The sequence below is a fragment of the Polyodon spathula genome, chromosome 16, assembly GCF_017654505.1.
Source record: "Polyodon spathula isolate WHYD16114869_AA chromosome 16, ASM1765450v1, whole genome shotgun sequence".
In the NCBI taxonomy this organism is placed as follows: domain Eukaryota; kingdom Metazoa; phylum Chordata; class Actinopteri; order Acipenseriformes; family Polyodontidae; genus Polyodon; species Polyodon spathula.
Window position 1 is genome coordinate 22,174,807 of NC_054549.1, and position 72,089 is coordinate 22,246,895.

A 72,089-nucleotide genomic window follows, 5' to 3' on the forward strand; every position below is an offset into this window, starting at 1 on the left:
ACACAGTAAGGGGAGCGCAGGGGTCCCCGAGGGTCTCCCTTGGTAAAGGCACGGCCGCGGGGTATGCAGGGGGAGTCACATAGTAAGGGGCGTGCATGCTCTTCACTGGGGTTTCCACTGGGAGTCTTGACTCTGGCGTTCCCGCGGGTTGCAGAGGCAAAGTGACTGTTTTTCCTCATGGCACTACATCTCCCCCTACTGAGACCAGCAGGGCTTGTCCTCCAGGGGCTGGTAGCTCATATCCTCTTAAACCCCAAAAAAATAAAATAGACTGCCTTCTCTTTTCTCAGAATGACAAGGAGAATGTGACTCACCATAGCTTCATACTGTCCAACCTCAAACCTGGCGTCAACTACTCCTGTGAGGTAACTTTTTAGTTTTAAGATGTGTGACAAATGTTTACCAGAAAAAGCACAGAAAGGTACGGTAAAGCATAGGGAAGCATTGTAAAGCACAGAAAGGTACGGTAAAGCATAGGGAAGCATTGTAAAGCACAGAGGTCTGGTAAAGCATAGGGAAGCATTGTAAAGCACAGAGAGGTCTGGTAAAGCATAGGGAAGCATTGTAAAGCACAGACAGGTCTGGTAAGGCATACTAAAAGCAAGTCAAACCATCATCAAGTTTCCCATCATCCTCCTGCTCACTGGTAAATCCATCTCAGTTACATATGTGAGCGGGAGGATGATGGGAAATGTAGTTCTGAGAGGTCCATGCAGGTACATGTAAAGCCATCTTGAGGCAGGGAATGCAATTAAAAAATTTAAAAAAGTGGTCAAAATGTACAAATAAAAAAAACAAAACGCACACCTTGCGTAAACAGTTGTAGCAACACATGGGAACATGTAACACGATAAAATAAAAAGGTCCTTATGTGCCCTTTAACTGGATATGAATGTTTAAGTGCTACTTTCAAACCTGTCTTTCTCTGTGCTGTCTAGATATCAGCTGACATTACGGACCCTCTAAAAACACACATCAGGTTTCAGGTAGGAAAAGGTAATTTCCACCCAAAAATGTTTCTGCTTCTGGTTAAAGCGCTGCTGGAATGGAACCAGGGCAGGTGTGAGCATGCAAGAAAAATTCTGTGTAACTGCACATGAGATCAGGGAGCAAGGAGCAGGGAGTTTCTGCAACTCCACCTGCTATATAGCTTGCTACTTTCGGGACTTTTGGCACCGTCTTTCTTGTGTAAAAACAAACAACTGTGGAACCACAGCTGAATTCAAACAGAACAGCACCTGTATATGTATTCTCATACACAAAAGAACACACTCAAAACACAGCCTAGCCCACGGTGTTTCACTCAACTTTGTAAGCCATTAACTACAAACTGGATGGCTAAGCTGTTTACCAGCAACAAACATGTATCATTTTACACACAAGAATACAACACGGTACCTTCCCTGGCCTTTGCCTTAACAAAGATACAAACCAAACAATTTCCCCGTTACAGAAACCTGCCTACTGCTTACTAACTTCGTCTGCCCTGACACAAGCTCAGGGGCATGCTCAAATATTGATTTCTGCTTATCAATGTACTGCGTTTGCCCTTTCGATCACTCACAAACTGAATGGATTCCGTGCAGTTAAGGACTGGCGTGTCTCCCCTTAATGTTCGAGTCCACTGCAGTTGTACAATTAGTGGAAAAAACGCACATTTTTTAAATCATGCCATTGTATGCTGAACTGAAAACCTGAAAAATACTAAAGGGAAAGCACTTGTGAAGCAGAATTGAGAACTTGAATGCAGCGTTCCTGAAATGCAGTGCGGTTTATTTGCACACCGCGTTGAGCCTATTTTAACGCTCTGGAAACTGACAATGAAATATCTTTGCCAGAACTCATGAAGGTCTGTAAAGAACACGACCTGGGACTCCTGTATCCTGATGCATTCGACCTACTGACGCTTTTGGCTATGCTACCTGTTACAGTTGCAACTGCAGAAAGATGTTTCAGTGTGAAAAAGCTCCATAGCGTATGGACTTTCATTGAAATGGCGAGTGTAATGCTATTTATTTATATATACCATATCAACATATATATATATATATATATATATATATATATATATATATATATATATATATGTGTGTGTCCCCAAATTTGTATTCCTGTGCTCAATTCAAATAATTTGCTTAATTAGACCCTTTTACTTGTTTTCAGCTCTTACACACTTGCAGTTCAAATTACTTATAAAATGTTATGGCTAACTTGAAATACCGATTGAAACTTTATCCAAGAGCTGACGAATTCAAATAAAAAGGTCTAATTAAGCAAATTATCGGTTGAATTAAGGGTCTAATTAAGTAACTGAGAGCGCGGCTGGAATGAAAACCAGGACCTCAGGACCGAGTTTGAGAAGACCTGTGCTACAGGGTGTTCTGTGACGCTTCAAGCTGATTTCTGATTCTCCCCAGTGAATGCTGAACCCCAGAGCTCCAACCCTATTCTCCTGGCTGTCCTGCTGGCTCTGGCGCTCCTCGTTCTGACCGTCACCGCGGTCCTGCTGCTGCTGCCCCGGGCGTTCAGGAGAACGAGGAAGCGGCGGCAGTATCAGTTCAGGGGTGAGTCTGCAGGAAAACTCAAGAGAAACTCAGAGAAAGCAGGACTCGTTCAGGACGTTTGCAATCCTTCCCATTGACACACACACACACACACACTGTGTTCCTTTCATAAAAGTACAAAGAAAAAAAAACACAATATAATTACAACCACTCGGAATGACTGCAAACTTGGTAAAAAAAAATTAAAAAACTAAATAAATAACTAAAATGCTTTATGTAGTAGGGGTGCATCTGCTCAAACTTTAAGTCAAGTTGACAGCTGTTCCTTTATCAGCTAATGGCTATAGGCCACTTACTGAGGTCACACACAGACACCAGTAGAAATCTGTTCTGGTAATGCTCTCAATGTTATTGGGGCGAACAATGATAACACTGTGTAACACAATTTTTGTTCTTGGGTAGTAAGTGTTATTTCCTAATTGCTTATACCTCAAAAGTATAGAAAATGGCTGTAAATACAGTATAAACGTAAATCTCGAAAAACTACTCACTTCTAAATCTTTTGTAGTCATTTTTGTATTACTTTAGTATAAATACATGTTAATTTGGATTCATATGTTGTTTTTTTCTGACTTTATGTGAACGAAAAGACACACATTTGCCCGTTTTCCCATTGGAAATAGTGATATTTTGAAATATCACTGTCCTGGTCACAAAAGCAAAGTTTGTGGGGAATAATGGCCATTTTCTATACTTTTGAGGCATAAGCAATTAGGAAATAACGCTTACTACCCAGGAACAAAAAAAAAAAAAAAATTGTTACACGGTGTAATCTAAGACAAACAGTCAACTGCTGTAAAGTATTAAGCTACTGAGATAGACTACAGCTGTTCAGCTGATTCTCTGCTGGCTTCTTTTTTCAGATGTTCAGTCGGAAGGCGACTTGAAAGAGGGTCTCTTCCAAGTCTCTGGTTTGAGTTCTCCGGTCTCGCCCCCCCGTGTGTTCGTCTGTTACTCCAGCGCAGACGGGCCCGCGCACGTTGCCGTGGTGATGAGATTCGCCGCCTTCCTGCAGCAGCATGCCTCAACTCGGGTAAGAACAGCCAGCACGAGAGACCAACTGAGAGCTAAGGGATCGTGTATTTAAGTGTAGTACAGAAACCAGGACCAGAGGACACTGTGGGGAAAGCTGAGACAGACTCAGGATAGAGGGAAGGAGACACTTCTTCACGCAGAGTGGGGAGGGGATGGAATGGGTTACCTAGTCATGTTGCTGAAGGAGACTCTTATTCACAGAGAGTGGTGAGGGGATGGAATGGGTTACCTAGTCATGTTCTTGAGACAGAATCACTGGGATCCTTTAAGACCCGACTTGACAAAGTTCTGAGATCAACCGGCTGCTCGGAACCGGATGATCTTAGATGGGCCGAATGACCGTCTCTCGTTCGTACATTTTCTTATGTTGTTATGGGTTATCTACATTGCCATCACACCTATGGGTTACTCTAATATTTAAATGAATTAGTGCTGTAGTCTTGTACCCCCTGTGATTTCAAAACACGTGTATTTGATTTGTCTTCAGCATAGCCTGCTTAACAATAATAATAATAATAAAAAAAAATCTATAACTGATAGATAAGTGTATTTCTGTTAAAACAGTCCTTATAGAAGTTTCCCATAGTAAAAGCATAGCAAAGTGTAATAAAGCATGGTAAAGCACAGGTATATATATATATATATATATATATATATATATATATATATATATATATATATATATATATATATATATATATATATAATATATACATAAAAACATATATAATAAAAAAAAGTTTTCCATTACCTTCAGCAGATTGTCTTGGTTTCCTGTCTCTGCACCAAACACTTCTCGTCAGACAATCAGAGTCCACTTCAGCGGTCACTAGTTTCCTGTGATATCACAGAAACCACCCCCCCACCCCCCAGCAGCATTGCAAAATGGATGAACGACTTGAATATTTTACTAAATACATGAAATGCAGAACAGTATTAATAAACAGTACTTGCCATTTAAATGAACTTTTTTTTATATTCCCTTATTCTTCCTTTCACGCTGTCTGGAGTGACCTGTGAAACCTTGATTCTGAAATTGGACAGTGCAAGGCGTAAAGGGCAACTGTTACCCAGGGCGATCGTTTGTTGTGCAGCCAAACCATTCATGTGCAAATGGCCAAGACTGGTGTTACCGTTGTGTAATAGATCTGATTCATGAATTAGTAAGACTGAATTCTGCATTAGACGTACCTGCTGATTGCAAGGGTAGGTTAGCGGTTTGTGTCCGGTCCTCGCCTCTCCACTCCATTCAACAGGTTGAGATGAAACGCGAGTACAGTAACAAGACCTTTATATGTAATGCTTATTTCTCCACTAGGTGTCTCTCGACTTGTGGGAGACTCTGAGGATGGCAGAGGAAGGACCAATGGGCTGGATGTGTCGTCAGATTGAGGAGAGCGACTTTGTGCTGGTGGTGTGCACCAGAGGGCTGCGGGCCCCCAATCAGGGAGAGGGGGAAGCAGGGCAGGGGGACACTTCACAGGCAGCCGTTGCACACATCGGAGAGGAAATGGGACGTGCAAAGTCCAGGGGGGAGGATCTGTCGAAATACATCACCGTTTTCTTTGAGTATTCGACAGAGGATGAGATACCGAGCATCCTGAGGCTGGCTTCCCAGTATCGCCTCATGCAAGATCTGCCATTGCTGTTTTCGCACCTCCACAAGGTGGTGCTGCAGGGTCCGGGCAGGCAGCTGCAGGTAGAGAATATGTCCCAGGAGAGCTACATAAAAGTGCCAGCGGGGGCTCTGCTCTATAGCGCCATCCAAAAGGCTAGCTGGTTCTGCAGGAAGGGGCAGATGCTTTAGGTGAACGTTTAGAGTTTGTGAAAGCGAAGCAAAAGCCTTTTGGTTTCTTTTTCCAGCTCGAGTGACCCAATTTCTGGGGAAATATTTATGGTTAAGAATCATACAGTACAGCTCTGGCCAGAAGTTTTGCGTCACTCTATAGAATGAATTCATTTTGTTTCATGAAGTCAAATGAAACCTGTTGAATAATGTTACATTAACATATTGAATTACACACCGCTTTGTAGTTTGACACAAACTGAAAAAAATGTGACACTTTGAAATCTAACATGAAATACTGTACTACAGTTCCGGCTTCCATAGACACCATATCATTTTGTCATGTTCTCATAGGTTTTTTTTTTTTTTTTCTCAATCCTAAAATTCTAGGTGATGCAAAGGTTTTGGGCAGAGCTGTAAACGAAACGCGTGCGATGGAGAAAACGGATCCTGGATAGGTGTTGTGTGTACATGCAAAAGATATTTAAAACCTTGTTTCAGCAGCTTCCCAATGAAGAACAATTAACTGTCGCAAGTCCTAAGACAATCTTCGTCGAGTGGAGCTGAAATGTCCCGGGAAGGGAACAATGTTTTGAGCTTGCATTCCAACACCTGCAGATACTTACACTGACATCATCATTGTAGCTTCTGTACTGTTCCTTCCAGAAACAGCATGGGTCCTTCATTTTGAACGTTTTAACCACAATCTACACAGTTCACATATACTGCAACTGGGTTCTTGCACAAACTTATATCCAAATTGGACTGTCGGCTCTATTTCTACTTTAACGAAGTTGAAGACAAAGGATCAGGGATTTTATGATGGCTGTCATGTCCTCTGTAACTGTGTACAAGTTTGTTTGTGTTGAATCTTCTAGCGTTAGAACAGAAAACAAAGTGATAACTGATCACTTTTACTGACCATTGTTGGTAATGGAACAGAGACTGATCACAGAATACAGCTGTATACCAAATACAAAAGACAGTAACTCAAAGCATACGGTCTCTAAATGCCCAAACCTGACCTCAATATGATAGCCACATAAAGTGACCACAGCATACTAGTGTTTTTAATAAGCCAGCAAATATAATGAAGTCAATGCCTCCAATGAAGACACGAGGCTTTGACAGTGGTGGTGGCAGCATTGTAACATTACTGACAAGAAAGGGTTAATTTGTTCGGCTATGACAGCCATGATCGAATTTGAATTTAGAAATCACAGAATGCAGCCGTGTACCGAGTACGAAGCCAGGATCTCAAAGCATTACATGAGGGGCTGTAGGTTTCGACCTCGAGTTTCTATTACACTGAAAATATGAAGTCTGCATCTCAAAACAGCATGTGAGATATTAGCAGTTGAAGTTACAAATCAGCTAGAATTACACAGATAGTAATGTGAAAATGCCGAATTGCTTGCTTGTATTGTAATGTGCATAATCCGCCAATTGCTTCAGTCAATCTTATAAAAACTGCGATTATAATGGTGTGTATTTCTGAAAATCTCAGACGTGGACTGAAATGTGACGTTTTACAAGGATCCTTGCATGCTAAAGTATGTGCATTCGTTTTTCTTTTCTTTTTTTAAATATGTTCCAATAATATGCGGAGTGCAGAGGGTCATGCAATCAGGAGCTTGCTGGTTCAAATCCTGGTTGCGCCAAGTTGATGGCTGGGCTGAGGCGACGCATCGTATCGTTTGACAGCTGTCGATAGTTAAGCCTGTTTATCATTTTTGTATAAAGGGTTAAGCAAAGGAAAGCTTTTATTTTTTATTAAATTTGAAGTCGGCAATTGCATGAAGCGCAGAGCTTCTCTGCTCCCCTCAGGTCTGACTCACTGAATCTGCATGCGATTGAGCTCATTCTCCCCCCTGCCCTGCCCCCTGTGAGTGTTTACTGATGGGATTGGATCTGTGCAGGAGTCTCCAAAGTAACAGAGCAAGTTGAGAGCGATGTGCTAGAATTACAAATGCTGTATCGACCGAGCAGCAATGCCTTTCGCCGTTTGGCAATTATTTTCAAAATTAAGACAGCAAGAAAGTAAAGAATGTTCAGGATACTCCCGTAACACAACTAATTAGTGTGACCATTAATGGCAAAACCTGAAACAAAATCTGCATTTATTGATCTGAATTACTATTAAAAAATGAAGAAAAACAACCAAGATCGTTACAAAAGTTGTAGCTTTGTTCAGAAGTATTAAGCATCCCGGCAACGCTCGTCCCTAATGAGCAGGTATTCAATAATGCTGGGCAGATTGTATGCAGGTGCCAGTCATTGCTTAAATTGAAACAAAATGTGGACACTATCATGTTCCTTAACACAAATATAAGCCATGGACAACACTCTTGTTACTAAACTGCTGTGGACAGTGGTAACTTTTAAAAAATGCGTTACTAGCAATATGAGAGAGTAATCCACAGCTCCACATGTATTTCATAACGTCAATTAACTGATGTATCAGATTTTTTGGAGAACGACATATTGATGGTGAAAAATTAGGCATTGCCCGAGCCTTACTGGGGACCCACTGGGGGACGCTGCGTTGGCTTATGCGCTCCTGCAGGATTAGGGAGGAAAATCGTCTGGGGTTAGTTTACCTCATTGCACTTCAGCAATCCTAGAGGTCAGGTGCTCCCACAAGTCTAAGCTGATATTTCCCAGGCTGGGCTCTCTGAAGCTTTATACCACACATTGGTTTGGAGAGTAAGGCGAGTGAAATTTCTACACATCAGACCATTAAGTTCTATGTACATATTCATCTTTGCATCATAATTTACTCTTTTTACTGTACAGCTCAGGCCAAAAGTTTGCCTCACCCTATAGAATTAACAAATTTAGCTTCACAAAGTCGAACGAAGCCTGATGAATAATGTGACCTTCACATAGTGAATTACACACCGCTTTGTAGTTTTCCCATATACTTAACAAAAAATGGACCAACTGAAAAATGTGACATTTCTAAATCGAAAATTAAATACTGTACTACTATTCCGGCTTCCGGTAGACTTTTGCAATATCGTTGCGATATTATGTCTAGGTCTGTAGGTCTGTATACGATTATGATGTATGTGTTTTTTTTGCTGTTGCAAATAATGTAATGCATATGGAAATTCCTACATTTTACTTTTATATTACAAAAAGCAAAATGGTACATTTGAAAATTATATATATATTTACAATGCATGGTCTGTTTATTGACAAATAAAATATAATAGGTACTGTGAAATGTTCTGCGTTGTATATTAAATATAATTATTAACCACTTCCTCCAAAAATGGAAAAAATGACTCACTCCTTGAATTTATTTTTAAATTCTACTGTGCTACTTTTTAATATTTATATATTTACAAACATAATAATCTTCAGCGAAAAACCATCTAAAACTTGGAAATAATATTAACAGTCTTCTTTGGGTGGTTTAAAAAAAAAAGTATTTTCTTTTTTTTTTAATAATAAACAAACAGAAACACAGGTGTATCAGAATCCTACAAAAAAATTAAGTATTGGCTCAATGTTAGGCATATTTTCAAAGCATTTAGTTAAAAGCCTAAATTATCTTCAATTGATTAAAACAATTCAACAATTAGAAACACACAATGTATTTGAGTACATAACAATTTGTAGCCCACGTTATAAATTACCAGCTTATATAGCATATTCTGTTTATGAATGGAATTGTAGCCAACATAAATTTCATAAAACTTCCATCTAAACCGGTCTCAAATGTGCAGTTTCGAAAGAAACACATGTTCTAGCTCCCATGTATTTTCATTTTAAAACATGACATCTGGTACTACTTGAGACCTATATAACGAATGGAAGAGTTATGGAATTACAAGACCTTCAATTGTACTACTTATGCCACGTTTCCATCAGAAACACGAAACCAGTCTATAATCCAATGTCAAAGATCACCTGCACAGTATGTATCAACGTTTTTTTTTTGTATAATTGCTATTTATAAATGAATTCACCATCCCCTCCAACACTCCCCCCTGACAGTATAATCTAGTCACAGTGCTCATGTTCTGCCTACATACTGGTTATATTTTTCAGGTTTGGACAGTTCTGCCAGCCTGTAATCCTAGCAGTGTCTGACAGACAGAGCCCCAGTTGAAATTCATCTCGGATCTGCTGCTGATGGAAACGTACGGGCCTGATTTGAAACAGCTTTCATGTGACCAATGGAAACGTAGCATTAAGAGGTTCTAGTTTTGTGAGGGTAAAAGAGCTGTGTCGCTCCTGTATGATTGAAACAACAGACTGTGCAGTTAATGCTTTGAACGCATGCCTGGGTGTAACAGTACAGCCCCAAACCTCACAAGGATAAACACAAAACTACAGGGCCGAGCTTTCCCCTTGTTGCTACTTGTCATGGTCACCTAGCAACAGCCTACAATGGGAACCAGAGGCCACAATACTGAAATGCTCCCAACTGCCAGTTCTTTAATAACTCCCATCATTTTAATTGTATAAACAAGGCAATAATTCAGCCTTGCATTCCTGTAGCTTATTGTCATGTAGTGTTTTTTTTTTTGTTTTTTTTTGTCATAGTGGCTTCAAAATGTCTTTATTTAGGTTTTTTACTGCCAACACCTTAATACAGTAATCGGAATGTTAAAAAGAGATTAAAATGACATTTGCTATGAATTTATGCATTTGCATAAAAGGGCAATGCATATGGTAATGTTATAGCAGTGTGCAAAAATATGAGAACACCCCCAGTTGCTACTGTAGTTGTGATTTGTTGCGCGTATGAAATTAAACCACTGGAACTGAAAATCTTGGAAAATGGTAAAAATACGCTAATTAGCGATTGTCTAATTTATAGGCCACTCATGCAATGAATTTAAAACAGTTAGAAAAAAGGAACATATAGCCAAAAATGGTAAAATGCACAAGACTTTTTAGAAGTTGTCTAATTAAAGCACAAAGGGGTCTACCGTTTTCACACAGGAGTGCCTGCTGTTTCTATATCGCCAATTACTGAGCGGAAATTGAAATTCTCACACCCAGAGGTGTTTTCATGCAGGTAGGAATATAAAAGGACAAATAATATGATCACTATATATATATATATATATATATATATATATATATATATATATATATATATATATATATATATAGATATATATATATTATACACCACACATATATATTCAACAGTAAAACCATGCTGTGGCATTATTGCGGCTTTCAAAGCAGTCAAATACAGACATCAATTGTTCAAAAGTGCTTAAGATTAATTTGGAATTGCTTGGAGAACTCAAAAACGAATATTTGTCTTATTAAACACAGGCCACATTAGAACTGGCACTTCTGTTTTTAAAACAGGTGAAGACACTGCACTTTGGGAACTGAAAAGGCAAGCATAGTGCTGGCTGAAAGGTTCTGCATATTGTGTCCATTAATCTTCATCTTTGAAACAGTTAGGGTGGCATTCTGTAATGTGGCTTCTAGTGATTTATCAATACAGAAGACATCAGTCTTGAGTCAGTCTTTTAAGCAGTGGCTTAAACCTGTCAAGTCCAATAATGACAAATATGTCATTAAAAAAAAAAAAAAAAAAAAAAAAACATTCCCCACCCACCACACTATAAATTAAATAAAACCTACTAGCTTTTCAACAAAAAGGAACTTAGTCTTAGTGACTGTTATATGCCAAGCAGAATCTCTGCTGTTCAGTTTCACTGTAATTTTGAATCCTGTTAACCAGCGATAACATTTACAGTTTGGGAAAAAAAAAAAAAAAACACCATCACAAAGGCCCCCCTTCACAGTACAGCACAGAACGCCACGGAATGCATCAGTCTCATAACTGACTTCAATTAAAAAGCAGTGGCTGGTTCCATAAGCATTTCATAGTAGAATGCATTTTCCTGTATCAAAGGTATTAATACCCAGCATGGATTTAATTCCCTTGTGTTGATTTCTGCAGTGTTTGAGCGTTGCAGAAAAAGCCACAACATTTATCAGATAAAAGCTACACTTGGCAAACGTTGCCCTCGCAAGTATAAAAAAACACTGGTAATGAGGACATGAAAAAAAAAGCGTTCTGCATTGTTAAGCAACTTGCTTACAAGACAACTCAAGATGACACTGGTTTTTGCAGGGATTACTTCCAACAATGTATCGACTGCACAACAGAGAGACGCAGCTACTCCAACACAGTAAGACTGCATTCGCCAGTACGGCACGTGTAAAAATCAAGTCACATGTAACACTATCCAAAAATATCCCAAAGAACAGATTCAACCTTTTCGACCGTATCAAATATTTTGACACAACTGGTGGTTCCAGTTCAGTTGGTCTTGGTAGGTCCAAACTTGCAATTGATCAAAGGCTGTCTCTGTCTTGGCACAGTACAGTAATTGTAGATTCTCAGTGCACAGTTGATGCCCTGTCCTTTGTGCAAGACATCTTTGTAACACATATTATGATAATATTTCAGGAATCAAAAAGTTTTGTTCAGGGTCAAAGAATTTTATTGGCTGCAAAGAATGTCCATCATAAGGGGAAGCAGCTGATTGGTTAAGGAAGGAAGGTCCTGTAAGTTGTGGAGCTATTTCACGCCACAACTCTGGCCAAAAGTCTAGCATCACCCTATAGGATTAACTAATTTTGTTCCATAAAGTTGAATGGAACCTGCTGAATAATGTTACGTTAACATATTGAATTACACACCACTTTGTAGTTTTCCACATTCTTAATGGAAAACTGACAAAAAGTCAATTTTGAAATCCAACATGAAATACTACTGTACTACTATTATGGCTTCCAGTAGACTTTTGCGAGATCATTGCATGATGCTAAATAAAAGATCTTAATAATGTTCATATAGTTTTTTTCTATTACATCTCAATCCTAAAACTCTAGTGGTGCAAAACTTTTAGCCACAGCTGCACACAGACTAGGTGCCATGTTTTGAAATGGAAATGCAGGCAAAACTACACAATGTAAACCTATATAGTGCATAGATGTCCATGGCACAAAAAATATATGGAAATATTTTGTTATCCGTACAAAGACAGGTAGGCAGATCATAAAAAAAAAAAAAACACAAAAAAGCACTCAAGTTGGCAACAAGAAAAATATATAAAACAAACCAATAAACTATTCAATACATAAATAAATAAATTCATTTTCATGGACGTTACTTGACATTAAAAAAAAAAAAACACACACAGACTTTAGATATACTAAAGATATTAATTATTTTTCAACTATATACAAATTACAGTGCTTTCACGTCGTATCTTTGCATTTTGACCAAAATGTCCAGGGCTAGCTTGTAAAAGTATCGCGATAGTCATTAGTTTTTACTACTGTTTAAAAAATCGTTACAACAACACAATAAAAGCATACAGCTCTGGCCAAAAGTTTAGCATCCCCCAATACAATGAACTCATTTTGCCTCATAGAGCCCAATGAAAGCTGCTGAATAATGTTCCATTGTTAACATATTGAATCACACACCCTCTATATAGAATAAACTCACTCAGAGCCCAATGAAAGCTGCTGAATAACATTCCCTTTAACATATAGAATCACACCCCCTCTATATAGAATAAACTCACTCGGCTTCATAGAGTCCAATGAAAGCTGCTGAATAACGTTCCCTTGTTAACATATTGAATTACACACTGCTTTGTTGTTTTCCACATACTCGACGAAAAACTGTTGAAAAATGTGACCTAAAACACAGTACTGCTATTATGGATTTTGTAGTTTCTTTGATAACACGATGTCCAATAAAATATCTAAATTATGTTCATATAGTTTATTATGTCTCAGTCCTAAAATTCTAGGTTATGCAAAACTTTTGACCAGAGCTATAGTTTTACTGTTCCATTATTTTAGTTGATAGTCCAGGACGTTTACTTTACTTAATATATTTTTTTTTTATCTGCAGGGACATAAGCTTCTTATGTTACTACTTGCAGCAATAACAGGTTATAACTCACATTTTAAAAGGTTATTGTTTCCTCCCCATGTGTTTTGCTTTTGTTACAAATAGCATTTTCACTGTCCTTATGGAACAAACATATATTTAATATATGGTAGAAAAGTATGATCCTTATATGTTTTCATATGCAGAAATTGGCCCCTTTTTTATATATTTAAAATATATGCAATATATTTTAAATATATTTTAGTCTGTAATCCATATATTTATTTTATATGGATTACAGACTAATGAAAATATATGGTGCAACATATATTTTCAACATGTAAAATAAAATATGGATTATAGACGAAAATTAACATAAAAAATATGTTTTTTCCACAAGGTAGCTCATGTGTCAGAATACATCAGCTTACGGAGAGGTATGTAAAAACTTTTTTTTTTTAAATTGCACGAGAGAAACATCGAATCAAAAAGGTAGTCAAAACCACCTTAAAAGGGGGGGGGGGGGGGGGGGGGGGGGGGGAGACCTAGGGAGAGAGGATTATTTAGCAGTGGAAAAAAATGCTACATTAATGCTAATCAAAAGCTGTGGAACCATCTGCATGTGTATGACTGGTTACACATGTAGAAAAGCCTTGTGATAGGTGGGTTAGCAAGAAACGTTACATAATCAACCAATCACAGTTCTCGGAATAAACATCACAGCGTCTTTTCAACAATTTGTCACTTTGTGAGGGACAACAATCAATTGTCTAAACAGTAAAGCACGTGGCAAACACGGATGGAAATAAGAGGGGGGGGGGGGGGGGGGGGGGTACTTTTCAGAGAGGAGTTGAGCGTTGTAATATTTTTATTGCACAGAGGAGAGGGTACGTAAGTCGTCTCCCCCCACCCAGGGTAGTTGAAAAACATTACCCACCCAGGACTTTCTCAAATCGGGTTACCTTGGAGCAGACTCGCCCATCCCGGATTCTCTCGCAGTTCTTTTAAATGACAGAGAGAGAGAGGGTCTGTTGCCGTGTCTGAGATGCTGTCTGTCTGGCTGGCTGGCTGCCGCTGGTCCTCACAGCATGGTGTCCGCAGTGCATCCCCCTCCCAGCGAGGAGCGGAAAGCCTGGAGCTGAGACACCCCGTGCAGGTGAACCACGGCCCCAGCCACCACCAGCACATGGAAGATCTGATGGGAGTGGAACTGTGCAGACACAAGACACAGGTCAGTGGACCGCGATTTTGAGGCCACAGCTGTCTCTCTAGGTGAATGCATTACTACTTTAAAAACCAACGAGCGACACAATTTTGTGTTTGTAATATGTTCTGACCCATATTATTATTTTACATATTCCATGCTTCTTACACTTGCTATGCTGCATTCACAGTTGTGTCTGCTCTGTATTACACATCATGTACTCGGGGTCGACCCCAATGTTGCACCTGGCAGGGAAGAATCTCTCAGGTCTGCTATATACTATAAAGACATTTCAGAGGGCTATATTGCATCAATTTCAGGGTCTAGTGCTATATATTATAAAGACATTTCAGAGGGCTGGATCGCATCAATATCAGGGTCTAGTGCTGTATATTATAAAGACATTTCAGAGGGCTGTATCGCATCAATATTAGGGTCTGCTCTATATTACACATCATGCATTTGAACGGGGTTCACCAGGAGCTCAGACCTACCCAGATGTCACACCTGCCAGGGAAGAATCTCTCTGGGATGCGGGCTGCGTACAGGGCCACTCCCAGGATGTAGCAGATCGCCATGAGGAACAGCCAGCCGATCTGTCCCACTGTGATGGCGTGGATTAAACCCTCGGAGAACATGAAGTGAAGGGTGGGCACCAAGCCGCTGAGCCCCAGCCCCAGGAATACCCCTGCCACGAGAAGGAAACTTGATTTCATATCACGCAATTTAAGCACTGAGTAATTAAACCAGGCAGAATTGAGGTATTATTAATTTTTATATTTAATAGGGTAGAAATAACTCACTCCAACAAGCCATATTAGTAGTACAGCATTTCATCTTGGATTTCAAAACACCACATTTTTCAATTTTTGTCTGTCATATGTATATGGAAAAAACTCAAAGCGGCGAGCAATTCGATACATTAACAAAATAATGCAGCAGGTTTCATTTGACTTTCTGAAGCAAAATTATTCATTCAATAGGGGATGATGCAAAACGTTCAGGCCCAGAGCTGTACGCTCATCGACACGTCTGTCTACTCGGCTTCTTGTAGTTTTGGTGCAGCGTTTTGAAGATTGTGGGTTCAGGGCTACTTACCTGCGCGCACGGCTCTATACTGGGGGGTAGCGAAGCGGTCCCACTGAGACACCACGATGGCTGTGATCCCCAGCACACAGATGATCACCAGGTAGATGAGGCGAGGCTGAGGGGAGCAGTAGAAGGAGTAATACAGCCAGGGGACGAAGCTGCCCATGATTAGGAGAGCAATACCAGAGTAATCTAGTCTGGGAGCGACAGAGAGAGACAGAGAAAGAGAGTTTATTCATACGGACAAGGATTTCACTGACGTGCCTACTCTCCTGTTACTATAATTATTATTTAATTTGGCAGACGCCTTTATCCAAGGTGACTTACAGGGCAATACAGGGTTACAATGCAAGATTCATGTAGTAGTTTACAGTAAGTGCAAATAATAACACTACTAGAATACAATACAAACTAGGAGGCAACAAGTTAGGATAACAGCGAGTGCAGGCACTCTTGTAATCGTTTAATAAAATCACAGACGGTTTGTTTAATCTGACACGGGATAAGTTTGGCTTGGCGATCTGGTGGTTTAAAAAAAAAAAGGACTTGACACCAGAAGGTCCCCGATTCTAATCCCCACTCAGCCACTGACTCACTGTATGTGACCCTGAGCAAGTCACTTAACCCTTAGTGGTCCTGTGTTGGACTAGGTCCGACATTATAATTTTCCCTTTCCAGTCCGATGTCGGACCCTGTCCGATATCAAAAAGACCCCAAGCACAGGCCTCTAGTCGTTTTTTCTCCGGAAAAAGCCGAGAAAACCTTTCAATGGCCGAGTGACTGATAGGAGCCGCAAAAAAAGGTGTATCTGATAGCCCCATGCATCACAGAGATAACACGGACATAAACAAAGGACATAGCTGCTTCTGCATCCAGCGCCCAAAGAATATCACAGACATCTGCAGAGCTTTTTGAGATGTTACAGTAATAAAATAATGACTTGGATCGCATTATTGAGGAGTTTGGTGATAAGACGAGTGATCAGGACAGGATTTACCAGTATGCAGGTCTAGAAAGAGGTATGTGAAAAATACAGCGAACAAGGGATGGGGCTTGGCTGGAGATGCAGTACTGAGTGTCCTTTTGCGATTCAATGCCTTTTAAACCCATTTTACTCTGAAAAATAAATATTTTAAACAGCACGTGTAAAATAAATTGGACCGACGCGCCTGACAAGCCCTGAATAAATGGACCATTAAAGAAAAGGGCTTGACACCAGGAGGTCCCCAGTTCTAATCCCCGCTCAGCCACTGACTCGCTGTGTGACCCTGAGCAAGTCCTTTAATCTCCTTGCGCTCCAGCCTTCGGACAAGACGTAAAACAAACGAGGTCCGATTGTAAGCGACTCTGCAGCAGCAGCAGTTGTTGATGATGCATAGTTCACCCCCCTAGTCTCTGTGAGTCGCTTTGGAGAAAAGCGTCTGCCGAATGACTCTATCAGAATGGCGCTGTCTTGTTTTGGGGGGCAGATGAACGTCCCAGCTTCTAAGTTGCTTACTCGGCCTGTGAGCTCAGGTGCTTACTTGGAGAAGGTACGGGAGACCTTCTCGGAGTGGCAGTAGACGGTGTGGAAGAGCCAGGAGAAGCACAGGCACATCACAGCTCCCAGGAAGAACATGCCGAGCACAACCTTCTCCTGTACCGGGGACACAAAGTTAATGTTGGGGCTAAACATGTAGCCGATCCCCAGGACCAGGAAGAAGCAGCAGCCTGGGGAAGCAAAGCAGAAAAAAAAAGCATTTATTGAAAATTAAAAAAGCCATGGAGTTCGAGTAGCTTTCCTGCCATAGAAAAAAATATTATGCATTATAAAAATAGATGCAAAAGATAGGAAACTGAACATGGTACAGTTAGATACACAGCGATCGAAGGGGATACACAGGCCAAAGGGTGTTATAGGCATTAGGTCTTACTGCGAGTTTCACAGACCCTGATCTTGAACTACGTAATGTTACTTTAGGGAATACAGCCCCAGATTTGCGCTAATTGTAGGAAATGTATTTCTACGATCAGAATGTCAATGCACTTGTCATGTTTAAACCACAACAGGTTCTCTGTAAATAGATTGCATATGTTTATGGCAGCTTTCGTCTGGTTTTTTTTTTATTGACTTATAATATGTTCGGTAGCTGCCTCTAATCAAGTTGAGAGTGTACTTTCTCTTGCACTCTTTGTAGGACCCGAAACAGCAAACAGTGCGAGAGAAATACAATCTCAACTTGGTGAGGCCACTGAACACTTGAAAAACATACACTAATACACATGTATTTGTTTCACAGAAAACGTTGCAATTTGGTGTGATAACTTTCACAAATCTGGTCCTTATGTGACAGGAACAAAAAAGGCAAAGACATAATGTTTATATTTCATTCCTCAGATACAGTACCAGCAAAGGATTTCCTAATACTGAGTTATTTTCTTTCTCTTGGCTATAAATGGTCTGATTGTGAAAGATCAATAATGCTGGCTTTTCTTTGGATTTCAAGAGTGAGCGAGTGAGTGAGTGAGAGTTGGTCTGCAGTAAACACAGTGTGGCAGACGTGCATGACCCCTGACACCCGTCACTCTGGCCGAGATGCTTAGCCTCACCGATGAGATGTGTCCAGATGTTGCCTGTCTCTGTATGCATTCTGAAGATGCTTTGGAAGCAGGCTCTGAACGACGGCATGGGAGGGCGGTGCCCATGCAGCAGAAAGTCATTGTCCTTCAGCCAATCAGGGAGCACGTCGTGAGGGATGACTCGCCATCGGCCCTCCCACACCTGCAGACGAAACACGCAGGGAGACGATCACAACGCAGACGAGGCAGGGGATCTGTGTTCCCAAGCAACACCAGATTACACGCTTTACTGCTTAACTCAGTTTCTTATACAGGGCACTGATGAAGGCACCAGCCAGAACGCCTTCTATGTGACTTTGTTTTTTATAGTCTTAACCTTAGAATTCTGATTGAGCGTTTTTGAAGTTATGGGCGTGTTCAATAGAGAAATGTTCTGTCAATTCTTTGCAGAACGTAGAACTCCAAAACCCTTCAGAAAGGTTAACCCTTTGCAGTCCTACGTCGGACCAGGTCCGACATTATAATTTTCCCTTTCCAGTCCAATGTTGGACCCTGTCCGACATCATCAAAAAGATGTAAAGCACAGGTCTCTTGTCGTTTTTTCTCCGGAAAAAGCAAAGAAAACCTTTCAATGACCGAATGAAACTGAAAAATGGGTGCAGCTCATACCCCCTGCACCACAGAGATAACACGGACACAAACAAAGGAGAGAGCTGTTTCCGCATCCAGAGCTAAAAGAATATCACAGACTGCACAGGTTTTTGAGATGTTCTAGTAATAATATAATGACTTGGATCGCATTACTGAGGAGTTTGGTGATAAAACGAATGATCAGGAGAGGATTTATTAGTATTCACGTCTATAAAGAGGTATGTGAAAAATACAGCGAACAAGGGGTGGGGCTTGGCTGGAGATACAGTATGGAGTGTCACTTTGCAATTTAATGCATTTTAAACTTGTTTTACTCTGGAAAAATAAAAATAAACAGCACGTTTGAAAATAAATTGGACCTGATGTGTCTGACAAGCGCTGAATAAATGGACTGCAAAGGGTTAATTATATAAGAAATACACAAAACGCACAGCCTTGGTCAGCACTCCATTAAATTCTACTCACAGAAGCCTCAAGCTGAGAATTTGTCTTGCTGGATGACTGAGATTCTCCAGCCTCTGCTCTCTCCCACCCTTTGCTACGCACCTTGCTTGAGTCCTCCAGCTCCACCTTGCTATTCAACCTTCCTCTGCTCTCCTTGATATCAGAGCCCCTTACATTGCGAGGGACAGAGGCGCAACTAGGTTGCCCTAATTTGTACTTGCTGTTAAGCCTGTGTTTGTGCCCCTTTGGTTTTGGGTCCTCAAATCTCATCTCCATTAAATTCAGGGCTATAAAAGGATGAAAGCGGGTGTAATTTCCATTAGCTGCCCATAAGGTGGCACCACAGTAAACATCTTGTGCAGTCACCACCAAAAGCTGTAATTACCCTACTGCGCACAGTGATCTTGAATTTTGTTCTTCAAAACACCCAGAGCAGTGTTCTTATTCTAACAGTTAACAGTAATAACAACAACAAATAGATATGAACAAAACACAAAAAAGCTTGGCTAGACTTTTCTACCACCTTCTACGCTAACATGGCTGCGATACTGACATTAGCCGAAACGTTTGCCTACTTCTTACAGTTTTTGTTCCCGAGAGTCTTCTGCGGTAGCGGGCTTCGTGATGTCATAATGGGGCTGTGATGTCACATGTCAAGACCAGGAAACGCAAAAAGCTTTTTGTGGCTGCAGTATTGAGTGTCCTTTTGCGATTCAGTGCCTTTTAAACCTGTTTTACTCTGAAAAAAAAAAATTTAAACAGTATGTGTAAAATAAACGCCGAGTGTGAAAATAAACTGGACCCGACGCGCTAAACAAGCACTGAATAAATGGACCACAAAGGGTTAAGGTTTTAAACTTCCTGTATAAATTATATAGAGGATACACCAGGAACGTACATAGGGTCAGGGATGGAAAGCAGACTCCCGTTGCATAGCAGTTTGATCCCTTCCTGGTTTAATAAGACACACCTGAGCTTGTTATACACTGTAGCTGATCAAGCTCACAGTAAAACTTGGAGCAGGAGAAACTGCTATGCAATTGGTGTTTAGTTTATATCCCTGTAGAGCACTGTAGTATGCCTTGAATAACCCGGACATTAAAAGAGGTGTGACCTTGAAAACGAACTCCTCCATTTTCTCCATAGCATGATGCGCCTGCAGGGGCAGCGTAAGGACACGGACCGGATCTACTTCCTCGGCCTCTTCCTCTTCCTCTTCCTCTTCCTCCTCCTCCTCTTCCTCCTCCCGGGCTCCGCCCTGCTCCTCTGCGTCACGCTGCTCCTCCGCCTTCCCATCAACCACCTCTCCTCCTCCGTCCTGTCAGAACAAAACGAGGTCTGTCAGTCACCGGCACGGCCACACCCACCCCGGGTCCACTTCAGAAGCAATTTGGTTCGGCTGAGGTATTCTTATATAAAAATACATGGAGATATTCAAATTACAATTTACACACATATACAATTCTTTATATATATATACACACACACACACACACACACAGTACCAGTCAAAAGTTTAAGTACACCTGCTTGAAACCAGGTTTTTCATGATTATCTATGCTTTTAACTGTATAAACTTGTCTATAAAACACTTAATATTTCATTATATGATACATGTACTTATATAAGCTGATAATCACATGTGAGTTGCATTCAAAAATTTAATTTTTAAATGAAAATGCAAATCTTGTCAATTTCAATGAAATGGTCACCCAGAGCAAGGGGATTTCAGTCTGAAGCCCAAGTCAGTTAAAAGTCTGAAATGTGTATAACACGGTGTTAGAACACTGGCCTAAGTATAAAAGTGTCTTTGTTAGATGTTCTCCGAGTTAACTAGCATGTTACCTAATTAACCTTTTGTCACCAATTATTGTTAACAGGCAAGGGTCCATGATTACTATAAATATAGGTAGCATAGGAACAAGGTTGTCATTCCTGAATGTAAGGGAGCAGAAAATGACAAAATACGCTCAGTTAAGCAAAGAAGAAAGACAGTCTGTAATTACTTTAAGAAATGAAGGTCAACCTTTAAGACAAATCGCAAGAACTTTGCAAGTGTCTGTAACTGCTGTGACCAAGATCATCAAACGATTTGAAGAAACTGGCATTCAAGAGGACCAAACAAGGTCAGGCAGGCCAAGGGTGACCTCAGAATCAGAGAACAAGTTCATTCGGGTCACAAGTCTGCGAAACCGGCGATTAACTGCCCCTGAAATACAAGCTCCGCTAAATGCTACTAGAAGTACAGATGTTTCAACATCAACTGTTCAGAGGAGATTGCGTGAAGCTGGCCTAACTGGAAGAATTGCTGCAAAGAAACCATTGTTAAGAGTGCAGAATAAGGGGCCAAAAAACACAGAAACTGGACACAGAAAATATTGACAGAAAAAATTAGGCTTTGCCTTGTAGATAAATATTGCTTGTTTTTTTGTTTATAAATAGCTCCACACAAGTGCAGCCATTTCCAGAGATAATAATACATATATAACAATAATAAAATAACAAATTGAAGAAGTTTGTTTTATTCCTGCACACAAATCTACATAGATAAACGCCACGGGTCACAGTGACCCCAAACATCTTATTTGTATGCATGACCTGTTCTAAAAAAAAAAAAAAAAAAAAAAAAAAAAAAACAAAAGGTTCTGTTTTCTGTGTATAAGTTCATGACCCCAACTTAGGAAAAGTCATCAAATATTTTACAGAAAATGAAAAGAAAAACAGCATTTAAGCTAATTGGAAACTAGAGTCAGGTGAAATAGACCCGAAACCTAAAAGGAGGGTTAATTTACTAATCAGAATTTATGTATAACCTCAGTACTTTACCATCTGTGCGGTAACTGAATAATTTAACAAAAACTAGAATCAAAATGGATTTACCATTTGAGCCCCGCCAGGACACCCCTCTAGGTGTTTTCAATACTTTACAACAACAAGACATAAAGCAAACCATGATAAAAGATCAAATCAATACCTTAGGGTTTGCCTTGTTTTTCATGGACTTTGCACCCCTGAGCTTACCGTGTCCTGGGGTGCAGTACCAGCCTGCTCCAGTAGGTGTCTCTGTGGTTTCTCTTCAGGCTCGAGCAGGGCGGGGCCTCCCTGGGAGCTGGGGGGCGGGAAAGCCATGGTGTGGGGCAGGGAGCTGGTCCTGGGAAACTGGTGCCTAAATCGATCGCCCAAGATCAGCTGTGCAAAGTCTCTATTCACCCCGCGAGCTCCGGGATTCACCTCCACATCTGGAGGGGGGGGGGGGGGGGTGGGGTGAGGAAAACATGAATTTTACCCAAGGCCAAAATGCTTCTCCTTCTTTTGGATTACTGTGTGTCTATGTAGTCAGTGCCACAGCCCCCTAGATATATTTTGGACCAGTTGGCTATACTTTATAAGTCTTTGAGTCAATGTGAGTTTCACTGTGAAGACAGAAAAACCCATGCAATTTGGTGAATCACCCTGACCTTCTGATACTGTCAAAACATTGTGCTTAGGAATGTCCTCACCAAGTCTCAGCCCAATAGGCTGAGCGGTTCTCAATATACTGCAGGCTTGTTAGACCTTTCTTTTAGGGCACAGAGTATCAGAAGAAACGTCATTTCTCATGCGCTCCACTGTGCCGATTATGAGTCACCCTCCAGGCTTTGCTTCACATGAACGACTTCAATGGCAGATGGGTTTTCTGTTATGACAGCAGCACCGAAAACACCCCAGGGTTCAGATGACTAGAAACTGTGTGACCTTCAGTTTATAATGGCTTGCTTTTTCTATTATCTGATTCCCTCAGCTCCAACTACTGAGCTAAACTGCTTCCCTCTCTCCCAGTCCCAATGCTCTAACCACTGTGCCACACTGCTTCCCTCACTCCTAGTCCCTCATCTCTATCCACTGTGCCACACTGCTTCCCTCCCTCCCAGTCCCTCCTCTCTAACCACTGTGCCACACTGCTTCCCTCCATCTCTATCCACTGTGCCACACTGCTTCCCTCCCTCCCAGTTCCTCCTCAACTCCCAGTCCCTCATCTCTAACCACTGTGCCACACTGCTTCCCTCACTCCCAGTCCCTCATCTCTAACCACTGTGCCACACTGCTTCCCTCACTCCCAGTCCCTCATCTCTAACCACTGTGCCACACTGCTTCCCTCACTCCCAGTCCCTCCTCTCTAACCACTGTGCCACACTGCTTCCCTCACTCCCAGTCCCTCATCTCTAACCACTGTGCCACACTGCTTCCCTCACTCCCAGTCCCTCATCTCTAACCACTGTGCCACACTGCTTCCCTCACTCCCAGTCCCTCCTCTCTAACCACTGTGCCACACTGCTTCCCTCACTCCCAGTCCCAATGCTCTAACCACTGTGCCACACTGCTTCCCTCACTCCCAGTCCCAATGCTCTAACCACTGTGCCACACTGCTTCCCTCACTCCCAGTCCCTCATCTCTAACCACTGTGCCACACTGCTTCCCTCACTCCCAGTCCCAATGCTCTAACCACTGTACCACACTGCTTCCCTCACTCCCAGTCCCAATGCTCTAACCACTGTGCCACACTGCTTCCCTCACTCCCAGTCCCAATGCTCTAACCACTGTGCCACACTGCTTCCCTCACTCCCAGTCCCAATGCTCTAACCACTGTGCCACACTGCTTCCCTCCCTCCCAGTCCCTCATCTCTAACCACTGTGCCACACTGCTTCCCTCACTCCCAGTCCCTCATCTCTAACCACTGTGCCACACTGCTTCCCTCCCTCCCAGTCCCTCATCTCTAACCACTGTGCCACACTGCTTCCCTCCCTCCCAGTCCCTCATCTCTAACCACTGTGCCACACTGCTTCCCTCCCTCCCAGTCCCTCATCTCTAACCACTGTGCCACACTGCTTCCCTCACTCCCAGTCCCTCATCTCTATCCACTGTGCCACACTGCTTCCCTCCCTCCCAGTCCCTCATCTCTATCCACTGTGCCACACTGCTTCCCTCCCTCCCAGTCCCTCATCTCTAACCACTAACCACTGTGCCACACTGCTTCCCTCCCTCCCAGTCCCTCCTCTCTAACCACTGTGCCACACTGCTTCCCTCCCTCCCAGTCCCTCATCTCTAACCACTGTGCCACACTGCTTCCCTCACCCTCCCAGTCCCACTGTGCCATGCTCTAACCACTGTGCCACACTGCTTCCCTCCCTCCCAGTCCCTCATCTCTAACCACTGTGCCACACTGCTTCCCTCCCTCCCAGTCCCTCATCTCTAACCACTGTGCCACACTGCTTCCCTCCCTCCTTCCCAGTCCCTCATCTCTAACCACTGGAGCCACACTGCTTCCATCCCTCCCAGTCCCTCAGCGCTAACAAATAAGCTACGACGACTTTCTCCAAGTTACCAAGCTAAAAACAATTAGGTCACAAGCAAATTCACCCTCCCAGTCCCTCTGCAATAACCACTAGACCGGGTCAGGCTGTTCTGAGCTAACGGTGCGGGCAACAACAACAACAACAAAAAAAGCAAGCAAGAGAGATATGGCAAAGCAATAGGCAGAGACTGGGTCAACGGTTTAGAGACGAGGGCCTGGGAAAGGGAGGAAGACTGGCCTAGCGGTTGTGGTTATAGGCAGTGGGATTAAAAAATGATTATTAAAAAATAAAATAAAAGAAACAAGACACGGCACAGGCAACTAACGGGAGGGTTGGGGGGATAGCCGGATTGCTTTACGCCCCCCCAGGCTAGACCAACATAACAAAGGAGGTTACATTTATTAATCCCCTTTGTGTAAAATGCGTTTACAAATGACGTAGCGGCACAATTTCGCTGCAAACAGCACAGGTCAATGAATGAATAGAAACACATAGCAAGTTTGTATCAATGTTATAAGTAGTGCGTGCAATAAGATAACGAAGCATCGCACGTCATGCTTTTTTTATGTGTTATTTATTTATTTATTTTTACAAGCAACAAACAGCTAAAACCAGCCTCGGCTGCATTATCCTTTTAAACACGTCTCTCTATGTATGAGATCAATGTTAAGAAGCGTTATGCACAAACCTTCCTTCTGCACCGTTATTAAATGCTGTCCTCTTATCTCACCCAGCCGCAGATCCGCTTCAGCAGTAAACAACGGGGCGGAAGAGACTTCCGGGTGGCGCACACTCGCAATCTCGGCAGCTGATTGGCTCAGCGTTGAGCAGAGCCGGTGCTTGATTTGCTGATCCCGTTGTCTGTTAAATCCCCCCCACATTAATTGTGAACACCTGGGCCAGTGTGGGATTATAGAGAAAGACGCTCCGCCCCTTTATTTTTTCTGTACAGTATATATTGGCCGCCGCTCACTCTGTGTTGTAACATATTTACTGCATTGTCTATTCGTGTTCCATTTGAATCTGATCGTTTGCTACTGATTTTATTATACTTTGCAACAGCTGTTATCTGTAATGGGATATTCTCTAATGTGATATTTTGTAATGTGATACTTGATAACAATTGTAAGTCGCCCTGGATAGGGGCGTCTGCTAATAAAAAAAATAAAAAAATAATCAACAACAACAACATAAACGATAGTAATGTCATTTGCATAATTTATAGGAGGCTGTGTGGTCCAGTAGTTAAAGAAACGGGCTTATAACCAGGAGGTTCAACTCCCAGCTCAGCCCCTGACTCGCTGTGTGGGACCCGGAGCGAGTCACTGAACCTCCTTGTGCTGCGTCTTTGGGGTGAGACGTTGTTGTGAGTGACTCTGCAGCTGATGCATAGTTCACACACCCTAGTCTCGTATCTTGTAAAGCGCTCTGTTATGGTGGGCTGCTATGAAAGGCGCTATATAAAAATTATTATTATTAATGCAGGTGCCGACCTATCTCCTAATGACAGCTCCCTTGTATGTACGCCTGTTAGCCGTTTAGAATGCAAAGCTGTATTACATTTGGAAAGTCAGGCGTCAATACACACTGTATAAAGATGTCAGAATGCACATACAGATTCAGAGTTCAGATTGGTGACATCATTCTAACAATGGCAATGCGTATTTTCCAATAGAAAGTCTATGTAGGTGATGATATAGTGGCCTCTCGTGGCTTTTCAAGGTACTGGTAACAGACAGCGTCTATGTTATTCTTAGCTGGTCAATTATCGAGGATATTCCATGCAAAAAATAAGGATAAATAAATACATGTTGAAATAAATACATGGACATTTATGTTGTTATTTATTTATTTCACTTTGTCCACTTGCTATTTACATTTCACTGTGCCACTTTTATTTCTTTGTTGAGAAATGCACACACACACGTGTTTGCAGTGTCTCACTGCTTTACTTGAAATAGATTTGCAGCAAAAATGAAATGACACTTGCGAATCAAATCGATGCACTCTCTACTCGCAGTATAACTTTGAGAAAACTGGTCAGGCCGACATCGATTATGCGTGCCCGGCCGGATCAGGGGTGGTGGAACCGTATCTATGGCTGGAACAATCTCTGCCAGCTAATGGAGTCGTTGATACAGCTCACTGTCTGTGAAATACATAAATAAATAAATAAATAAATGAAAGAAAGAATGAATAAATACATGCAAACGTATTTACTTATTTATTAATTTATTTATTCCTGTATTTATTTATTCATTCTCAATGTTGGCATTGAATTTCCTTCATAGTCAATTACACAGAAGATTTAAACTACTGTTTTAAATGAGGTTTAGGTTGAATATTTATGTATTTATTTATAATTAGAAAAAAAAAATCAAAAATTTTCATTCCCATACCGGGAGTCGAACCCGGGCCGCCTGGGTGAAAACCAGGAATCCTAACCGCTAGACCATATGGGAACCTGCAAGAAATAACCTAAAACTCAGTGGCTGTATGTGTTTTAAAAAAAAAAAACTACAATTTACAGACGGGGATGCCTAACAGTGCCATTCAAAATATAACTCGTCCCACCACATTTCCTCCTAGTCATAAAAAAAGACACACACGCTGTATCGTCATCATTCGGACCACCAGCGAGGTCAAAAAAAAAAAAAAATCCCGGCATGGGAAATAACAATTTTGTTTTTCTTTTGCATAAGTAAATCCCATTTTTGAGTAGTCCTGAAAAAAACCAGCAATTTAGGTCCGGGGTTCACAGAAACCCGATTATAGCCGTGTTTGTCCCACATGGCCTAGCGAGACTGGAAATGGGGTTTAATATGTTCTGTTTCAGGAATGGCATGCAGGCGAGTTCAACAAACGTCATGCTCCTCAGTAGCTCGCCGTGATCGTATAGTGGTTAGTACTTTGCGTCCGGGTCACGGCAGGAGGAATCCTCGCACGGCAGAGGGGCTGCATTTTTAATTTTTTAATTTTACGAAACAAAGCTATTCCTGTTTTTCAAAGTAAATCTCTCATTATTATTATTATTATTATTATTATTATTATATTATTATTATTATTATTATTTAAAGCTAGCTAGTCACACGTTCGTTTCGGTGATTTGTTATAACTTCAGAATACCGTACGTAAAAATATAAATAATACAAGGTTATATCTGAGGTATTTATTTATTTATTTATTTATTGGCTGTTTAATTTATTTTCTTTGTGCATTTTACGCCTTCTTAAAAAACGTCATTGCCAGGCTGTCTTGTAACATCAATAAAGAGAATGGTTCTTTAGTGACGTCTAGTGGCTTACAAAGAAATGGCACCACCTGACCAATATCAAGGGCCCGTTTCACAAAGCACTGCCAGCACTAATTCATGGAACTGGACTTCGCAGACTGCTAGGAGAGCTTTGTGAAAGTAGTCTCTGAACAACTGTATTTTTGGTATAAGCAGTTAACCCACGCCCTAGGAGGTAACAGCATCTGTTTTTTTTTTTTTTCAAATAATGTCTCAGTCTTCAAATTCTAGGTGATGTGGATATCGGTCATGTTAGTGATAGCTCAAATTTGAAATGCACAGTCCTAGGATGCAAATCCATCTATAAAAGCACCTTTTTGTCAAAACAATGCAATACTTACCTTCTGCAATACTTACCGGCTGCTTGACAAACAGAAAAATGAAGGCAGAAAAGAGGCCATAATATTAGGAAGGGGAAACTAGTGAGTTGATCAGGGCAAAATATTTCTGTAAACGTCATTTTTCTGTGCGAACATGAGGCACAGCAGAGTAACACCAAAGACAATGTTAACATATATTCATTTGCCCCAGCTTTCTTTTTCAAAGTGTCGCTCCCTGTTGAATAAAATACCTTTTCATTCAAGCACACTGCAGCCAAACAAGTAACGCAATTCAAGTTTCACAAGACCAATGAACTCACACGGACCGCTTCGTACCCACACATTCTTAAGCTCCGCAACTGTCACTTTTTTTTTGTACTGGAGAATGTCCTGACCAAGTTTCCGTGCTAATCGGTTGTCTTGACACAGGTCCAATCTTTAAGACTACGGAACCTGCAAGGGCTTCTGGGAGTTGTAGTCATTCTGAAACGTGAGTTGAAGGTCATCAGCGGTCAAAGGAAGTTTTTGAAGAAGAATGTCGTTTTACTTGCCATTTGCTGTTGGTTTCAGATTGGTTTTGAAACCACAATTTGTTCATTACGAATGCTGTTTTTGTCTCTGTGCATGAGCCTAGATACCCAATTGCACATATTCCAACAGCACAACACACAGAGAGATACCGGTATTCGTATGCCATATTTAGGCCTTTGATTAGATTTGCAAAGGCTGGGATCCAGTTGGGTTTTTTTTTTTAGCTGAAAAATGTGTAAAAAGACAGACACTTCGCAGCCCTAGAATGTGATCCTCTGAGTAACTTTTGCAAAGGAATGTCCCTACCTAGTTTCATCACTAGTAACAACAAACACACCGGCCATTCTACAGCCACCTCCCCCCCCTAAAACACAACCCACAGTTACCTTTATTTGGAACGCTTGAGCACCTCTTCAATCAGGCTCCTTCACATTGAATGGACTGGCTGCTTTCTTTAAATACCCTGCACCTGGTTATAATTTACAATAACAGTCAGGTGCAAGTGATAATTAACTAATAAATAATTCAACAATTAGGTTTTTGGCAGGATATTAACCCCCTTGTGATCCCTGAGTAACTTTTGCAAAGGAATATCCCTACCCCCTAGTAACAACCCACCGGCCATTCTACAGCCACCTCCCCCCCCTAAAACACAACCCACAGTTACCTTTATTTGGAACGCTTGAGCACCTCTTCAATCAGGCTCCTTCACACAGCAGCAGCCCAAACTGGCTGCTTTCTTTAAATCCCCTGCACCTGGAATATATCAAATAGATTCTATCTTCTACCCACCATCTATATTTGTATTATATATATATATAAATCCTATACTGGGGGAGCCTATATATATATATATATATATATATATATATATATATATATATATATATATATATCTATATATATATATATATATATGAGGACGTTCCATTAAGGGAATAAGGGATCCTCTCTCAAGAAAATGGGAGTGATTGCATTGGTTTTCCTGAGATAATTGCATATATTACTTCAGGACAAGAAGTCTTTTTTTCTTCTTTTTCGATGGACTCAACGAACCGCTGTAATTTTCATTTTTAGTAACATGCCATGACCCAGGAAGTGCATATACAGGACACTTTCAAGAAAACGTTCAACTTCCTTTACACTTAAGTAGTACCAGAAAGCAAAGGAAACACATGCTTGCTGGAACATGTGATCCTCTTGAGACTTATGTCTAGCTAATTAAAGTGCAAAGTAGGTAGGATTTCTGGTAAACTATTACTTTATATCTACACTAAATTGTTTATTTATGAAGCTTATATAACTTTTTCCTTTTTTATTTCTTAGGCAGAATCACAACAAGTTGACCTGCAGAACTACAATAATAATAATAATAATAATAATAATAATAATAATAATAATAATAATAATAATAATAATAAATAGATACATACTAAAAGAATTACTTTGTAACTGGTTTTATTTCAATATACATTGTCCTACAGCTCTGGCCAAATGTTTTGCATCACTCTATAGAATTAACTAATTTTGCTTCATAAAGTCGAATGAAACCTGTTGAATAATGTTATGTTAACATATTGAATTGCACACTGCTTTGTAGTTTTTCCATATACTTAATGAAAAACTGACAACAATAGAAAAATGGGACATTTTGAAATCTAACATGAAATACTGTACTACTATTACGGCTTCCGGTAGACTTTTGCGAGATGTGTGTGTGTGTGTGTGTGTGTGTGTGTGTGTGTGTGTGTGTATATATATATATATATATATATATATATATATATAATATTCAATTATGTTCTTTATGATGCAAAATTTTTTGGCATCTCTGTAGATCTCAACTTACGTGAGTTTGCAAAGAAGCAAAACAGCGAATGTGTATTTTTATTTTATAAAAGGATAACTGGCAGCAGTTCTACGTTTGTATGCCTTATTTTCAGGTTGTGTGTTACTGTTTCCTGGATCGCCTTAGAAGTCTTTTTAAAGAATGTCACTGGCTGAAAAGCTTGTCAGTCTTTAAGGGAAGCAGCTGGTTGGTTATTGACAGGAAAGAAGGCGTTGAAGGGGTGGGGACAATTCCAATCTCCAGGTGAAAGCAAACCTAGGAAACGTGACGCCACTTTGACAGGAACAGCGGATTGAAAACTGGTTGCAGGAGACCACTGGGAGACCTAGTTTGAGGGAACTTTGCTGTATCAAACCCCAAGACTCCCCTGGTGTGCCGTGCAATGGACTAATCTCCTGAAACCAAGTTCCCTCAGCTTTAGGCATGCAAACACATAATTTTCTTTCACTTATTGTGGTAGCAGATAGTATTTTTTTAAAAACAATGTTGTTGCTTTTGTGTAACGTTTGATTCAAAACTGCACATGGTATATTTTATAGAATTATATGATCTAAAACCACTTGTTTATGAGACCGGCTATGGATTCGTAGCGAAACAACTTTGAGCGATTTGTTTAGCAATCTGTTTGTACTGATGAAGTCAACTTATTGGAACAGCTAATAAGGAATCATTGTCCCACTGCCTGCTTGTGCTAATCCCAGCCATTGGGTTCCAGTTTATCAGCACCAGTACAGTACTATGCATCATAATAACATGCATTAAAAACTACCAGATGCCTATCTGGGTTTTGTCTTGTTAATGGCTGCAGAGTGGTTAGGATGTCATTATTAGCAGAGACATTAATGTATTTATTGAGAAGACTATACAGGGAGGCTGGCAAGTTTCCAAATTGAACATATCCATCCTCATATGAGGTCACCATGCATGAAAGAGTTAATACATTACTGTGGTAAAGTGGTGAGTGGATACAGGTGAGTGCAGTGCAGGTACAAAACACACAATTGCTTTCAGGTGCAGGGGTGTTTATTGATAATAATAACAATATCCAGACCCCTAAGGCAAACATCTGTAAATATTAAATGCTGGAGTGATACTGCGGCGTGCATCACTTGTAACTGTAATCCCCAGGTTTGACCTACAACCAAAAGGCCAGGTTTTACACCCACCCACACTTAGCACGAAACACAAACACAAGACAGTGAGTGACATTAAGTGCTGGTGGTGATTACAGTACTGTGTGAAATGCTGGGGTGAAAGTGATGTCCTGGGTAATGCTGGCTTGTACTCCTGCTCCGGATCGTGTTACTGATAGTCTGAAAAGACAAACAACAGCTGCAGCCGACACTTTCCAAACACTCACGGTTTTAGCAATACTTCTACTCCTTTTAGATTAACTCCAACCATTTACAGAAGGAGCAGATTACTTTGCCAAGCCCCTATTTTATACCCTCGCTCATGACCCCTTGGTTAACGAGCGCATCCGCTCCTCCAATCCACGGATGCCACGCCGTTTCCCGTTCAGGTCACTGAGTTCGGGTACCGTAGCTCCGCCCCTTTTCTAACCGGCCGACTTCCACCTACCCACGGGAATAAAGTGTCAAGCCTTTTAGTCCAGGATAATCTGCTCCCTTTATCTAACACCTGTATCTAACACCAAGCATCATTTGATCTCTGTCACAATTATTTAGTAACCCTTAATGCTAATTAATTTGTTAAGCACACTCTCTACAAGCCTGTTAAATGGAAAGCTTGGTATTCACTCACTTCCAGTCTTGGTGAAAACTTCCATCTTAACTTTACAGGTAGCCAGTGCAGCTGTGCAAGACGGGAAGTGATGTGAAATCAGTTTCACTATAAATGCTCATGAGTGCTGATGCAATTCACATATATTATAATACAGACAATAAGAGGTTGGCTTCAATTCACCTGGATTTAGGGCATAGGGAAGGAGACACTCCTTCACACAGAGAGTGGTGAGGGGATGGAATGGGTTACCTAGTCATGTTGCTGAAGGAGACTCTTCTTCACACAGAGAGTGGTGAGGGGATGGAATGGGTTACCTAGTCATGTTGCTGAAGGAGGCTCTTCTTCACACAGAGAGTGGTGAGGGGATGGAATGGGTTTCCTAGTCATGTTGCTGAAGGAGACTCTTCTTCACACAGAGAGTGGGGAGGGGATGGAATGGGTTACCTAGTCATGTTGCTGAAGGAGACTCTTCTTCACACAGAGAGTGGGGAGGGGATGGAATGGGTTACCTAGTCATGTTGCTGAAGGAGACTCTTCTTCACACAGAGAGTGGTGAGGGGATGGAATGGGTTACCTAGTCATGTTGCTGAAGGAGACTCTTCTTCACACAGAGAGTGGTGAGGGGATGGAATGGGTTACCTAGTCATGTTGCTGAAGGAGACTCTTCTTCACACAGAGAGTGGTGAGGGGATGGAATGGGTTTCCTAGTCATGTTGCTGAAGGAGACTCTTCTTCACACAGAGAGTGGTGAGGGGATGGAATGGGTTACCTAGTCATGCTGTTGATGCTGAATCACTGGGATCCTTTAAGACCCGACTTGACAATTTTTGTTTTGGCGATCAGTCAGCTACTAGGAACCTTACTTTATGCATTTTAATATACAGGGTGATTGATAGAGGATGCACTAACAAAGTTACAGAACACTGCCAAATGAAATGATATAATTAGGGAAGGATGTGCAATATGGATTCTTGGAAATCTTCTCCCTAATTGGAGTCAAAGAGTTGCCATGCGTCAGCAATGTTTATTTTTAGTTATTTTTTATCTGGTGCATTCCTTATGAAATCATCTTGTATATTTAAAACAGGAAAAATAATGCTATCACTTTTTTTTTTCTTCATAAGGCATTTTAATACGGAACACAGCTGTGGTCAAAAGGTTTGCATCCCCGCTATAGAATGAAGCTATTTTGCTTCATGAAGGAGGCTGTGTGGTCCAGTGGTTAAAGAAACAGGTTTGTAACCAGGAGGTTCAAATCCCAGCTCAGCCCCTGACTCGCTGTGTGTGACCCTGAGCGAGTCACTGAACCTCCTTGTGCTGCGTCTTTGGGGTGAGACGTTGTTGTGAGTGACTCTGCAGCTGATGCATAGTTCACACACCCTAGTCTCGTATCTTGTAAAGCGCTTTTTGATGGTGGTCCACTATGAAAGGCGCGGTATAAAAATAAAGATTATTATTATTATTATAAAGTTGAATGGAACATGCTGAATAATGTTACACTAACATACTGAAATTACACACCGTTTTGTAGTGTTGGATTTACTGAACGAAAAATGATATTAAAAGAAATTGACATTTGGAAATCTAACATGAAATATGGTACTGCAATTATGGCTTCTGACAGACACTTCTGATATTATTTTGTAGTATTTATTTATTTTTAATACATGATGTTAAATATCTAAAATTATGTTCATATAGTTTTTCCATTTTTTTTATGATGTCTCAATCCTACCATTCTAGGTTATGTTAAACTTTTGGCCAGTGCTGTAAATGTAAAATATTATTCTGGGCCCATATCTGAACACGATTGACGATCATTTACCTAATTAACTTTAGCAGTGCAGACTGGCTCAGTTGTAAAATTGGACCTAAGTTTTTGGGGGAAAACGACAGGACACAGGGACAGTCACGGGAAAGGAGGTCGGTCCTGATCTACAGTCTCGTCACAGTTTATTAAAAGGACTTGTTTGTAAAAAATACATAAGAAGATTAATCCATTAAGTACCAGATAAATTTATTAAAAAAAAAAAAAAAAAAAATCAGAACACAAGGGGTATTTATGTAATTTGATACATTCCAGATCCATATTTGTTCACACTTTTTTTTTTTTTAAATCCTTTGGAGATCAAGTTGTCTGTTTTCAGAGCAGTGGAATTTCACGCCGGCTATGAAGCTCAACACAGAGAAAATGGAGCCACTTTATCGTCACTGTGGGGAGGAAAAAATTTATCCTGCAGCCCAAAATGTGCTCAATAATGGACTAATGTAAGAAAAGTAATAGGGCAGTCAGAGAGTCCTGTCTGAAGCTGAGTTACTCATATTCATAACTCGTTTAGCAAGCACAGCATCACTGGTGACGGCATTGGCTGAGGGGCATGACTTTAGATTTCATCTCTGTTTTGGAAAAACAAAAACAAAAAACCTATTGCAGAACTTCAGAACTGTGCTTTTGGGGGGGAATACAGGACCAGTTCAGCAAGTGTTGCTTTAATAAAAAGGTAAGCAATTTCACACAGATTTGTACTCTTTTTAAAAAGTGACGTTTGGTTGTCAGTCAGTTTTATTGTGCCGAGATCATTTTTTTTTTTCTTTTTAAAAAGATTATTTCAATATTCTGTCATTTTGAATTAGCTGGCAAACAGAACTATAATGTCGCATTACAGTAATATAAATGTGTCCAATTACCTGTTAAAGGAAGGAGAGTAAAATGCACATATTTATTTGAGACTTGGTTTTCTCTGCATTGTATGTTTTTGATACAGTGGTGTATAAACAATTTTACTGTATAGGGATGAATACATACAGTCATTTTTGCCAGGAAAATTTAAGAAACTTTTTTTTTATTTTTCATCTAGTGCATTCCTTATGAAATCGCCTTTTTAAAACAGGAAAAACTGCTGTTTCTTTTTTTCTTCATAAGGCATTTTAATATGGTATACAGCTGTGGCCAAAAGGTTGCATCCCCCCTTACAGAATGAACTCATTTATCTTCATAAAGCCAAACGAAACCCGCTGAATAATGTTACGTTAACATACTAAATTACTACAGGAAATTTAAGAAACTTTTCTTTGTAAAAAAGAAAATATTAAGCCAAATGAATTTATGTAATCTGATACTTTCTAAAATCAATATGCTGTCACTCTAAAAGTTTTTAGAAGTGTAAAATGACAGGCGTACTTACAACATATGTGCCCAGCGTCCTATTTTGAGGACAGTCAAGTTGTCTGTAATCAGAGCAGTGAAATTTCACTCTGGCTATGAAGCTCAACACCTAGAAAACTGAGCCACTTTATCGTCAACTGTGGGGAGGAAAACACCAAGAAATGTATCATTTTTAGATTTATTTTATACTGAGGCATCATAAAAGCATCTGAAGGGCTGTATTTTCAGAATTAACAGTTACTTTAGGGCTTTTGTAGTTAACAAAATATGTTATCATAGCAATACCGTTAAAGAGAACATTAAAATCACAGAAAACACAAAAAATTTACGAAGCAGCCTGTGTTCAAATGAGGACAATGGCAGGTGATGATTAAGAGTCATTGTTTCTGCTTCCCCCCCAGACAGGTTAAACCCAATATCCAAGGTCAAACCAAGGTCATGGATCCTGGGCTAACCACGCCCCACTCCTTGCTAGGGGCCGATAACCACAGCAGCAACCAATCGAACGAGATGTGTACGCACGGAGGAGTGGGCGACCGTGAAAGGAACCAGTTGCTCGTGGGGTTGCTGCTGGGCTGGCTGTGCGTCGTCACAGTGCTGATGAACACCCTGGTGCTGTACGCTGTCAAAAGCGAGCGAGCCTTACACACAGTGGCCAACATGTACATCACAAGCCTGGCTTCGGCAGATTTCCTGATAGGGAGCATCGTGATGCCTCTGAGCCTCGCCTACCTCCTGGATCAGGAGTGGAAAATGGGCCAAGCCGCCTGCAAATTCTGGCTGTCCATCGACTATGTAGCCGGCACTGCCTCCATTTTCAGCCTGTTCGTTCTTTGCCTGGATCGCCACAGGTCCGTATGCCGGCCCTTGGCTTACATCCGGCTCAGGACCAAAGCCAGGGCTGGCTGGCTCATTGCTTTGGCCTGGCTGCTGTCCGCAAGTTGGCTGGTCCCCATACTGGGTTGGCCACAGTCTGCCGTCGCCATGGAAACAAATACTGGAGTAACCCAGCAGCAGTGTGACACTGAATTCAGACACTCCAGTTGGTTCAAGCTGCTAGCAGCCTTCCTGAATTTCTACCTGCCTTCCGCATTCATGCTTTGGTATTACTCTCGCATATACAAAGCTGCTCAGAAGCACTGCAGGCAAAGATCCGGATCGTTTGGTGGCAGCAGTTGGATCTTATCTGAAAGTAACGGTCTTCTGCTTCCGGGAGAATGGGAAAGCAGAAAGGGGGCCTTCGAACTGGGGAAAGATCTGATGTGTGCGAAGGTGTGCAGGGAAACAAGATCAAATTCGAGGAGTTTTAAATACAATTCTGGGTATCCAATTTCAGAGCAGAATATGGAAGTGCCCTCTGATACTTCTGAAAACGGTCACCTCTGCCCAGTTTCTTTCTCTGGTGTAAGGTTCTCATCTGGATATACCCACTTGGTGGGCATGGAGCCCAAACCTGACAAGAGTGGTCATTCCCAAGCTCCAGAAACACACGGCGACCAAGACAGTGGACAAACATCTAGGCAGGAAGGTTTACCGAACCAGATTAATGCTCAAATGCCCAAAAGGAAGTGCGTGGGAAAAGGAACTGGCATTCCAGAGTGGAACGACATTTTGAAAATCCCAAAAATGTTCCCCGAGAAAGGGGAAGGGAGAAACCCCGGGAATGGGAAGTCTGTCTGGTGGGAGCCTTGGATGCGAAGAAGCTTTCCCAGACGCCACTCTCTGATGAATAAGGACTGGAAAGCTGCGAGGCAGCTGGGTGTGATCGTGGCTGTGTTCTTGGTTTGCTGGACCCCATACTTTGTCTCCTTCACCATCACGGCTCTGTGCAACTCTTGCATCAGCGATCACGCCCACATGGTCACAATCTGGCTGGGGTACCTGAACTCCACCCTCAATCCATTCATCTACCCCCTCAGTAACACCACCTTCAGAAAGACGTTCAGACACATCTTCAGACAGCAGTGACAGCTGGCTTGACTGCACTGTTGTTAAAAGGCGACTTGGCACAGCTATCTTAGTTAATATATTCTTGGTCTTGTTTCCTTTCCCGCATCAGTGTGTCATCACTTAAAGTCAAGGTGACTTTCTAAAGCTTAAAGCAGAGCTATGGAACCTTTTTGGTTAGAAGAGTCATACCGACAACCAGGGAGTTTTTAAAAAGCCATGCAAAATATATATTACTAAGCTTAGCGGTGTGCTGATCCTCTTGTGATTGCCTGTAAGTAGTATTTATCAGCAGGTATTAAATAAATTCATTCATTAATGTGTTGATTTCAAAACAAGAAAAGCTGTCCTTCCCACACCTTTACAATGGAGTATATGATTTATGAATCATTTTTAACCTATTCGATTTCGCATCAACTATTCAACAGATCGGGTCCAGTACAGTAGTCTCTGTCTATAGAAACACCTAAGAGAACTCTCTTGTGGTGAAATTTCTCCCATTGTAAATGCTTTGCCTAATGGCACAGGAACTTAAATGAACACCTTTTCGGCACCTCTACGATTCGTTCACAACTGATACAGTACTGTTTTGTAACCCGATAGCTCATCTTCAAGCTTAAAACTCCTATGGTTTAATCAATCTTTTCAAAACGTGGCTTGTCATCGCGAGAGTGTCTTGAAGCACATCGGTTGGTTTGTTCAATCTTTCCAGATGCACCATCATTAAATATTGCCTCGTTCTGTATTCGGACTCCCAGTGACTGCACCTCATCTCTTGCTACAAAAAGTTGGAAATTGTTCGAGCTCTTGAAAAAAAACCTGAAATCAGACACAAGTCGGCGAGCAAGTTGATTTCCGTTCTGGTGAAAACTTCACCATTCTGTTAAATCATTTTGTCTGGAATGTTGCTCCTGTGCATGTGTTCATAATTAATCTAGAGCTGCTGCTGCTGCTGCAATTAACATGAGTAAGGGTATGTGCTAATTTAATTTGGTTTGTCTGTTTTACTGTATTATTATAGTTTATTAACACTGGTCTATTGCTTTTTTTTTTTTTTTTTTTTACTTATTTTGTTAATTTCATATGCTGATGCACGTGCGCTGCGACATGTAATAAATATTTATTGATTTATTGATTCATATTGTGTCTGGTGCCTAACTCCGTCTTTGAGAACACTTCACTACGAGAACACTTCACTTGCTTCCCGAGGGGTATTCTCTTAGCGGGAGACTACTGTAGTTTTATTAATTTGTCTTTGCTGTGGCACCAACTCAATTCATACCAGTTTAAGTGGACCAAAGGTGGTGCTTCAACCCTGTCTGAAAATTCTGGGATTGTTGGGGTGGCAGGGGGGGGAGCATGAGTACTTACCCCATACAGAGACTAAAAGCACTGTCTGTTTAACCCTTATTGGTTTCTGCTATAGCAACTTAAAAAACTGGTGCAGCAGTCAATGTTCTATGCAACTTTCTGTTTTATGGCTTGCCTGTGAGCTGAGAAGGAGGTTGCTGACATCTAAAGCAATTCTATTTGAAAGCATGTGGGATTTAACTATGGCTGTTTCAATCATCTAGCGCTATTACTGTATAGCAGAACTGAGTAGGGGGTCCCAACTATGCGGGCTTGAGGTCAATTCTTGTTTTTTCAATTTCCAATTCATTTTTTTTAAATCAATTTCTAATCCAAAGTCTGGTCGGTGCCTGCAAGCTTCCCAGAGCTGCGTTATCCTCCAATGAGCCTGCAGCGTGCTTCAGAGGACAGCGTGTGCATCACAGCTCCCGAGTCAGCGCGGGGGGGGGGGGGTTGTAGCGGTGAGCTGAGCCTAAAAATAATTGGACATTCAAGATTAATAGAAAATAATAAAATAATTGGTGACTACTAAATTTAAATATATTTTATATATATATATATCACCTGACATGTCTTCCCAGCTCTTCTGCAGCAATTCCCAGAGATGTAGGGCACTTGTGGGTAGCTTTGCTTTGACTCTTCTGTCCAGTTCGTCCCGTGGGATTGAGGTCTGGAGACTGGGCAGGCCAGGTCATTAGATTGAGTTGTCCTTCACTTTCCTTCTTCGCCAGATAGTTCTTGCACAACTTTGAGGTGTGTTTCGGGTCATTATCTTGCTGAAGAATGAAGGACTGCCCAACTAGCCGTAATCCTGATGGAATGGCATGCCTCTGAAGTATGCTATGATAGCCATGCTGGTTGAGCTTGCCATGGACTTGGTAAAGATCACCAGCTCTGTCACCAGCAAAGCAATCCCAGACCATGTCACTGCCTCCTCCATGCTTGACAGTGGGAACCACACATGCACTCACCCTCTCTGTGTCTTACAAATACTTGGCGGTTGGTCCCAAATATTTAAAATTTTGACTCATCGGTCCATAAGACCGACTTCCATTCCTCAAACGTCCAGTTTCTGTGTTTTTTGGCCCAGGCAAGTCTCTTCCTCTTACTCTGCACTCTTAACAACGGTTTCTTTGCAGCAATTCTTCCAGTTAGGCCAGCTTCACGCAATCTCCTCTGAACAGTTGATGTTGAAAAATCTGTACTTCTAGTAGCATTTAGATGAGCTTGTATTTCAGGGGCGGTTTCGCAGATATGTGACTCGAATGAACTTGTTCTCCGATTCTGAGGTCGCCCTTGGCCTGCCTGACCTTGTTCGGTCCTCATGAGTGCCAGTTTCTTCAAATCGTTTGATGGTCTTGGCCACAGCAGTTACAGGCACTTGGAAAGTTCTTGCGATTTGTCTTAAAGATTGAGCTTCATTTCTTAAAGTAATTACTCTTTGCTTAACTGAGCATATTTTGTCATTTTCTGCTCCCTTACATTCAGGAATGACAAACTTGTGCCTATGCTACCTATATTTATAGTAATCATGGACCCTCACCTGTTAACAATAATTGGTGACAAAAGGTTAATTAGGTAACATGCTAGTTAACTCTGAGAACATCTAACAAAGACACTTTTATACTTAGGCCAGTGTTCTAACACCGTGTTATACACATTTCAGACTTTTAACTGACTTGGGCTTCAGACTGAAGTCCCCTTGCTCTGGGTGACCATTTCATTGAAATTGACAAGATTTACATTTTCATTTAAAAATTACATTATGATTATCAGCTTATATAAGTACATGTATCATATAATGAAATATTAAGTGTTTATAGACAAGTTTATACAGTTAAAAGCATAGATAATCATGAAAAAACTTGGTTTCAAGCAGGTGTACTCAAACTTTTGACTGATACTGTGCGCACATATATATATATATAATATATATCTATATATATATATAATATATATTCTCAACAACTTACAATGTGTAAATGTTCATATCCAGTTTCATGACAATTGAGTGTTGTGTTTAATGTAAATAAAGAAATAAAAAAAAAACATACATATAACTGCTTCCTCCCTTGCAACCTTTAAACTCAGCAGCTGCAAAAGACTTACTGAATCCCACTGTTTATTCAAGCCACTGTGCAACTTCCCCTAAAAATCAGTGCTCAGAACAATAGGAGATCTTTAGTTCATCCCACCCATTGTGTTCCCTGTCAAACCTGATCCACGGCTTCCCGACAGTAAACACCCCGTTGACGTTACAGTTGATCTTGGAGGATTTCTTTTTTTTTCACAAGGTACTTAAGGTAATGAAAGTACAGTAGTCTCCCAACACGAGCTTCTTAAACAGAAATCCCAGGTGTCTGTTTACTACAGAGTTGAGTTTTCTGCACACTTTTTATCAGGAAGTGGATTTACTTGATCAGTTTGACACCTGTTCACACTCCCCATTGTTTGAGGGAGTTTCTAAATGATTGTATGAATGGCTGTATCAAAAAATGCAAAGGAAACTGATGCAGAAATTATGTTTGAAATAAATAGGTGCAATTACTTTAAGATGGTGTAGTGTTGCTACGTTTCCTTCCTTTTCTGTGTACTTCTCTCATACTTCCTACCACTTTCTTTCTTTCTTTCTTTCTCTTGTGCTTGACACATCATGCATATCCATTTAACAGAAGAAAATGGGTACACTATTGCTGATAATAATAATAATAATAATAATAATAATAATAATAATAATAATAATAATAATAATAATAATAATACTTCATTAAGAGGAGCTCTGAACCCCAAGACAGGATACAGCAGCAGCAGGGCTAGTGTGAGTTTCTAACCCTGCTCAAACTCCTGGTTCCTGATCATTTCAATAATAATAATAATAATAATAATAATGTTTGAGCAAATTTAAGGCAGTTGTTTTGGCTTTTAAACTATAAAAAGCTACAGGCAGGAATACAGTATTATATTTTAACTAATCAGTGTTTATGTTAGGGATGGTTTTAGTTTAAACCGAGGTACCAGATTACCTGGACTGTGACCCAGGACCCTTACCACGGCCACATCACAACAGTCGGAGTGTGTGATAACGCCAACAAAATAATTCCAGTACATCTTATCTGATGTGTATCGCTTTGACATGAAAAACGCGCACATTATGGTCAAAGGCGAATGTGACTTACTGAAATTGTAATTTATTTGAAGCTGCAAGTGAAATGACGCACGACAACATCGCTCCGTGATGAAATGAAGTCAGCATTGCAAACGCCGTGCTTGCTATTCAAGTGCGAGCCAGTGTGTCAGACTTGTGATAAAGCGAGTTATTTTTAAAAGAAAATAAACAGGGTCACTGTCTAAATCAAGCTGTGGGTCCGGAAATGTGCCCCAGATATGGAAGCCCATTTCCCTCACAAAAGGAAAAAAACACACACACAAAATAAATAAATAAATAAATAATGAAAGACATTTTAGAATTTCCATTAAGGTTCATACTATCTCATTTTTTTGACTTAGTATCTCGTTAATTCGACCATACAACCAACATTTATAATCATATAACAGACGTACCCCCTCAACTCAACACGACCAGACCTTTGTGACAGTAAAGAGACACAATGAAGCGTTTTTCCCTTTGTATAAAAGATGTGTCAGCCTCATGAAGAACAAAGTGTGGTTTTCACTAACACTACTGTGCAGAATAAATGATTTAATTTTCTATGGGTAAATATATATATATATATATATATATATATATATATATATATATATATATATATATATATATATATATATATATTTATATATTTTTTTTTTAATATGTCTTTTTCCAGATTTAGTTTAAATCTTGTATTTTTGAGCTCCGCCTGTTATGTGCTTTCACACGATTTGATTGGCTCTTGTAATGCTGAAATGTCCATATTCCCCGATTAGCATTACAAGTGACAACCAAATCGTGGAAAGCACAAAGCAGGGCGGAGTTCATTTGCATACAAACTCCAGATTTAGCTGGCCAGTTAAATATTTAGCTACATTTTAAATATTGTAACTAGATTTATAAATTATATCTGAATGTACACTGAAAATATTTATTTTCACAAGATTTATAAATCTGGGGGAAAAAATACAAGATTTAAACTAAATCTGGAAAAAGACATATTCAAATATTAATGTTTTTTTTTTTTTTTTTTTTTAACACATGGCACCCAATAAACATCAGGACGCGGGACATTTATCAGGACTGTCCCGACCATATAGGGATTGTTGGCGTGTATGCTTAATGAAATAACGAGATACCAAGTCAAAATAGTGAAATATTAAGTTGAAGTAACGAGATACTAAGTCAAAATAACGAGATAGTATGTCAGTTTTATAATGAAAATTTAAAATGTATTTTTTTTTTTGTTTTTTTTTGTTTTTTTTGTTTTTGGTTCACCTCTTCCGGTTACTGTGTCACAAAACGCTCCCAACTTCAATCGTTTTAATTTATTGGTATTAAGCGTATAAATGGATACAATTATTACGGTTGACTATTTTTCCCCAGCATGGGCAGTGTTACCTCCGAAGATCATTTAACTTCAATGAAAATATCTAATTTATCACCATCTTTTTTTCACTGCATAAACAAGGGTAGCAGTTTCTGACGCCACAACACGACCTGTCAGAATTTACTACCACTATTTTCACCAAATAGTAAAAAACAAACAAACCCCAAAGGTAGCAATTTCTGATTTGGGATACAAATTTGTGGCCTCTATAGCCGTCAGATTTTGCTACCGGTAGCAAATTCTGACGGGGAGGCATATTGTGACGATGCGACGGCTTGCTTTTAAATTACACCAACGAAGACATCACATTATATACAGAGGGCAGCATATTGTTTTGTTATTTTCCAGGATGCTTTGAAACTGGAATTTTTAAAAACAGTCTTTAAAATAAAAAAAAAAAAAAAAAAAACATTTTGAAAACCATGCAAGTCACTACTGAAGTCTACGAAATCATTAACTTAAACAGTTTGTCATACAACAGGAGCTAAGGTAAACAACAGCATTCCAACTGCAGTGTTGCTCATAACTGCGCAAAGTGTGAAGTACATCAGTCCACCAGCAGATGGCGCCCTGTGACTGATTGCTTTGTAAGACAATGATGTCCTCTTAAATCAGGTTACTTGAATAGTTGAAACCTCTCTTTGCAAACTCAACGACCACACAGGCCCTAACAGCACTGACAGCTTTTTGTAAAAGTCTCCACACTGTTTTGTTACAGTGTTAATACTTTGCATTTATCGTAGTTTGTTTGCTTTTTAAAAAAAAAATATTCTTTATCATGCCGCCCTTGGTTTTACAAAGTTTATTTATACCTTCACTATGGTGTACTAAACGAAATAGAATATAATAGCCAAATTACCTTAAATTTTAAAAAGGAATCAATAAAAAAAAACCTCATTGGAGTAAATGTAACAACAACTAAGATTGCCAACATCATAAAGAAAGGGAAGGAGAGATTTGAAAAAAAGAGATTTTTTTCCAGTCGTGAATTTTTTTTTTGTCAAGCTGAAGAATAAACGTTATTTACTCTACAGCGCTGGCCAGAAGTTTTGCATTACCCTATAGAAGGAACTAATTTTTGCTTCATGAAGTCGAATGAAACTTGCTGAATAATGTTACGTTAACGTACACACCGCTTTGTAGTTGTTTTCCACATCTACTTAACGCAAAACAAACCCCGTACAAATTGAAAAATGTGTCATTTCGAAATCTAACATGAAATGTACTATTATGGCTGCTGGCAGACTTTTCGCGATATCATCTTGTTATTTAGTTGATTGCATGATGTTAAATAAAATATCTAAATTATGTTTATAGGCTTTTTTTTAAAACTAGGTCTCAATTCTAAATTCAAGATGATTCAAAACTTTTGGCGACAGCTGTAAACGAGAACAGGACAACGTTTTTTATTATTATTATTATTATTATTATTATTATTATTATTATTATTATTATTATTATACACTAGACCGTGAGGTTCCAACGTGACTTCAGACTGCATATATGTTAACATACAGCGCTAAAATAAAGACTGAAAAGGATTAATAATATTCTATATGCTTCTTACAACAACAGCACCCACACACGCAGCTGTATTCTATACCTTGCCGACCTCGTTAATTACTTCCTAAGATCCGAGTGAGAACAAAAGCTGGATATGGACTGGAAAGGAGAAGAAAAAAAGCGTTCTTTGTACAGAATAGGGGCGCTGGACTAACACTGTATAGGGTTTCTTCCAGGGAGTACAGATTGGTGTAACGTTTCGATGGGATACAATAGCGGCACAGCGTTTCTGTGTAGCCGCGGGGCACTGAATTCCTCTGCGGCAGTCACCACTCTCCGGTTACCTCCGTGCTTCAACACAAGTCTTAACCCCGAGGACGTGCATTTTCTCCCAAACCTGGTTGGCCCGGTTTTTCCACAGCCCTTCCCCTTTTCCATCTCCCCTTCTTTGTCTTCTTGATCAAGACGGAGCTTGTCGCTGAGTTATGGTATGCTTTCCTGTCTTTACCCACCCAGTTATTAAACAACTTCAAGGTGCAAGAGATAAAAGAGACCGCGTTGCACACACAAACCTGAAGCGAACCATTTTTTTTTTTTTTTGGTGTTTGTTCTCTGGTTTTGTTTAGTGGGTTACAAGGATCTTTCGAGCTGTTCTGCCTTGAGCCAAAACACTTAAAAGCATTGCTAAGCAAGGTTTGCCGTTTTGATTTGCGACATTAACACCAGGACTGTAGCAGTTCACTGTATTGATGAACTCTGATACTTTCTTTATGTGCTGTATCACACCATTAACAGAGATATGTATCTATAGCGATACACAATCGATAGCACATCACAGCTCATCGTAGTTCACCAAATGGTTCTGGAATGAAGAACAAGTGTGTTTTATACCTGGCATGAATCCATACTCTCCGGAGCTTGTTTTGTTGTCTTTTAATAAAGCAGTCTGTCATTAAATGATCATCTTATTAATCATACAAGTAGCCAATCACATGTAAGCGTGATATATTCCATATAGTGACATGCATATTGCAATGCGTTATAACGTATAATGTGACATTAGTGTAATGTCGCACGCCTAATTAGCACCGTCTCTCCCTCGTATTAAAGAGATTTCAAATGGTCAGTAATCGGGCATCCCTTATAAAAGTTTCCCACAGTAAAGGCACAGCAAAGTGTAATAAAACAGTGAATGGTAAAGCATGGGCAAATCAACAGTGCAAAGGTCACTCTTGAAATCAGGACTTAAAGGATGTGTTGCAGTAAGAATACCTCTGTGAAGAAAGGGGAACAAAACTAAAAAGCTAAAATATGCACAGAAATTGGACTATGGAATAATGGTCAAAGATGCTTTGGACTTGATGGATGGACAGTGACACCTGTGCCTTCTGCCAGTTCTGTTGTCAATTCAACGCTTGTCTTCTTTCTGTTCCTCAAGGATATTATCTTCAAGTATTGCTCATCCTTGTTAGACAGCTTTTTGGGTCTTCCAGTCCTGGGTTTGTCAATTACAGATGATGCTTCTCTGTACTTGTTGATTCTGCTTCGGATACCACACCTTGAAAATCGAGGGATGCAAGTGTTTTTCTTTCTTTATGCAAGTCAAGGTTGTTATAACAGTAGAAAACGCTAGTGGAGGCTTTGAGTAAATTGTTGATGCTCATAATGCATCAGAGTAGAACAATGCAACATGTCTAAGACTTTTGCATAGCAGTGTATACATAGATAGTATCTCCATTTGTCTATACACAATGACTCATTACAACTGACACTCTCTGTTATGGGATAGGAGCATTGGATCATTTTGCATGTCACACCATCAGAGATACAGTCACCTGGGCACATTGACTTACACAAGAAAAAATGGTCAGCATTGCCTTGGCAAGCCCAGTACATCACAGACACAGAGAGCTTTCTCAGCAGCACAGCCAGTCCCAGCCAGGGGGAGTCACATTCTCCTGGCTTCCCGGCAGCTGATCAAAGCCGAGATGAAGGTCGCAGGTGCAGTGGGGAACAGGAGGCAGTAACTCGACCCAACGATCAAACACAGTCCCCCGAGGGTTTCGGCAAACTCAAACACACACCTGCCAGACTCTGATCTCACCCAGACCAGACACTCCTAACCCGTCTGATGCTTCGGTAAATGGAACACCATCCATTCTGTTTATTTGGTTTTGTGCCCCACATGGGTAGCTTCAGCTCGAGTGGACAAACAGGTGGTTACTTTACCCCATGGGTCAATCACTTTCGTTTTTCCATTGTATTGGGGTGGAAAAGCTCCTGAAAAACTTTGAAGATGACTCAGGATGTCTGGGTCACCTCACACATGGGTCGTTACTAAATTTTCATTGCATTAGTTAATAATAAAAAAAAATGACAAATGTCTTTTGCACTCTTTTTAATATACATCCCACAAACAGGAGTAGTTACTTATATATTTCAGGGCTTCTGATAGTGTTGTACCCTAACTTTTCTACTCTCCTTCAAGAATTGATCCATTCGTGTATCTCAATCACAACTGTGAAATGTGTTAATAGTAACATTGAATTAAATCGATGTTTTCTGTGACACAAATAAATGGGCTTTTTTAAATCAGCCAAGCCTTAATTTTTCATTTACAAGCAGAATGTACAAACAAGATCGCAACATGTGAATAAATGACTTCTCTTTTATTAAAGCAATAAGGAAAAATTGTGAATATTTCATGCTGGACAAACCCTGTTACAATCGCTATGCATAACTGCACATTAATAAAAGGTGACTCATACTGAGACACAGACAGGCTACTGCAAAGGTAAATGACAGTCTAGTAAACACTACCAGGAGTTCAATGCAGTCCCTTTGTTCTCCTCGTGGTATGTCGCGATATTGCTTGGTGTCCGGCAGTGGTTAGGGTCTCCTGGAGGTTATAAGGCTCTTTGTTTGATAGGTCTTAAAATGTGAGAGTCTGAACATCTGCTGGACAGAGCAACCCGCAGAAAACTACTGCCCACAGGGTAAGAAAAGATGACCAACACTGAACAATACCCCCCTGTCATTCATCCCTGGGCTTCGGGGCAGTAGTTTGTATGAGAGCCATCAATTACTAGTCTTTATTTCACTTAAGCATACTTGATTGACAGCTAAAGATGCAGTTACTGCATGTTTAAAACCCTTTGTCTGTTTCTTAATTAGCTCTGGTGTGGTTTTCACACGCAGCCTTTTCAATGTGTAGTTCAACTGTTTAGCTCAGTGCATGGGAATTTCATACATTACAAAATGACAACACTGTTTGGCACAATATACTTTGGCTTCTCCGCATGAGAAAGGAGGCATGGGGTGTTCAGGGGACTCCTGGAACCCAATCAACCCAATCTGGGGGGCTGAATATCAGTGGTACCTTCGCTCGAAGAATCCAGCCAAACTTCTATATACCACAGGAACTCAGCATGCTGTACCACTGAACTTCACATTGCAAAATCGTAGCAAAGTATAATAAAGCACAGTGAAAGCATGGGAGAATGGGGAAGCACAGAGAGGTATGGTAATGCATAGGGAAGCATTGTAAAGCACAGAGAGGTATGGTAATGCATAGGGAAGCATTGTAAAGCACAGAGAGGTATGGGAAAGCATAGGGAAGCATTAACAAGCACAGAGAGGTATGATAAAGCATAGGGAAGCATTGTAAAGCACAGAGAGGTATGGTAAAGCTTAGGGAAGCATTGTAAAGCACAGAGAGGTATGGTAAAGCACAGGCAAGCACTGTAAACCACAGAGGGGGGGTGGTAAAGCATATTCAAACCATGGTAAACTTTTATAATTAGTTAAGGTATTTGTTTTGCCAAATGGAGGTTCGTCACTGAAACGTCACTCTGTTGTTTCTGCAAACGGGCGCTAATCTCAAGTCAAAATTTACAGCACACTGTAGACAGAGCACTTCTCGGATTGGTCAACAATGACAACATGACTTCCAGGAATCAACGCCTCATTCCCGCTGCTAGTGTGTTGGTTCCCAGCATTTGGGAGCATGCCTTCTGTACCTGAAGGGGTTTCGAAGCAGGTCCGGGCAGATCCCAGGTATTCAACTCAGCTGGCTTTGTGCAGAAATGTGAGCAACGGGTACTGGAATTTACTAGACAAGTCCGGACACATGCAAACACATCATGAGCCACTCAATGCAATGGTTCTCATAGCTTCAGCACTTCCTGTTTAGGCTTTCCAATTCGGGAAACCATTTTTCAAATGTTATCAATGTTATCTGTCAAGGTCACACCCCCCCAACCCAAAGTTTGAGAAAGTTCAATTGCATTGTCAGTTTGCCCATGCTTTTCCCATGGTTGTACTGTGCACAGTTTTCATATGCTTTACCATACCTCTCTGCTTTACAATGCTTCCCTATGCTTTAACAGACCTCTCTGTGCTTTACAATGCTTCCCTATGCTTTAACAGACCTCTCTGTGCTTTACAATGCTTCCCTATGCTTTACCAGACCTCTCTGTGCTTTACAATGCTTCCCTATGCTTTACCATACCTCTCTGTGCTTTACAATGCTTCCCTATGCTTTACCATACCTCTCTGTGCTTTACAATGCTTCCCTATGCTTTACCAGACCTCTCTGTGCTTTACAATGCTTCCCTATGCTTTACCAGACCTCTCTGTGCTTTACAATGCTTCCCTATGCTTTACCAGACCTCTCTGTGCTTTACAATGCTTCCCTATGCTTTACCATACCTCTCTGCTTTACAATGCTTCCCTATGCTTTACCAGACCTATCTGTGCTTTACAATGCTTCCCTATGCTTTACCAGACCTCTCTGTGCTTTACAATGCTTCCCTATGCTTTACCAGACCTCTCTGTGCTTTACAATGCTTCCCTATGCTTTACCAGACCTCTCTGTGCTTTACAATGCTTCCCTATGCTTTACCAGACCTCTCTGTGCTTTACAATGCTTCCCTATGCTTTACCATACCTCTCTGCTTTACAATGCTTCCCTATGCTTTACCAGACCTCTCTGTGCTTTACAATGCTTCCCTATGCTTTACCAGACCTCTCTACTTTACAATGCTTCCCTATGCTTTACCAGACCTCTCTATGCTTTACAATGCTTCCCTATGCTTTACCAGACCTCTCTGTGCTTTACAACACTTCCCTATGCTTTACCATACTTTATTATACTTTGCTGTGCTTTTACGATTGTAAACTTTATTAAAGTGAAAGGACATCTAAACGAGCACAGTGTGGGGCTGTAGAAGATACACAGCTCTCTTTTTTTGCATGCACACTAATCAAGTCCAAAGCTGTACAGTGTCTGTGAGGTGCAACAGAATTTTGCAATAAAACGAGAGTGGGGCCACCATTCAAAAACTGTTACCTAGGCATACTGTGGCTGACCAAGCTGGTAGTAAAACCTGGAATTGGTGAAACTGCTATGCAGTAGGAGTCTTATTTTTGCTAGCAATTTGCCCATAGAGGAAAACAAAGCCCTTTTGTTTTCTTGTTTACTCATTGAAAAAATGCACTGGGAGAAACCGTCTGTGTTGAAGCGAAAACTATTTTTTTTCAATGCCCTCAGAGATACTGTTAATTAGGCATAAATGCCACGAACAGTCCTGCCAAACTCTTTTATATCGAGTTTAAAAACTCACGCAGGGCAATGCAAAACAACGCCACATAACCTTTCTACAGACTACAGACAAAACAGTGATGGAAAACTCTTAGCTTTAATCACAAAAGGTGTAGCGAGACATTGATCTCACGATGCGAGACACAGGTCATGAAACAACGTTCAGCACGATACATGCGATTGTCCAGATCGGACACTTGCATGATGCACAACAAGATAAAAGGATCATTAAAAAAACACTATAAAACACATGTGTTCTTGTTAAATCCATGTCCTATTGTAAGTGACTCTGCATATAATGCACAGTTCACAGCCTGCCTCTGTAGAGTGCTACGTCTTTACCAGCTTAATCAATCACAGTTCCATGCTGTGGTTCACACTGAGCGATCGTTCTTGATGTAGTTTCAACCACTTTTAGATTACCTTAATTGTTTGAAGAAAAATAATGTAATTGCATATATAACTAACTGTAATTTCAGCCAACAATTCTGCTGTGATTATAACTGAGTCCTTGTCTAGTCTAGTCTCGCAATACTTATTAAATTCATGCAGCCAACTGAAATTCATTTTTTTCTTTCCTCCTATTTCCTTTATTAATACTAACAATGTTTAGCTTCTTTTTTTTTAAGATGATTCATGATATGCAAATATTTCAAACTGATAGATACAGGGCTGCTTCCTGGCTGTTTGGTAATTCACCAAACTGAACTATAACATATAAGCTAACAACCAAAAGATCTTCAACAGAACCCAAAATAAGACTCCTATTGCATAGCAGTTTCACCCTTTCGAGGTTTTAATATGAGCTTGATTTGCCACAGCGTGTAGAGGTAACAAACTCAGGATTGGATCAAACCGCTATGCAATGTGAGCCTTGTTCCATCCCTGAAATAAGAGGGGTAGTGACATGACATTACAAGTGCTAATAACATGGTAAGAACATAGATTTTACAAACTTGAGCTGGCTCTCCTTTACCAACACACTGCAACTGAAAATTTTAAACATTCAATCCTGAAATGAGTTATAGTAAAACTAATTTCATTGGAAGTGCTGATCAAGACAATAAACTTCATGGTGGTACAGCGGTTAGGGAACAGGGCTTGTTAACATGAGGTTTCCAGTTCATTCCCAGCCACTGACTCACTGCGTGTGCCCCTGAGCAAGTCACTTCACCGCCTTGCGATCTGGATGAGACATAAAACAAACAAGGTCATATTGTAAGTGAATCTGCAGCAGCTGTTGATTCACAGTTCACCCCCTAGACTCTGTAAGTTGCTTTGGATAAAAACATCTGCTAAATCAGCAATCATTTGCTTAATTAGACCTTTTCAGCTCTTAAAAAGTTGCAGAGTTTAAAGTTACTTTATAAAATGTTATAGTTAACTTGAAATCTGCAAGTGTTTAGGAAAAAACAATTTAAAAAGTCTAATTAAGCAAATGATCAGTTCAATTTGTGGTCTAGGGACTGGGGGCTGAAAATCATGGTGCTAAATGACTAATTAACAATAACTCCCCTAACTGAATTATTTTTAAAACTTGCTAAATGGCCCAGTATATTGGCATAGTCCTACGTTTAGTTCAGCAGAGTTGTCTTATTAAAATTCAACTTTAATCTCTTGTCTATGCAAGAAAATGCAGGCTGGAATGTGCATGCAAACAAAGAACCCTTCCCAAACCACATAGATTAAGGACGGTATGCAACCAGTTAAGAATTTTGCATTAACTTCTACCACATCATTTTGCAACTACTCCTGCCTGTTCTTGTTAATATCAGAATTTGCCAGTACCAACCAATAGCGCATAATCTACACAGACTCTCCAAAATGCACATCTGAATAAACATTGAAGGTCTATATTTACAACCCATTTTACCTTCCTCCAAAAAACGCTTGCTAAATTGAACACCATGACACTAAAGATAAGGAGGAATGGAGCAACTCAAAATTTCATCCAGCGATTTTAATAAATTCAGCTGCAACAAGGCTACAGAGCAGGGAGCAGGGCTTCCCAGCCTGGGTCCTGGGGACCCCTGTGTCTTCTGGGTTTCATTTCAGTTCACAATAATAATACCTTCATTTTACATAGCGGGCCACCATCAGAAAGTGCTTTACAGAGATAGGCTGTGAACTGTACATTATATGCAGTCACTTACAATAGGACATTGATTTAACATCTCATCTGCAGGACGGAGCAAAAGGAGGTGGTAACTTGCTCAGGGTCACACAGAGCAAGTCAGTCAGTGGCAGAGGTGGGATTTAAAACGGGGACCTGCTGTTTACTAGTCCTGGACTTTAAGTACTGGACCTCCTCTATAAAGTCTTCACTTGATTTCAGCTCTTAAACAGTTGCAGACTTCAAGTTAGCTGTAGCTTTTAAGATGGAATTTGAACTATGCAACTTTTTAGGAGGTGAAAATAAAGAATTTCTAATTAAGCAAATTATCAGTTCAATTAAGGGTCTAGTTAAGTAACTGAGAGATCAATTGTAATTGAAAACCAGAAGACACATTCACTCTTAAAAACCACAGGGTATTGCAAAGACAATGAGGAATAAACAGGACCTCCCAGCCCTGGGAAAGAATGCACTCGCGAGTCAGGTTCAATGCGATGTTGGGTTCCGGAAGATGGTCCCTGCATCAACATGTCGAATGAATACCTGCCCCCATTGCTCACATTTCTGCTCAGCCGGTTAGCTCGGAAAATATTCGACGCACATACCTTGCTCGGACTTGCATAGTCAATTAATTTGGCAAAAACAACATCTAAAATGACAGTGAATCCCAAAAATGGTCTCAGAACCTTGCAGGGTAACTAGCTGTGAACCGGTAAAACTACAAAGCTTGCAGGATGTTCACTACACACAGTTACTAACTGAATCCAGACAATACAGTCACCGGTGTGTCATTATTACTGTTAATCTTTGAGTCTGAAAATATTGCCAGTGGCTGGTGCACAGTGGCTTCAAGTTTTACAGTGTTAACGATAAAGGCATTGCCTTAACGTTGCTGTGTGTTATCCTTAGCGATATAACTTATTTTATTTGCTCATCAGGAGTCATAAATCAACCTGGGGATGCATGCCTCAAATTTAGTTTCATGCAACCTGGGGATGCATGCCTCAAAATTGCATTCAGATTATGTTCCCTCCTGCAACAATTCTGGCGAGTGAAATTAATACTGTAGGAACAGAAAACCAGCATTGTTGCAGGGGGAGCGTGTTCTGGGTACACTGCGATGTCTCTCAATCAATCTTTATTTTATACAGCGCCTTTCATAGTGGAACACCATCACAGAGCACTTTACAAGATGCAGTAAATACAAGAAAATCCATAATACTTCAAATAGAGAAATTCATAATGCATGATATACAGAGGAAAGTGCATAATACATGATAGTAGCATAATGCATGAAATAGTACATTAAATATAGTGGAAAGTGCAGAATACATGATAGAAGCATAATAGGTGAAACAGTAGCAGCAGCTAATAACAGATATCAGGCTTAAGGAGCATGATATCTCCCTGTCTTTGGTCTTTCAAATATGGTTCCTGGAACTTGGTCTAAAGAATCACAGAATACCTGGTTCTGTACCAAGCACGAAGCCAATGTGTACAGAGTAGATCTGGCAAAGTAGTCTAAGGTTAGTTTTATTTTACTTCGTCTAAACGTGCACCCGTTCACTAAACGTTTAAACTAACCTCAGATGCATCATCCCCAAACTTTATTCACTTTTAATTGTGAGGCCGCAAAGTGATTTTTCATTTAATCGAAAAATGTACGATTCGTGCAGTCTTCCAATCAAACTTGTGCACTCTGCTTAATCGAAGAGCTCAAATGTAAACAATCGGATATATAGGTTATATACAAATGGCAGAGTGCCTGTAACAACGTCTTAAATACGTAAACAAATACATTTTGTAAAAACCTTTGTTAACAGAATGTACGATGTACAATTTAAAAAAAAACTCTCTCTCTCTCTCTCTCTCTCTCTCTCTCTCCATTCACACACACACACACACACACACACACACACACACACACACACACACACACACACACACACACACACACACACACACACACACACACTCACACACACACACACACACACACACACACACACACACACACACACACACACACACACACACACACACACACACACTACACCGCGTCCAACAGCGCGTTTCACAAAACGCCGTTCCGGTACGGTGCAAAAGGTTTAAAAAAGTTGGTTGTTTTCGGGTCGCAACGCCGTAGTGACAGCAGGAAGCGCACTAGCAATTTACAACTAATTAAATAAATGACTAAATTAAAGTATTTCACGTTGTTTTCTTAATTCACGGAATTAACAGATACAATAAGAAGTACTTACTTTATTTAAATTGGCTAAATTCTCCCCTGGTGTGCCGCGCAACGGCCTGAAACCTAGTCTCCAAGTTCCAAGCCGCAAAGTGGCTTCCTGATCCCCCAGTTTAAGTATATATTAATAAATTCAGTATACAATTCGTGCCCCCATTTGTTAAAGCCATATTGAAACAATAGGCTGATCTCAAAATACTCTACCAGGTTGTAGTCTCTCTTGAAAATCAAATGTTGGTTCAAAATCCACTGAATACTCAGCCATACTCAAAATACTACTTGAAAGAATGTAGCTTTCTGTGCTGTTAATCAGAGATAGATGTAGACTGAGCTTACACATCAGTTTACTCAGAGAGTATCTTTGTGTGCAAACCACCCATAATCTTAATATTGATTGTATCCCATAATGGTTAACCACACCGAAGCTGTTTAAAGATAATGCTCCCATTTCAAATAGGTGATGTGTGCAGAAAACATTTTTAAAAAGGAGCAACGACCATAAAAGGCATAATTATAAAATATTTATTAAAAAACGTAATTTCCATTTTACCAACATAGTTCAACAAGTAAGACATTCAGTAGGCAGAATACCACATAATAAATAATATAAAAACATAAAAAAGACCACATATACATTTGAGTTCATAAAACTATACAAAATAAAAACACACAAAACTGCTTCTAGAACTTGCTAGAAGGACGCCCGTTTAGAAAAAACAAACAAACTTGAAAGTAAAAGTTCTAGAAAATGCATTCTGGAATATGTTGTAGCCTGTAGGATTTCAGAAGGAAATGGAAAAAGAACCCCCAAAAAAATTAACAGCTCTAGAATGTTCTAGGAGTGTTCTAGAAAAAAGAAAAAAAAACAGACCGATGTTAACCAAGCAGTAAAGATTCAAGAAATATTTCATGATTAACAACGTTTTTTTTTTTTGGTTTGTTTGTTTTTTTTATACTTAACATCTTTGATCTGGTATGTTCTAGAATGCAATAATTTTTCCCACTTTTCTAGAATTCTTTACACCATTGGGCAGTAAACACATGAAGATTCTCTTCTGATATAAGCTGGCTGTGCTCCTTTAGCTCAGTGTTAGGCAAAGTTCTACTCTTTGGTGGATTTTAAGATACAGTAATGAAGGATACCCCATCATAAAACACCTTTATTAGCGCTATCACTTGGACTTTCAGTGCTGTAAGTCTTTTCTTTTGACCCTCGAAGACCATCAATGTCAGCGTCATTAGTCTGTGCATCTCCGTTCAACTTGTGAAGACCACCAAGAGTCTCTAGTCCTGCTTAGGGGGAGAGTGCAGACTGCTGCTTGCCCCGGGAAGCTCCGACTGGGCTGTGGGGGCTGTTTGCCCTGGCTGGGGAGGAAGCACTGCTAGGGCTGTCTGGAGGGGAGGTAGCCTTGATCTGCAGCCACTTCTCCCCCAGCGCCTTCGCGAAATGGTCGTCCACCGAAGTGTTAATAGAAGCCAAGCTGGAGCTGGCCTCACTGTACTTTTTTCCCAAGCTTCTTCTGAAATGCTCCTCCACCACTGGGTCGCAGGTAGGGGGCGCTGCAACTGCTTGAGAGAGAGAGTGGAAAAATTTAGCAAGGTCCAACTTTTATTGAATAATACAGTAGGATTCACACCTTGGGTCTGATTTGGTTCTAAAAGTATCCATCTGGTTGCTTTTATTAAACTTAAAATGTAATATTCTGTTTTGTTTTTATGTATGTGCACATTTTTTTTTAAAAAATTCTGGAGTTTAATTAAAAATGTCTAGAATGTTCCTAGCTGTTCTAGAAAAAAAAAAAAAAACTAGACCAAGTAACTGCAAGTGAAAGAAATGTTTTAGACATGACCCTTTCCGAATATTTTATTTGTTACCGTGCTTTATTATATTTTGATGTGCTTTTACGATGGGGAACTTGTATAAGGGTTAATTTACCATAGTTTGTTTTTGAAATCTGCTTTACCAGACCTCTCTGTGCTTTACAATGATTTCACTGTGCTTCATTACACTATGGGACACTTTTATAAAGGGTGTCAAGCTTTCTATTTGATCCAATGCATTAAAAGGTATGAGTTAATAAACTTACCAGAAGAACAACAGCTTGAGGGCAGGTCAGGTGATTTACTGCTGGACCGCTGAGCCGAAGAGACACAGGTGATCACAGAAGGGCGCATCTATGGGAAGAGAGGAGAGTGATGGTTGGGGGACAGCATGGAACGTCTTGCCTGCTTTCAACAGTTGTTGACTCCCAGCTCCATGGCTACCTGAGGCGTGTTTCATCATAGCTATTCGCTAACCTGTTTCCACTTGTCTGGAGATCTCGCCCATAATAAAACAAAATTCTCCTTTCAAGACCGATGTTGTTGTCAGACAGCGGCAACCTAATGGGGCTTGCAATGGTAGCACTTGGGCAACTGCAATGGGGTGAGACTGCTGTTGGGAGAATGGGATCACAGCATGCCAACTATACCCTTCCTAAATCATCTTCAGTGTCAATGAAGAGACAGGTAGTGGCACAACATTGGCAATGGTGCCGTCCTAGCATATGGTAATATAAGGGCAGCTGCAATGATATGAGGCTGCCATTGGTAGAATGGGACCACAGCATGCCAACTATACCCTTCCCAAATGATCTTCAATGGCAACCTGAGATAAGACAGTGTTCAAGATTTGTGCCATCGCTGGTAATGCAACGGTATTTCTGCTGTAATGGCATTCCAATTTGGAATAGAATGTGTTTCTGTTCAGGCTTGTCGTAATGAGATTCCAGCCCCCATCCCTCAGATTTGGGCTCACAAACTGGCTGGACTGATTATTTGAGACCTGCTGGGACTTGTAGAAAAGATGCCTTAGTGTGGCTTCCTCTAAGTGTTCATTCTTTAGTGGTCTTTACCTGCTGTGCTCTGGCACTGGGACTCCTTGTCCCAGGGCTTGCCAGTGTCCCAGTAGCTGTAGTGCCTTCACTGGGAGAGCAATAGCCAGGCTTTTTGATCAGCGCTAGGGGCTCGTCCATTGGTGGGCTGGCATAGGTGGGGCTTGGCAGCTGGTGAACGGGAATGGTCCTTCTCATCGACGCGGTGATGCCCGCTGGTGGTGGGGCCTGACGCTCTGGGGGGCTGCGGCTGGACTCCCTCTGGAAGCTGCGAGTGGCATCGCCGAAAAGGGCCCTCTCTCTTCTGGAAGAAGGAATAGCAAGGTTAGAAAAGAGGTCCTATGTTATAGGCTTTGTGTAACTACGCAGTTACAATTCAAGGACTGAGAGATTCAAACTTACGTTATCAGCGCCATAGGTGATCGCTTCACTTTCACCGGCTTCTCTTCCACAGATTGGCTGCGGTCCGGGCTGTACTTGCGTTTGATTGGGTAGACGGGTGGATGTCCTGTCCTGTGATTGGACAGTTGCCTGTACCTGTCTTCAGCTCTCAAGCTAGGTTGTCCTATGGGTAAAAATATATATGCAGGTTAGGCTGAGCAAGACAATGTCTAGTAAAATCGACACCTTTTGTAATGAATATAAATCAAAATGGGTTTACTGCTCCTAAAACAAAAATTAAAAATTGTTTCCCCATTTAAAATGTTTTTTTTACAAAGATTATTGTAAAGCAATAATAATAATAATAATAATAATAATAATAATAATAATAATAATAATAATACAAGTTTGAAAACTTTTCTTTAGAAGGTAAAACAAAGAAAAAAAAGTCCTCAGCTACAGGCATTGACTTAATAGTCAGTTTTATACTTCTATCCATAAAATGTGACTTTATTTTAAAATATAAAATCGATCATTAGTGTGAAGACACTCCAACACCTGAGCTGAGTTTTTTCATAAAGTAAAAAAAAGAAAAGAAAAAAAAAATCAACCCATTTTAAATACTGAACAAAACCAGTAACTATTGCTTTGTTGGCTTTTAAGCTGAAGTAACCTGATCCTCTGATCTCCTGCAGCCTTCTGCGTTTGCAATACTAAGTAACGACATTCCGAAGTGGAATTACTGGAATTCTGAGAATTCCCACTAATGGTATTGTTGCTCCTACAAGACGGAACTCGACGGTCCCTCAGCCTTGAGGCTTGATTATTCACATCCGGAGAGCGCAGCTCGCTGTGACTGAGGTCAGAGAGTGGAGGTGGGAGCTGAGCTCACTTTACATAGCCTGAAGTTAGAGGACCTGAGATGTTTATCCGAACTGAGGTAAAACACGGTCAATCAGGGACAACTGAATGGCCAAGGAAAAGCCTGCTATAACCTGATTAAATATATTCTCTATATACAATAAGCGCATAATTACACAAAGCATTTCTCTTTGATACACTTTATCACTGTTGCAGTTATAAACACTGCACATAGATATAAAAGGTTAAAAAAAACACCTTCAAAGGGGAGGATCTTTCTGCACACATATTTCATTTACACATATATGATACAGGGATGGAAATAAGACTCCCATTACATAGTGGTTTGATCCATTCCTGGTTTTACTAGAAGTTTAATAAGACACGTCTGAGTCTGTTACCTCTACACACTGTGGCTGATGAAGCTTGTAGTAAAACCTGGAATGGGTGAAAGTGCTCTGCAATAGGAGTCTTCCACCCTGTGAATATTATACTACATGCAGGATGTTTGGTTCTTACAATCAGAATCAATGCGATTCAAAATCAAGACTGCTTACATTGCAGAATTCATTTAAAAAAAGTAACATGCTCTTACCTTCCAAGATATAAACTTTGAATCCGCTGTTCATTCGGGTAATGTAGTGGAAGTTGGCTACAGCCATGTTCAGATCTGAATATATATACTTTTTAAACTTTTTAAAAACTCTTTAAATATCCTGAGTGGAGGTGGAGTTAAAATATATATATATATATATATATATATATATATATATATATATATATATGATATCTGTGAAAATTCAGCCCTGGTAAATTCGTGACAGCTATTGAACACAAAAAGCAACACAAAATAATTTCAGGTTGAATTTTTCTCTCTCTCTCTCTCTCTCTCTCTCTCTCTCTCTCTCTCTCTCTCTCTCTCCTCTCTCTGCAGATCCTACTTCTTCAATCTATCATTTCAGACTGTGGTTTGTTTTCTCCGGCACAGCGAATTATAAAGCCTGAGCTTGGCCGATTGGCGCTCCCTGCGGCCAATGGGAGCAGGCCCCGCCTCTCTTTGTTCTTTGTGTTTTGCTTTGGTATAAGCGAATCTGCCAATAAAGCATATGGAGGATAGGCAGCCATTATCCTGCCCTGATAATGCTGCTAACTCTAGCCCCAAGCAAAACACACACACACATATATATATATATATATATATATATATATATATATATATATATATATATATATATATATATATATATCATACACCCCTGTAGCACAGAAGAAAACAGTATAACTATGTATCTGTTAAAACCTAAGGTTTTAATAAGGTATCACAAGATATAGTATTTTTCCCCCTATAGAAACCTATGGTGCAATATGTGTTTTGCATTAAAAATGCTGAATAATGCAATAATGTTAGCTTATTGATCCCAGAATCTCATCAAGCAGCTTCTTAAAGGATCCCAGGGTGTCAGCTTCAACAACGTAACAATGACCTTGATTAAAAGTCACCTTCAGAAACGACTGGGACCCTGCTAAGAATGTCACTGGCTACCATTTTCTGAAAGATCTCTCGCTTGTGTGTCTTAGATATTAGTGAGAGCTACAGCAGCTACCTCAGCAAACAGGTTCAGCTGCAAACATTTTCACATACAAATTAAAAGCAAGGCAAATGCATTTGGAACAGCGTTTAGGCCATGCTGCGTTACACCCAAAAGTCATGCAAACTACCCAGAACGAAATGGCATCTGTTTAAAGGAATTTAATCCACCCTAGTTCAGTCTTTTAAGCTCATCATAGTCAGCACCCTAATATTAACAGTTCACGTGCCCTTTCCACTATCACAGTCATACCCAAAACGTGGGAATATAAAACATACCTTGCCTAACCTTGCCCAGAGGCACCATCTTACAGGAAAGTATCATAATTCGCCACTGTGTGTATAAAGAGACGATTGCTTTTTTTAAAATGTTTTCATTTTGCTTTCTTTTTATCCCCGACAGTTATCGTGACTTCAAGCCATTTCCCAAGCTCGTATGGTATTTGCAAATCTCTCTAATGCAGACCCACACAGAAATGACAAAGCACACAGGCTTCTGTTTAATGCAAGGAAAACACCGGGGGTAGCCAACACAGGCTACTAATTAATATAGGCAGTGACATGATCCTATCCATACTTGACATTACCATAGCTATACTGTCCAATATTAGTTCCATTGAGTTTCCACAGCTGGTAATGCTGCAGTTGGATAATGGTTCTGTAGCTTGGCTTTCCTCAGTAAAAGCCCAGAGCAGATCACATTGCATACTGTAACCCAAAAGACCTTTTTTAGGGCGTCCTTGATAGAAGTCTTTTAAAATCTTCATGCAATACTTTTAGTGTGGCACAGGGTAAAAAAAAAAAATGGACAGAAGGTTGTTAAGATTGTCCCCTTCGTTCACGATTTTCGTTCAGACATTTTAAAAGCAATTTGTGTGAACTCTATGAAGTTCGAGAAGCTGTCTCGACATAAAAAAAGTGGTCAAGGAAAAATGACTTCACCAACAAATGTATCCAGACAGAGGTGAGGCAGATTTCAAAGCAAGTTTAGGCAGTTTTACTAGAAACAAAAGTGCCTTTTTTTCCAAGCCAAAAGGAGGCTGAATGACTGAGCAAGCTGCTTATATTCATTCTGTTTAAAATAAAACAAAAACAAGCACTAGATAAATCCATGTTCTCCAGGATACAGTTACGTTTCAACGAAAAGTAACCTTTTCCCCAGTATAGCACTCTCTAATTGTAAAGCCTTTGAAATCATAACAATGTGAGTATTGCCTTACTGTGCTGCATCCTTGCATTATTCACCAGATTGAGGGTGTAGATGGCAGGTGTGCACATTTGTTAAAACCATTGAAAACTCATATTCAGAGCCAGTGCCATTCCAAACGTGTTCTTAACTGAGTATGCATTAAAAAAATAGATAGGAAACTTAATGCAGTACAATCATGCACACAATGAGTGAAGGGGTTATGGACTGTGCTGAATTATATAAATGCATCCGATATCTCACCTCCACAGTGGTGCAGTAACTTGCATAGGCAGCTGCAATGGGGGAAATATGTTTCTTTGTCTCTGTGGAACAATGCATCCTACAGGCTCAATTTAACTCAGTGAAAGGAGAGATGGGACTCTCCAAATCGTCCACTAGCTTGTTCATACAAGTCAGGAAATCCAAACGGGCTCCTTACCTCTCCCAAAAGATGTGGAAAATGCAGTCAAACCAGATCTTAGATTAGGGGAAGGCAGGTAGTGACTATATTCGACAGAAAAGGCAAACAATGGCAGAAGCGCTGTTTGCATTAGCAATGCAAATGAACCCACAGTGCTGAACGCTTGTTCAAACACATTTGAGAAGGACTCAAGCATCACTCAAAAGGACAACCAGGTCCAAGCTGTCAACAAATTTTAAAACCTTATTTTTTCATGCACCTCATTGCAAAAAATAAGAAAGTTAACATCCTTTTTATAAGTGGGAAACATGTGCCTTGTACCTTCAAAGAGTTAGCAGTATTAATACTGCATTTCTTAAATTATTGAATTGGGTTTAAAATCAGGCTTTGGAAGTAAAATATATTTGAGTAATAAAAGGTGCCTTTTAACATGTTTTTTTTTATTATATAAAAAAAGACACCAGAAAGGAATGTGTCATGTACATGTACATATATATACCTATTCACCCTTATATGACATATATAATTATATATATAACTATTTATATATATCATTATATATATTATATTTATATAAAACATACTGAGTCAGGCCTTTCTGTGTCTTTTCTCCTGTGCTTTAAGTTATGCTGTCTCATTAAAGCGAGATATAAATTAAGTGACACTTCTTCACACAGACAGTGGTGAGGGGATGGACGGGGTAGCAGGGTTGGGGTCAATTCCTGGTTTTGAATCCTAATTCCCTTTTAAAATCAATTCTCAATACCCATTCCCTTTTAATCCAACACATCACTTACTGATCAAATGCAGTCAATTGCAGTCAGCAGGCTTTCAAAGGATATTCTCATGGTAGCAGCAAATTACTTAAATCGACAAAGTCGCTGTTTCTCTTAATTAAATTGGCTTCAAGCAGATGAACAAGCGCAACAATTATTATTGCGTCTCTAAAATAGCAATTCCAGTTCCTTCAAAGAAACTAGAATTGGGAACTGATTGACCCCAGCCCATTGTTGATTCTGAATCAGTTGGAAATTAAATGAAAATAGACTTGGGACAGAGGGAAGGAGACACTTCTTCACACAGAGAGTGGGGAGGGGATGGAATGGGTTACCTAGTCATGTTGCTGAAGGAGACACTTCTTCACACAGAGAGTGGTGAGGGGATGGAATGGGTTACCTAGTCATGTTGCTGAAGGAGACTCTTCTTCACACAGAGAGTGGAGAGGCGATGGAATGGGTTACCTAGTCATGCTGTTGAGGCAGAATAACTTTGATCCTTTAAGACCCGACTTGACAAAGTTGTGAGATCAATCTGCTACCAAGAACACTGATAGACCCAATGGTCACCATTGATAAATTCTTCTGTTCTTTAAAAAAAAAACAACTTGACCAAGTTCTGGGCGAGATCAATTGTGTCTTCTAGTACACTGATAGACCCAATGGGAGGTGCTGGAATGTTGGGATTCTCTGTTCTTAAGAAAAAAAAACACACACCGCAAGTTTTTTTTCGCATTTCCAAAATCTCGGTATAGTGCCTACGCAACACCCCTAAGGAGTAGTTTCATGTGGCCTCCATTTAAAAAGCCGGGGGATAAGAGATCAGGGAAGGAAAGGGGCATAGTGGCAGGATTCCTAAGTAGGGGGCAGAAAGAGAGGAGGGGGGAGGGGGGTATTGACAGCAGGCAGCACCTTCGACAGCATGCCTGATGGATACCTGCTTGAACAGATGCCTCCAGTCTCAAATTCCTGACCAGAGATATCATCAGAGCTGAAAAGACAGCCCCAGGGAGAGATGGGCTGGTGGTACGCAATTCTTATTATTGCATAACTGCTTTTGTTCCTCCTCATTTTCTTAGATTCATGGATAAGGGCCACCCTTGTTTACAAAACTACAGCTACAGCCAAAAGTTTAGCATCACCTAGAATTTTAGGATTGAGACATCATATTTAGATGCTGGTCTGGACATCATTTAGATCTCTTATTGTCATTCAATATGTTGATTTAACATTATTCAGCAGGTTTCATTTCGACTTTATAAAGCAAAATGAGTTTATTCTATAAGGTGATGATGATGCAAAACTTTGGGCCATAGCAGCTCAAACCCTGTGTATTCCTATTCATTCATTGACATCAGAAAATCTTTTAGTTGGGCTTTTTTTGTGGTCGTGCTCCTTGTTTGTGGAACTCAAAGCCCTCAATAGTGTTGAATTAGAAGACGCTGAAAAGACTTCCAGTTGAAACGTTGTCATTTTTTTAAAATTAAAAATAAAGAAAACACAAAGACGGCTTAATCTATTTACACATAATGAGAGAGAGAGAGAAAAAATAAACATTTTAGAATGAGAGAAGGTCATTCGGCCCATCAAGGCTTGTCCCTTGTTAGCACACCATTCTCCCCTACTTTGGAGGATTAATTTAAAAGCACAGAATCTCGTCTTTTTTTAAATGCTCCCAGTGTTTTAGATCCTACTACTTCACCTGGTCAACTATTCCATGCATTTATAACTCTCTGTGTAAAAAAGTGCTTCCTGCCTTCTGTTCTAAACTCTACTCAGCTTCTGCCCTCTTGTTCTTCTCTCTGTGCTAAATTTGAAGTCGGGTCTACAGTACAGGGGACTTGATTGAAGTCTGTAAAATCGAGATTTCATACCATTTTTGATTTTATAGACTTCAGACAACTTGTCTTTTCCCCTTCTTTTTTCTAGAGGTTTAATGAGCCTAACCTTTCCTCGTAGCTCCTGTCATTAAGTCCTGGGATAAGCCTAGCTGGGGATTGGGAGCGGGGTGGTTAAGCCCTCTAGGTACCCCTGCCCCACTCCTACAGCTTTACGTAGCCCAGAGCTCTAAGTGTGCCACCCCAGCCTTCAACAGCAAGCAGCTGCTGTAAGTCCCAAATCACCACACCCAGTCCTGCAGGGAACTTTCAAATGGCTTCCCAGCCCAGAGAGAAGGTAGCGGTTATATAGTATAGACCAGGCTATCTCTCGTGTTGTCTGTAAAGGAAGTAACCTTTTTTTTTTTTTTTTTACCCTTTTAAAGCTTGTCCAGTTCGAATGACAACAATCCTGGTAAATTGCTAAGCAGAAGCTGATCTCAAGACAGTAATTTGTTTTCATGATATACAGATTACTCCATGAATCTCAAAGGTCCAAAGTTACACAATAATCTTTATATAAGCGCTTTACAAGATACAAGACTAGGGTGTGTGAGCTGTGCATCAGCTGCAGAGTCACTCACAACAACGTCTCACCCCAAAGACGCAGCACAAGGAGGTTCAGTGACTTGCTTAGGGTCACACACAGCGAGTCAGGGGCTAAACTGGGATTTGAACCTCCTGGTTACAAGCCTGTTTCTTTAACCACTGGACCACACAGATTCCTACATCAACTGGAATGCTGGTCTGGACTATTTGCTGCAGATGCACATTTTTGACTGAATGAGTTAATTCTATAAGGTGATGCAAAACTTCTGTCCACAGCTTTACATACAATCGGATGTTGATAATGGCAGTTTTTACACACACGATCAGACTGAATTATAGCTTGTTTGAGGTTTAAAGAATTTGATTGTGTTCCATGAAATTTATAACAAACTCTCTCAAGCTTATAAAACCCTAAATGGTATTGATACAGTGAAACCAAGTCACTATTTAAAGGGCACATAAGGACCTTTTTATTTTATCGTGTTATATGTTCCCATGTGATGCTTCAACTGTTTACGTAAGGTGTGTATTTTTACATTTTGACCTCTTTTTTAAACTTTTAAATTACATTCCCTGCCTCAAGATGGCTTCCCATGTACCCGCATGGACTTCTCAGAACTACATTTTCCATCATCCTCCTGCTCACATATGTAACCGAGACAGATTTACCAGTGAGCAGGAGGATGATGGGAAATGTAGTTCTGAAAGGTCCATGTGGGTACATGTGAATAAGTAAATGCTGATTAAAATTTAGAAAAGGAATGCACTAGCCTGTATTTAATTTAAAAAAAAACACAGTTTAGTGTTAGACTAGGATTAATTAATCTGGGAATATATTTTAATATTGGGTTAAGAAATGTTTAACCTTGTGTTCATTTTAAACTAAATATAAACCTGGTTTGAAATTGTGTGCATCATAATTAAACTATAACTGTTTATTTAATCTGGGTTATTGGTTAAGCCACACAGGTGCAAAATGGACCAGTTTTAAAGCATTGATTCGCCCAGTCAGTGAAGGGTATACAACATGACAGGCTTTGATGTTCTTATTTTCTTACGTTTCTGACGCAATTGTCTTTCTGTATTTTGGGGGGATAAAAACGGACTGAGATCTCGGTCTCCATTCAAACTAAAGTGTGCCACTCTTTATTTTATCCATCAGCAGGTATTTCCAGGCAGCACCTGCCGCTTGCCCGAGGCCAAGGCATTTTAGATGGATGAGGCAGATTAAACCCTAAACAAAGGGGCTACTGGCTCAGCCAGTTTTTAATTGTGTAGCAAACCACTGCAAATACAAAAGGTACTGGAAGCAGGTGCTAAATGCACAACAATAGACGCAAATCAAGGGAGTGCAGGTACAAGACGTTAGGGCTTGACCAGTCATCAACTCCAGTGATATCATTGCCTTACTAATATCATTGGTTTTATTATGTATTTCATTTGCTTATTGTAATTTTTCTGTTTGTATCATTCTTATTGATTTCCTGTTTTTTCAATTATTATTATTATTATTATTATTATTATTATTATTATTATTATAGTCCTGTTTCTTGAAATTGCATACTTTGAGACAGTTGGAAATTAATGTACTTACACATAATTGCAATGTTATTCTGCGTCGTTACAGTGTACATAATGTATAAATAACTCTACCCCTTTTCTGATTCAATTGTGTACTTGCATATAATGCTGCAAAAAGATTTACACTGTAAATGCATCATAACTGTGCATAACACCATTGTAATTGTGTGTGCACAAGTGTTACAGATAGCGTGTGGTGATGACGTCACAGCCCGAAGACAATATTCATTTTACATCACCTGTGTTACATAACCCACCCTCTGTGCACCACTGTCATAATACATATCCATCAATTAATCAATTAATCTTTATTTTATATAGCGCCTTTCATAGTGGACCACCATCACAAAGCACTTTACAAGATGCAGTAAATACAAAAGAATCCATAATACTTCAAATAGAGAAATGGATAATGCATGATATACAGTGGAAAGTACATAATACATGATAGTAGCATAATGCACGAAATAGTACATTAAATACAGCGGAAAGTGCAGAATACATGATAATAGCATAATACATGAAATAGTAGCAGCAGCTGACAACAGATATCAGGCTTAAAAAAGAGCATGGAAAGCAAAAGAGAACAGGTGGGTTTTGAGAGCTGATTCAAATCGAGCGACGGTGGGAGCATCACACACCAAAGTTGGGAGAGAGCTCCAGAGAGTCAGAGCCATGAAGCTAAATGAGCGTTCTCCAAGTGTAGTGCACTTTTGCTTCAGGATAACAATCAGGCCAGAGTCGGAGGACCTCAGGTCAACATGAAACACACAACATAAAACATAAAATACGCACAGGGGCTAGGCACACTGCTACAGCAAGTAGCTACTTTGTAATTAGAGACACCATGTAAAGTGTTAGCAAAAAGTGCATCTCTGTTTGAGTCAGTGCGAGTTATTGCTTCTGCAATGCTAGCCCATACATGTCACCTGTAAAGTGATCACACCCAATTCAGTGTGGAATCCTGTTACAAAAGGATATCTGCACAAAAGCAAGGGGTGATCAGTGTCTGGTGATGTTGTCAAGTTTAGTTTATTATTATTTGCAGAAGGATATTCTACATTCATGTGTGTGAGTGTGTGTCTGTGTGTGATTGAATTCCTAAAAAAAAAAAAGGTTTAAAATCTATTTCCTTACCATTATTATAAACCAGTTCATGTAGGCTGTCGTTCAGCGAGCTTAAACACTCAATTTAGAAATTCTAAAAGAAACAACGAAACTCAAATGATTACTAGAAGTCATTTTCAATGTCTTTAAAATTGACGCAACAGAAAGCCATTTTGTGGCTTGGAACTTGATTTCAGGAGACGTGGTTTCAGGCTACTACGCAGCACACCAGGCTGGGAGACTTGAGGTTTGATATAGCAACCTCAAACTTTAGGTCTCCTGGAACCAGGTTTCAAGACACTATTCCTGATAAAGTGGCTTTGTGTTCCCTCAGCTTAAGACTAGCTTGTCACTGAATTTATTATGTTGACTTTTTGGAATTCCCTAAGTAAAAAGTACATTTTTGCAAGTTTAAGATATAAGCCTGACCAGAATATACAGATGCTTTGCAAACAATAGAAATATCATCTGTTGTGTTGATAGTTGATAATCTTTTATCCAATGTTAATTTAGTTTAGACATGCCACACATCTCTAGTTGTGTATGTTTTGTACTGTATTATTGAATTATCTTTAATTATTTTATATAGGTGTGTATTTTCCCATCACTTCACAAAATTCTAAAAGATACTGACAATGTTGACCCAAGGGACTTTTTCAACCTGAAAAAAAAAAAAAAAAAAAAACAAGGACCAGGGGTCACAAATGGAGATTAGATAAAGGGGCATTCAGAACAGAAAATAGGAGGCACTTTTTTTACACAGAGAATTGTGAGCGTCTGGAACCAACTCTCCAGTAATTTTGTTGAAGCTGACACCCTGGGATCCTTCAAGAAGCTGCTTGATGAAATTCTGGGATCAATAAGCTACTAACAACCAAATGAGCAAAATGGGACAAATGGCCTCCTCTCGATTCAAAACTTTTTTATGTTCTTAAAAAACTGTCACAATATGTTTTCTTGATCAGTCCACCATTAACCATCAAAGAGTAATGGATCACTTGTTGATCACAGTATATGTGCTGGCTTGAAATAACCATGGAAACATGGATATCATAGGTATGCCTGTTTTGCAGGTGAAATATTGCATTGATTACTTGTATTTGGTGGTGAAATCATGAATCCAATTCAATGTGACAAGTAACTATTTTTATAATCTATTTTATCAAAGTGGGTTTCTCGTCTGATTTATTACATGTTCATACTGTTACACCCATTATGCAAAAAAAAAATCATTAAGTACCAAATTTAGACTTAACTTTTGTGGTTTTAACAAAACTAAGTAATCATCACAATACAGTTAAACAGAAAATGTAAATAACAGATAGACGAAGCTAGTTAAAAATGTTGCAATTTATTATATATTTTTTTAGAATTGAGCGATAATTTTTTTTAAAAAATGCGTATACACGAACATAATTTAGATATTTTATTTAATGTCACGTAATCAAACAAACTACAAAATGATATCGCAAAGTCTACCTCCATCCATCACAGTAGTACAGTACTTTCATGTTAGATTTTGAGATGTCACATTTTTTCAACTTTTGCCACTATAAGGAAAACTACAATACGCAATGCGATATGTTAACGTGACGTTATCTGGCATTTGACTTTATGGAGCAACATTTGTTAATTCTATAGGGGGGTGCAGAACTTTTTGGCCAGAGCTTTTGTACAGTACTGAGCAAAAAAAAAAAAAAAAAAAAAAAAAAAAAACACAGCTGCGGGCTGTGCTTGGGTAAGTGTGCCGCTGTTTGATGAGTGAGTCCTCTGGTAATTCCAGCACACACACCTGCTGGCTCCGGGCGTCTTCAATAGACTGCAAACATGAGATAGCGATGACTGCTGATAGCAGCCGGGCTTTAGGGAAATGCTTTGTTCGTTTGCATCTCCATGCCTTCCAGCAAGAAATGGCCCGAAACTGGTTTGGCAGGATTGAAGTGGACGTGGAAGCTTGTGTTTGCCTTATGGACCACACTAATGTATTCAGAAACCGCAGGTTAATCTACAGTGCAGCTCTGGCCAAAGGTTTTGCAACCTCATATTTAGGGCCGTGCTACCCCCTTCCATGTCTGTACATTGAAAAAGTAACACCTTAATATAAATATCAGTAACCCCGATGTAACTAACGCGTGATTCGTTTACTGATTTCAAATGAAATTCCTATTAGTCAAATCACAAGCATGAGTTCGTGACATTCTTTTCAGGACTTCGTAACATTTGACTACACATGAAGCAAACCCTAACGCGCTTTAAAATAATGGCCGCGAATTGGTCAGGAATTCCGGCTGAATCGCACAGCTATCTTCTGAGCTTCCTCCGAGATGTAAAGTCATTCATTGTGCATTCGGCCCCCTTATTAGCTGTCCTGGGCTTATTTACAGCTATTCATTCCACGTTCTTTTGTAACAAATGTTGATCACGCGTCTAAGGCGTGGATTCACAACGATTCGGCCCATCAAAGTGTTGAATTTAAATCAAGGGAAGTAATGTTAAAACTGTACAATGCATTAGTAAGACCTCATCTTGAATACTGTGTTCAGTTCTGGTCTCTTCGCTACAAAAAGAATATTGCTGCTCTAGAAAGAGTGCAAAGAAGAGCGACCAAAATTATTCTGGGTTTAAAAGGCATGTCATATGCAGACAGGCTAAAAGAATTGAATCTATTCAGTCTTGAACAAAGAAGACTACGCGGCGACCTCATTCAAGCATTCAAAATTCTAAAAGGTATTGAAAGGTCGACCCAAGGGACTTTTTCGGACCAGGGGTCACAAACGGAGATTAGGCAAAGGGGCATTCAGAACAGAAAATAGGAGGCACTTTTTTACACAGAGAATCTTGAGGGTCTGGAATCAACTCCCCAGTAATGTTGTTGAAGCCGACACCCTGGGATCCTTCAAGAAGCTGCTTGATGAGATTTTGGGATCAATAAGCTACTAACAACCAAACGAGCAAGATGAGCCGAATGGTCTCCTCTCGTTTGTAAACTTTCTTATGTTCTTATGCTCCTCCCTTGTTAACAGCATTCTCCGTGGCTAGGGGGACTAATTTTAAAGCACAGAATCTTTTTTTTAAATGCTACCTGTGTTTATGATTTGAAAGACTTCAATCAAGTCCCATATTTCCCTTTTTTTCTAGGCTGAAGAGATTTGATTGTTTTAACTTGTCTTCCCAGCCCACGCAGTTTAAGTCCTGGGATCAGCCTAGTTTACACCTTCTGAGTCAGGGCTTCTCAAACTCGGTCCAGGGGACCCCCTGTGGCTGCTGGTTTTCATTCCAACCGGGCTCTCAATTACTTAACTAGACCCTTAATTGAATTCATAATTTGCTTAATTAGATCGTTTTCCTTGTTAACAGCTGCATATTTCTAGCTATAACATTTTATAAGTAACTCTAACTGCAACTGTTTAAGAGCTGAAAACAAGTAAAAAAGGTCTAATTAAGCAAATGATCAGCTCAATTCAGAGCCTAGTTCAGTAATTGAGAGATCGGTTGGAATGAAAACCAGTAGACTCAGGGGGGTCCCCGGGACCGAGTTTGAGAAGCCCTGTTCTCTGTGCAATAATGCACATTTTGTAGTGAGGTGAGCACAACTACACACAGTATTCTAGGTGGGGTCGAGTCCTTAAATGAAAACAATTAAAAAGACAGTCATATCACAAATAGTGATGTGCGTCTGTCGTGTTCCAGCTGGCACAGAGACATCATAAGGTTGAGTTGGGATTTTCCATAGAAACAGCGGAGCGGAAAATAAATAAATAAATAAAATCTCAGAATCAAATCGCTGGCAAATCATTAAAGCGACTACGCGTTTAAACACGTTCCCGTACAGCAGCTCCACCTCAGTCTTTGAACAAACAACCCCGGGCGATGAAATTCTAAGAATCCGCGCTGGCATGTAGCCAGTCGCCATCTCAATATCTCACTCACCCTCGATCCAATCCCAAACTTCATACCTCATGTCAGATTTTCCGACCTGAAGTCTATCCACCATTGAATACGGTGAACCGCAGGAATGCTAGCGACACAATGAAATAATGGGATAATGTTAGCTGGTAGGTGGAGATCGAGAGTAGGCTGCAAAACATCATCACCTTAAAAGATAAATTTGAAACAGC

The 72,089-nt window shown here is 40.1% G+C and overlaps 4 protein-coding genes and 1 non-coding gene across 8 annotated transcripts in view; 2 read left to right on the forward strand and 3 right to left on the reverse strand.

Moving 5' to 3' along the window:
• si:ch211-207e14.4 (interleukin-17 receptor D) overlaps window positions 1–5,585 on the forward strand; it is a 14,196-nt gene extending 8,611 nt beyond the window's left edge. Inside the window, exons 8-12 of one of the 3 annotated variants that reach the window (XM_041272984.1) lie at window positions 291–365; window positions 939–996; window positions 2,418–2,564; window positions 3,428–3,597; window positions 4,918–5,585. In XM_041272984.1, coding sequence (XP_041128918.1) covers window positions 291–365; window positions 939–996; window positions 2,418–2,564; window positions 3,428–3,597; window positions 4,918–5,406 — 939 coding nt within the window. In that variant the 3' untranslated portion in view covers window positions 5,407–5,585. Of the gene's footprint in view, window positions 1–290; window positions 366–938; window positions 997–2,417; window positions 2,565–3,427; window positions 3,598–4,356; window positions 4,885–4,917 lie in introns of those variants that run through there. The other 2 variants (XM_041272985.1, XM_041272986.1) reach the window with 2 other exon arrangements.
• An 8,027-nt stretch (window positions 5,586–13,612) lies between these two features.
• LOC121328213 (adiponectin receptor protein 1-like) lies at window positions 13,613–25,337 on the reverse strand. The gene is made up of 8 exons (XM_041272762.1): window positions 25,252–25,337; window positions 22,251–22,468; window positions 20,344–20,547; window positions 18,165–18,336; window positions 17,099–17,285; window positions 15,585–15,772; window positions 14,981–15,174; window positions 13,613–14,492 (listed from the first exon to the last, which is right to left on the reverse strand). Exons 2-8 carry the CDS (start codon window positions 22,356–22,358, stop codon window positions 14,364–14,366), a joined length of 1,182 nt encoding a protein of 393 aa, XP_041128696.1. The 5' UTR covers window positions 22,359–22,468; window positions 25,252–25,337; the 3' UTR covers window positions 13,613–14,363.
• A 1,616-nt stretch (window positions 25,338–26,953) lies between these two features.
• Window positions 26,954–27,025, reverse strand: trnae-uuc. Its single transcript has one exon. It is a non-coding gene; the product is annotated as a tRNA-Glu (tRNA).
• A 7,712-nt stretch (window positions 27,026–34,737) lies between these two features.
• On the forward strand, window positions 34,738–38,443 carry LOC121329230 (histamine H1 receptor-like). The gene is made up of 2 exons (XM_041274708.1): window positions 34,738–34,802; window positions 35,869–38,443. The coding sequence occupies exon 2, from the start codon at window positions 35,906–35,908 to the stop codon at window positions 37,433–37,435; it is 1,530 nt and encodes a 509-aa protein (XP_041130642.1). The 5' UTR covers window positions 34,738–34,802; window positions 35,869–35,905; the 3' UTR covers window positions 37,436–38,443.
• A 16,833-nt stretch (window positions 38,444–55,276) lies between these two features.
• On the reverse strand, window positions 55,277–59,771 carry LOC121328306 (transcription cofactor vestigial-like protein 4). Of its 2 annotated transcripts, none has more exons than XM_041272917.1 (5): window positions 59,479–59,771; window positions 58,044–58,206; window positions 57,663–57,945; window positions 56,856–56,943; window positions 55,277–56,334 (listed from the first exon to the last, which is right to left on the reverse strand). In XM_041272917.1, the coding sequence occupies exons 1-5, from the start codon at window positions 59,543–59,545 to the stop codon at window positions 56,063–56,065; spliced, it is 873 nt and encodes a 290-aa protein (XP_041128851.1). In that variant the 5' UTR covers window positions 59,546–59,771; the 3' UTR covers window positions 55,277–56,062. The 2 variants fall into 2 exon arrangements, with proteins under 2 accessions (XP_041128851.1, XP_041128850.1); XM_041272916.1 differs by having other exon boundaries at window positions 55,277–56,337.
• Window positions 59,772–72,089: the final 12,318 nt, after the last annotated feature.

Coding starts and splice junctions, on each gene's coding strand:
- LOC121329230 (XM_041274708.1), top strand. CDS start 35,906: ATGGATCCTGGGCTAACCACGCCCCACTCCTTGCTAGGGGCCGATAAC.
- LOC121328306 (XM_041272916.1), bottom strand. CDS start 59,545: ATGGCTGTAGCCAACTTCCACTACATTACCCGAATGAACAGCGGATTC. Junction 56,944..57,662: donor CCAGTGCCAGAGCACAGCAG/GTAAAGACCACT, acceptor CTCTTCCCATAG/ATGCGCCCTTCTGTGATCAC. Junction 56,338..56,855: donor CTCAAGCTGTTGTTCTTCTG/GTAAGTTTATTA, acceptor CTCTCTCTCAAG/CAGTTGCAGCGCCCCCTACC.
- LOC121328213 (XM_041272762.1), bottom strand. CDS start 22,358: ATGGCTTTCCCGCCCCCCAGCTCCCAGGGAGGCCCCGCCCTGCTCGAG. Junction 20,548..22,250: donor GTACTGCACCCCAGGACACG/GTAAGCTCAGGG, acceptor TTGTTCTGACAG/GACGGAGGAGGAGAGGTGGT. Junction 15,773..17,098: donor GTCTCCCGTACCTTCTCCAA/GTAAGCACCTGA, acceptor TGTCGCTCCCAG/ACTAGATTACTCTGGTATTG.